The 72,089-nt window shown below is 34.1% G+C and overlaps 4 protein-coding genes, 1 long non-coding RNA gene and 4 pseudogenes across 6 annotated transcripts; 6 read left to right on the forward strand and 3 right to left on the reverse strand.

Annotated features, from left to right (window-relative positions):
* Positions 1-2,577: 2,577 nt before the first annotated feature.
* LOC116123029 lies at positions 2,578-4,432 on the forward strand (annotated as a pseudogene).
* A 4,221-nt stretch (positions 4,433-8,653) lies between these two features.
* Positions 8,654-9,934, reverse strand: LOC116123030. The gene has a single exon (XM_031408821.1). It carries the CDS (start codon positions 9,932-9,934, stop codon positions 8,654-8,656), a length of 1,281 nt encoding a protein of 426 aa, XP_031264681.1.
* A 2,726-nt stretch (positions 9,935-12,660) lies between these two features.
* Positions 12,661-15,784, forward strand: LOC116123031 (potassium transporter 5-like). Its single transcript, XM_031408822.1, is given in 8 exon segments — positions 12,661-12,792; positions 12,985-13,210; positions 13,292-13,546; positions 13,694-13,744; positions 13,848-14,108; positions 14,194-14,361; positions 14,469-14,723; positions 14,823-15,784. Coding segments are annotated over 8 exon segments (2,310 nt in total).
* A 2,155-nt stretch (positions 15,785-17,939) lies between these two features.
* Positions 17,940-22,298, forward strand: LOC116123045 (agamous-like MADS-box protein AGL15). The gene is made up of 9 exons (XM_031408836.1): positions 17,940-17,960; positions 18,160-18,349; positions 19,929-20,004; positions 20,327-20,391; positions 20,496-20,595; positions 20,698-20,739; positions 21,166-21,207; positions 21,296-21,474; positions 22,023-22,298. Exons 2-9 carry the CDS (start codon positions 18,168-18,170, stop codon positions 22,108-22,110), a joined length of 774 nt encoding a protein of 257 aa, XP_031264696.1. The 5' UTR covers positions 17,940-17,960; positions 18,160-18,167; the 3' UTR covers positions 22,111-22,298.
* Positions 22,299-22,560: 262 nt separating this feature from the next.
* Positions 22,561-23,451, reverse strand: LOC116123032 (protein BPS1, chloroplastic-like). The gene has a single exon (XM_031408823.1). The coding sequence runs from the start codon at positions 23,449-23,451 to the stop codon at positions 22,561-22,563; it is 891 nt and encodes a 296-aa protein (XP_031264683.1).
* A 5,295-nt stretch (positions 23,452-28,746) lies between these two features.
* Positions 28,747-32,614, forward strand: LOC116123034 (annotated as a pseudogene).
* A 2,518-nt stretch (positions 32,615-35,132) lies between these two features.
* Positions 35,133-35,950, forward strand: LOC116123017. Of its 2 annotated transcripts, none has more exons than XR_004126983.1 (2): positions 35,133-35,571; positions 35,670-35,950. It is a non-coding gene; the product is annotated as an uncharacterized LOC116123017 (long non-coding RNA). The 2 variants fall into 2 exon arrangements; XR_004126982.1 differs by having other exon boundaries at positions 35,141-35,571; positions 35,678-35,950.
* A 985-nt stretch (positions 35,951-36,935) lies between these two features.
* LOC116123035 lies at positions 36,936-43,187 on the forward strand (annotated as a pseudogene).
* Positions 43,188-57,316: 14,129 nt separating this feature from the next.
* On the reverse strand, positions 57,317-63,730 carry LOC116123036 (annotated as a pseudogene).
* Between the last annotated feature and the right edge of the window lie 8,359 nt (positions 63,731-72,089).

A 72,089-nucleotide genomic window follows, 5' to 3' on the forward strand; every position in this document is an offset into this window, starting at 1 on the left:
GCAGTAGAATAATTTGAAGATTTTGCCTGCAATGAAAGAAAAACAAAAAAAGAGGTGATGAAAGGGCAATGTTATAGTATACTAAAATAATTAATGCATTCATCAAATGACCAAAAGCACATGGACGAAATAAAGGCAATTTTATTAAATCAATTAAGATTACCATGGCCCATTATCGTGTATTAATCAAATAAATACATAGAAGAGATTTTACAATCACCTCAAACACATAACTACATTTTACAATCATTGCAATACATTCAGCCAAGTCAAGAAAAGAAAATCATGTTGCATATCTTTTCCCTTCCATTGACATTAACATACGATTATTTTTTATTGCAAATAACAGAAAGAGAAAAATTTCCTCTCAGCTGGCCTTTATGCATGCCATAAAAATGAATATCAAGAAAACAAATAACATTGCGAGAAGATTTAAACTCATTTGAGTATCTCCAAATATATCTCGGTATATATAATTCAGAATAAAATGCAACTATAAGAATCGTATGAAAAGAAAATAGTTACAAACATACAGCGTCCACAGAGATGTTCACACCCATGAAACATAAAACTTTGTGGAGGAAACAAAATGTATTTATTAAAAATAGGTTTTGTCGGTAAGTTCTTTCACAATACTAACCTAAAGGTAACATCAATCAGTGATGACTTACGCCTCTAATTCAAATCCCATTAGCAAAGTAAACCAAGAAACTCAAGAGTCAAAAAAGTGAATTTCAAAGATGAGAAACACATAATTTGCGGTACATCACTTGCACTTCTCTAAAGCATAAAACAAACAAACTTGGAAGTTTCAGAGTGTTGGACCTCCTTTTCCGGTTGCCGAGATCGGAGATAGCGACGGAGATTATCGATTTCAGAGTGTCTGGTTCGCGATTTGGGATTTGGGGGTCTTTGATTGCGATTTGGGATTTAGGGCAGGAACTGAAATTGACGCTCTGTTTTGCAATATCGTGTTATTTCAAATTTGCACTTTGGGGGGGAAACTGTCATTTTTTAAAACTTTTTTCACTATAAAATATCAGTTTAATACCTAATAGTTTAAAAAATCACCAAAACACCTTGTGAAGTGTACAGTGCTTAATCGAGCCGGACCAGGCTCGCAAGCCCACGAGCCGAGCCAAGCTCGCGAGCCCACGAGCTGAGCTTTACTGTGTTCGAACTCGACTCGGTTAACGAACCGAGTTCGAGTCGAGTCAAACCGAGCCTTATCGAGCCGAGCTCTAAACGAGCTTTTATTGAGGCTCGCGAGCCGGCTCGGCTCGTTTACAGTCCTAATGGCAAACTATGGGTGGGTGCATGTCGTTCGGCCTACATTTTAGTCCCTAACGTTTAGTCACCATAATTCAGTAGAATTTAGGAAAATTTCTGTAAGTTATAAGTAAATAAAAATTAAATATCAATAGGAGTATTTTAGACTTTTACTAAGAAAGTTAAACTTTGCTAACTAATTGGTCTGGCAAGAATATACTTTAGCTCATGTTCTTAATACTTCATCAGTTCCAATTTTTTGTCCCCCTTCCTACTTTTCAAATTTGGCAATGTACACCCTATCAATGTTTTCCACTCCCTCATAGTTTGAACTTCTTTTATTTTTACCCCTCCATATTCCATAATCCACCTCTTTTTATTTTATTAAATATGTTTTGTATTAAAACTAAACTTTAATGGAAATACTCTTTTGTTCCTCCAATTACTATTTACCTATTTCTTCCCATATCCTTATTATCTACATTATACCTAATTTCCATATATTCATACCCTTTCTCTTTCTCATCAACTTTTTTTCAAATACTTTTTATATTTAGAATAATAATATCATGATCTTTATGTTTAAATTCTCCAACTTTCTCCTTCGCAACACCTATATATAGTGATTAATGATGTACAGACTCTTCTTCCTTTCTGCTTTTCTTTCCCAAAAAATTATCTAGTCCACCAAACTGTAACATACATTGATATGCATGAATCCATCAATATACATACATTAAGTTTTCCATTTGAGTTTTGTCATGTTTGTTTTCTTGTGTATAATTTTACATATAGTAGGGATGCATGTATTAAAATTATGTTACACACCTCTAATAATAATTTTCAAGAGTAGTTTTGAATTGAAAATTTTCATACGTGTGTTATACTCTCTCATATGTCGACACGGGAACAAGATTTGATCCTGTTCTCGTGTCGACATATGAGAGAGTATTTCTCTTATATGTTTAAAAAAAATCCATGATGTACAATGGATTTACAATTTTAATTACTGCAACATCATATTTTATGATATTATAGATCCCGATAACACTTACAAATGTAAATCAAACACTTAGCAATGAAGGTATACTTGACTTAAGAGATCAAGGTCAGGGTATAGAAAATCAGAGAGAGCAACCCTAAAATGTCATCTACATGATTCATTGATTGATAGCATTAACATATTATGTATAATATATATATATTATACATAATATGTTAATGCTATGAAACAAAAGTTATACATTCGATGTTATATATTATGCATTATATATGATATACATTTGATATTATACATTATACATTATATATGGTCCTATACTCATTGTTTGGTTCGCATTCATTAGTGGCATTGGGGTTTATAATATCATAAAATTTGACCCAACAGTAATCAAAGCTATAAATTAGGTGTACATAATTGATTATTTTAGTAGAAACAACAAAGAAGCTTGGATTTCCTTTGGTGGCATTGTCCTCTGTACAACAGGTATTACTCTCTTCAGGTTTTCAACTAGTAAATACTAATTTGAGTAAGTCTTGCATTTTGCTAACAAAATATGATTTGTTAATAGGATCCGAAGCATTATTTGCCGATTTGGGTCACTTTATAGTTCGGTCTATACAACTAAGCATGTGCTCTGTGGTATACCCAACCATCGTCTTGGCATATACAGGACAAGCTTCCTACCATCGAAAGCACCCTGATCTTGTTGGAGATAGCTTTTTCAAGTCCTTACCAGTGAAGAATAAATATATAGCTCCAGTTCTTTTTCTTCAGAGCCTATTTTAAACCAAATTATCTAAATTTTGATCTATTAATTATTTGTTTGGTGGTTAAACAACTCAGATGCTGTTTACTGGCCAATATTTGTGGTGGCCGTATTGGCAGCAATAATAGCAAGTCAAGCCATGATTTCAGGAACTTTCTCCATCATTCAACAATCACTTTCATTAGGGTGTTTCCCTCTTGTGAAAATTGTACATACAGCGGCTAAGTATGAAGGGCAAGTTTACATTCCCGAAGTGAATTACCTACTCATGCTTGCTTGTGTAGGCATTATTCTAGTTTTCAGGGACACTACAAAAATTGGCAATGCATATGGTAATTCCACAACTTCGTTATAATGATGCAAAAATTTAATTGCACTTAGTCTACCAATTATATAACAAATGAAATTGATGAATTTGTTGCTGCATACAGGGATTGCGGTGGTATTTTTAATAACACTAACAAACATCCCTATTGGCACTCATCATGATAATGATATGGAGATCCAACATACTTTTAGTGGTCTCCTATGTTCCTATCATTGGCTCTGTGGAGTTTGTTTGTTTAAGTTTAGTTCTCTTCAAGTTTGATCAAGGAGGATACTTACCGCTTGCTTTTGCTGCGTTTCTAATGACAATTATGTATGTTTGGAACAATGCATATTGGAAGAAGTATTATTATGAACTTCAGCACAAGATTTCGCCCAATAAGCTATACGAGATAATTGTTGACAGAAATTGTTGTGGGATTCCTGGACTGGCTATGTTCTACTTAGAGCTTGTTCATGGCATCCCACCTATCTTCCAACATTATGCCATGAATGTACCTGCATTGCACTCAGTTCTTGTCTTCGTTTCTCTCAAATCGCTACCCATTAGCAAGGTCCCCATGGAGGAGCGATTCATTTTCCATAGGGTAACTCCGAATGAGCTTAATGTGTTTCATTGTGTTGCGAGATACGGATACACAGATGTATGCAATGAAGAAGAATCCTTTGAGAGAATGCTAATTGAAAAATTGAAGGACTTTATAAGAGACGATTATATGATTCTCTCACATGCAAAAATGAATACCGCGAAGATTACTGAAGTGGATGGTGAATTGCCTGGCCGATTAGACAATGAAGAGAATGTGAATGATGATGTAATTTGAGAAGAGAATCTACAAGTGGAAATGGAGAGAGATATAGAAACTGTAGAGAAGACATGGAATGCTGGGAATGTTCACTTGGTTGGTGAGAATGAGGTGGTAGCAGCAAAAAGGTCTAGCATTGGGAAGAGGATTATGATAGATTATGCATACAATTTGTTGAAGAATGTCTTGAGAAAAAGTGATAAAGGATTTGACGTTCCTCACAGGAAAATGCTCAAAGTGGGAATGACTTACGAACTTTAAATTACCCACAAGATGACTAAGCTGGTGGAATAGAGCCCTTGAATTGAACAGGTAGCTGAAAAATTATCCGTTAGAAGTTCAGTTTTCAGTTTTAGCATACTTCAATTAGTAGATGGTGGTCTCTTCGCATAGGCAATTACATTTGCTTACAAGTAAAATAGTTTTGTTAAGTAGATGGAACTTAATTTCCATACATTCAAACCCTTTCTTTTTCTCATTAAGATTTTTTATTTTTAAATACTTTTATATCTTAGATTAATTATATCATGATCTTTATGTTTAAATTCTCCAACTTTCTCCTTCATAGCACCTATATATATATATAGTGATTAATAATATGTACATACTCTTCTTCCTTTTTGCTTTCTTTCCCAAAAATTCTCTCATTCACCAAACTGTAACATAGATTGATATACATGAATCCATCAATATACATATATTAAGTTTTCTAGTTGGGATGCAAATCAAAATTATGTTACAGACTTCTAATAATAAATTACATATTTTTCATATATGCATTATACTCTCATATGTCAACACGAGAACAAGATTTGATCATGTTCTCGTGTTGACATATGAGAGAACAATTTTCTTCTCATATGTTATAAAAATTCAATGATGTACAATGAATTTACAGCTTTTATTACTACAGGGTCATATTTTATGGTATTATAGATTCTATAACACTTATGAATGCAAATCAAACACAAAGTAAGGGAACAAAGCTATATCATATTTGTCATTGGCTTGTAACACAATGAAGGTATACTTGAGGAAAGGGATCAAGGTCCAGGTATAAAAGATCAGGGAAAACACCCCTAAATTGTCATCTACACCTTTTAGAGCATTGGCGTAGTGTATGTAGATCTTGGTATTCATATTCCCAACCACATTCACCAATGGTGTGAATCATGTAGGTGACATTTTGGGTGTGCTTTCTCCGATCTTCTATACCCTAACCTTGATCCCTTTACTCAAGTATACATTCGTTTTGTTACGACCCAATGACAATGGTGATGGTAAGATTTTAAAATTCTTGCCATATATCCATCCTTTTGAGTTCCTCCATGTTTGACTTGTGACATAAAGTATATTTTTCTTCTAGTATGTTTCACCCGTTTCCCTTCCGAACTTAGGAATATCTTATAATTCTCTTTAATGGTGGGACATCCCTCCATGAATATTTTGAAGCCGCCCTTTCCACCACCGCAAAATCCAATGAGTGGATTGACAACTCTTAAAATTTTAAACTCCCACACAACAAATTTACTGTTCCTTCACGATCAAACACTACCCAGCCGATATACATTCCCCTGATTTCATTTACATCATTTGCCGTTCGTTGGAAAACAAGCGGAAAAGGAAAACTTGCATTTGGTTATTCGACACGGAACATCCTACAAGTCCAATGGACAAAGTAATTACACTAATATGTGGTAGGTAACTCTCTTAGACTCAAACACAAGATCCTTTGGATATAGTTAATCCCAATTGTTAAAGGGTTTGTCATCCAACCTTTGGGTATATGTTCTTTGTTTATTATCGATTAGGATAGTTTACTAAAATATTATCTAATACAATAATTTATTGCAAAATAATGAAAAAATCAGTATTTAATCGGTCTATTATATCGCATACAGTCAATCTTCTAGGATTATGATTTTTATGACCAAATTTAATATAGGGATTAAAATTTCAAAATCCATAACCATCAATGATATCTTTTAGGTGGGACACTTGCTCTATACTCTCTCCTTTGTCGTTATGCCAATGTGGGATTGATCCCTAATCAACAAGATGAGGACTCCAATGTGTCAAATTTCCATTTTAAGTTACCTAATGATAGCAAACGTATGAGATTGACTTCAGAAACTCAAGTCTGAGATAGAGAACAGTCACTTTGAGAAGATGTTCCTATTATTAATTACTTTGCTTGTTACTTCCATGGTGATCGGTGACGGTATCCTCGCCCCTTGTATCTCAGGTTTGCTCAACTTTTTATTTATTCATTTACTTTTAATTTGTTCTCATAGGTTAGGTATGTTTCCATGAATGCTAGAGTGTTGAATGATTTGATGTTTCATGTTAATTTTGTCGTATATCCATTGGCTTTATGATTTTGCAAATGTTCTTGTACCATCAACACAGTTTTATCAGTTGTTGGAGGCATCAAGGCAGCCACATCTACAACGACTGAAGGTACTTCCTCATACATATTATAGTTTTCTTCTTTGATTACAACCACAAGAAAATTGTTGATTCTTATGGCTTAAACTAACCGATTTTTTAAATGAATCGAGTATAGTACTACATGTTATTATTTGAAGCAATCATTTAATTTATAGTTAGGAGTGCAGACACTTCCAGGAGAACTTCAAAGAGAGTTCGACAACCTCCAGAATGGTACAAGGATTATGTGGCAATGGAAGCTGAGCTGGAGGATGATGTTATTTAGAAGTAGTATTTGTTTAGGATTTGTTTTAGTTGGTGGGAACTGGGAAGTTATTTAATCGGGATTTAATAAGTATTAAGAATAAAGGGTATTTCCTTGTTGTAGTATTATTTTAAGTCTTTAGAGTCTTTTGAATTAATTAGGAAGACAGTCTTTGAAGTCAATTAGGATTGTTGGCCTGTTAGTTTATTTAAGGATTAACGTTCTCTAAATCATGGAGAGGAGCTTTAATGAAAAAATTTCTCTTTCTTTATCTCTAATATTATTGAGAGATGTTGTTCCCTCATATAGAGCAATTATATCCTAACATTTATCTTCTTTTTATGCAGAGATGATTTTTTGGATATCAGTAGCCATTTTGGTATGCCTCTTTATGTTTGAAAGACTTGGAAGTGACAAAATGGGATATAGTTTTGCTCCCTTACTTTGTGTTTGGTTTGCATTCATAAGTGTTATTGGGATCTATATTATCATAAAGTATGATTCCTTAGTAATTAAAGCTGTAAATCCCTGCTACATCATTGATTATTTCAGAAGGAACAAAAAACAAGCTAGATTTCCCTCGGTAGCACTATCCTTTGCACAAGTATTCCTTTTCCCTTTTACATACAGTGGTACTATATTATTCGGTGCAAGTCTTAATGAAGTTTTATTTGCTTTTAAAAAACGATTTAGGATCCGAAGCACTATTTGTCGATGTTGGTTGCTTCACAGTTCAATCCATACAAATAAGGGGGTGTTTGTCTGAGCTTATGAAAATTAGCTTATAAGCAATAAATACTTATAAGCTAATTTTAGCTTATAAACATTTGAAATTTTAAGCAATTACGTGTTTGGTTAAAGTACTTATAAGTGATTGATAAGTAATTGACGTGTTTGGTAAAATGTGACTTATAAGTACATTTTATTATTAAATGACTAAAAAAAGTACTACATTAAATAAGGGTATATTATGGAATTTTAACATTAAACAAGGATAATGTAGTAATATACTTGGTCAAACTAACTTATAAGCAGAGTGCTTATAAGCAAAAAAAAAAAAAAAATACCTCCCCCCAACTTATTTTTTTTGGCTTATAAGCTCAAAAAAGCTATAAACAAACAGGTCAGCTTAATTTTAGAACTTATAAGTTAGTTTGACCAGCTTATAAGCTTAGACAAACACCCCCTAAGTATGTGCAGTATTGTCTATCCGCATATTGTTTTGGCATATACCGGGTAAGCTTCCTTCGCAAACACCCTGATCTTGTCATGGATTCCTTCTTCAAGTCCATTCCAGGTTTTTTTTTTTTTTTTTTTTGCAAACATATTATTTAAAAAGATTTAAAAAGAAAAAAAAGGAAAACCTTAACTTGAAAACCATTTGGAGTTGAGTTGTATAGATAAATTTTAGTCCAAGTAAATTTTGACTTGTTTCATTAAAGTTGTTCTTCGTTATATATAAAACCTGACATCTACTCCCTCTTTGTTTTACAGAGATTACGGGTTCCGAGGCAGTCAGTTGATGTAGTAGATCACACTGAGATAGATTCGGGAGAACTCAAAACGAATCAGGCACTGTTTCTGGCCATCAAGGCTGTGGCTCTAAGGTATGAGCATGTGCTCGAACAATTTAAAAGCTTAATGTTATGTCAAAACATTCATACTAGCGTAAAAGAAGTACAGACCCAACACTTGGTAAATCAAAAATAGCTTAAATTAGCGACTACCACCAAAAAAAAAAAAAAAAAAAAAAAAAAAAAAAAAAAAAACTTTATATTGAAAACAGTTCAAAGAGTTAAACCTGTTTCATTTACATGCCTCTGAAATCCAGGGGAGGCATCCGGAAGATTGATTTTGCCCTGATATACATCTAATAACTCAGGAACTTCTTCTTGAAATTTGGTTACATACTTCTTAATAAATTTGCTCTGTCCATGTAATAAGAAAGAGACTGGACATATATTTTCTTTGATCAATCCTTTGGAGAGCAGAACCTGAATAATAAAACACCTTGGCGCAATCCTCTTCTCCAAGCTGAAGAAGAGAACAGTTGGCCATTTGGAAATATTTTGTGACAAGTAACCCATTTTGTTAACAAGGAAGTCCATAGTTCTTGTAATCTTCTCCTCAGATAGTTGCATACAATATGGATGCCTTCTGAATGCAGCAAGAGTCTCATCCTCAGACCAACCCCACCTCTTATAAACCTCAAACTTAGATTCCCAAACCGATTCCTTCAATTGGGCAATTGTTCCAACTGCCAGAACAAACACAGTTCGTGTGGGATTAAATCCCATTTCCTCAACCTTATTGACAACCTTGCAGAATTTAGAATGTTTGGAACATGCTACGTTTGGTTTACTAGTTACAAAAAAAGAAATTCGAGATTGAGGCACACCAATAACTTTCAAAAGAGCTATATTTTGACCAAAATTTTTACTCCTTAAATCCTGTAAAAATCCTTGTCCCATGCGCTTCAAAACTCTGACAATTTTTTCGTCGTGAATGACAACACTCCTGAGGAAACTGTAATTGGGGATAAGACGATTCTTTAAACTCATAGATAAAAATGCTGGACTGTTTGCTATGATCTTTGCTAGTTCACTACTTGAAACCCCTATAGAACGGAAAAACTCAATCTTGGGCGAAAGTGTCATTTCGGGATCACTTGAAATGACTCGTGGGTGTGATCTCACAACTTTAGAGATCTGGGTTTCGGTGAAACCATGGTCGCTGAAAAACCTAAGAACTGAGTCCGCTCTTTCAGTGTTCTTCAATTGAATCAACTTAGAAGAGGAAAGAGCAGATTTTAAAGACAACCCACATGAGTTTACCAAGTATGAAACTGTCAAAGACTCTTCGTGTTCACTTTGTTTAGTTTTTAACGATCTCTTCTCTACATGCGAAGATGATGAAAGAAACCTAACAGTCTTTGAGTTTGACAGTTTCGTACTAGATAAACTCCTGGTCCTATTTTGAGAAAAACCCAGTTGAGTAGTAGTGAGATTCAGAGCTAAATCCCTATCAGCAATTAGTTTTCCTGTTGTTCTACAAAGAAAACGAAACATAATGAACTTACTCAACTTTAAACTGCACTCCGGAAACTTCTTCAATTCCAACTGCCAATGCCAAGACTACGAAGGCTGAAGCTGAATATAGAGAATAAGATGTCGTCTTATTTTAGTTGGTGGTTGGAATCCGACATTTTGGCAGTCGGAAAAGGTTAGTTGGGACAAGACGGGATGGTGTTGGTGTTTGGAGAGACGGTGGTGTGGTGGAAGGGTAGAGGATTGGAAGTGCGAAGGAGAGTTCAAAGTTGAGAAAGAGGCGGCTGTGCACCTGTGATTTTATATCAGTAATCCTCTGTGGGCATCTGCATATTAAAGTTATTAATGTGACCATATTTTTCCGGTCGGTTTCGGTCTTATCACTTGACCCGAAAAACCATGGTTCATGGTTTCTGGACCCGATCCATACATGGAACTAATTTTATCCCCATCTTTTGGATCTAAGAGTAAATTTAAGATAGCCACGCATCCAATGTGAGTCCTTGAGTTGCAACTTCTGTCCATCAAAGTTGTAAATAGGTTTAAACATTATTTGCAAAAACAATACATGTTTGGTCTCAAATTGGCATTAATACATTAACAACCCAATTTTACAAACATTCTCTCATAATCTGGACGTGACAGCTCATAATTGGTTTGCTCGCAAATAAGTCTTATTTGTCCCATTGCGAGTTGTTACGTTGAGATTATGAAAAAAAGTTTGTAGTATTAAATTGTAAGCCAATCTTTTTTTTATCCTAAATATTGGGAGACTGTGATAAATCGATCGAAATGATATTTGTTACACAATATGTTCCCCCTTTCTGGGAGCTCTTCTTCTTCCTCCTTCTTTAAGTCTCTACTAAACTAAAGCAAAAATCCTCAACCTAATTAAATTATTAATTCATATAGACAAAGGTTCTTGATAGTTAAGTGCATTTTAGTCCCTAAGGTTTAGTCAAGACAATTCAGTATAATTTAGGAAAATTCTATAAGTTATAAGAAAATAAAAATTAAATGAATAGGGTATTTTAGACTTTTATGAAAAAAAATTAAGCATTGCTAACTAACTGGCAAGGACCTGAGTTGTTACTTTGAGATTCGACTAGACCAAAATGTATTTAACTCAAGTTTCTAATTAGTTCTAACTTTATGTCCTCCTTCTACTTTTCAAATTTGGCCATGTACATCCTATTAATATTTTCCAGTCCCTCATAGTTTGAACTTCTTTCATTTTTACCCCTACGATAATCTACCTTTTTTTAATAATTAAATACGTTTTGTGTTAAAACTAACCAAGAACAAACTTTAATGGGAACACTCTTTTGTTCCTCCAATTACTATTTATCAATTTCTTCCCAAATCCTTATTATCTATATTATACCGGATTTCCATACATTCACACCCTTTCACTTTCTCATAAAGATTTTTATTTTTTTAATTTCGTATCTTAGATTAATGATATCATGATCTTTATGTTTAAATTCTCCAACTTTCTCCTTCATAAATAGCACCTATATATAGGGATAGATCTTGTGTTATAAGTCCACATTCTTCTTCTGCACATTGTTTGAAGCACATTAATTCTAATCCACCAGTATAAGTACTATTTTTCCATTTTTCTTTTCTTTCCAAAGAATTCTCTAGTGCACCAAACTACAACACATATTGATATGCCTAATGTACCTCTAATAATAATTTTCAAGAGTATTTTTTTCATCTGTGCATTATACTCTCCCATATGTCGACACGAGAATGAGATTTGTCTGACATATGAGAGAGTATTTTTCTTCTCATATGTTAATAAATTCAGCAGTGTTAGTCTTACAAAGAAGCCTATAAAGGAGGCATACAAAGTTAACCTCCACCTTTCATCTTCATCATTTCTCTCTCTCTCTCTTTCTTTTTTTCCGTTTTTCCTTTGTTTTTTTCTTCACTTTGTAAGTTTCTTTGTAGAGTTTTTTGTAAGGATAGACTTATTCTAATAAATTTACAACTTTAATTATTGCAGGATCATAGTTTATGATATTATAGATTTCGATAACACTTATGAATGTAAATCAAACACAAAGAAAAGGAGAAAAGCTATATCCTACTTGTCATTGGCTTGGAACACAATGAAAGGCGTATTTGACTAAAGAGATCAAGGTCAAGATATAGAAGATCAGAGAGGGGACCCCAAAAATGTCAGCTACATGATTCATTGATTGATACCATTTGTAAATATACTTAGGGTTCAGTGACGGATCCAGAAAATTTGTTTACGGTGGGATAAAATAAAAACTAATTACATATTAATATTTTTATTAAGGTGGACCAAAATCTAAAAATTATATATATTAATATTTAAAAAAAAAAATTTGAGGGTGGGCCATGGGCTGGATCCGCCCCTGCTTGGGAATACGTATAAAGAAAATCTAAACAAGGGAAGGAATCAGGTATAGCTGTTGCTCTCCCTGATTAGTGATTAGGAATCCTATATTCTCGCTTACCAGCATTAATCCCAACAGATCAAAACCGTCAATAGATTTAAATAAATAATAGTAATTATCGTTTGACAAATAGAGCATAAACCAAAGGTTATTTAGTTATTAAACAATTCTTTTTGAAAACCATTTGGAGTTGAGTTGTATAGATAAGTTTTAGTCTAAGTAAACTTTGACTTGTTTCATTGAAACTCTTCTTCGTTATATATAAAACCTGAGATCTACTTCCTCTTTGTTTTACTGTGATTACAGGTTGCGAGGATGTCGGTTGATGTAGTAGATCACGCTGAGATAGATTCGGGAGAACTCAAACGAACCAAACAGTTGTACAAGAAGGATTCGTTGGAGATTGAATCATGCACCGTTTCCGGCCATCAAGGCCGTGGCTCTAAGGTATGCGCATGTTCTCAAAATATATGCTTAAGACAGAATTTTAGTTAAAGTTTTAATGAATTTATCATTGAATCTCTCAGAATTTCTTCCCGTGATGGCTCTAAGGTAATGATTATGATTTCTTTTACGTACCAAATTAAATTTGAAAGAACTTGTTTTGTTTCTGTTCATTGTTGTTTGTTTGTATGTAAGGTTGTGAAATGGTCGATGATCCTGCAACTGGCGTTTCAGAGTATTGGGGTTGTGTATGGAGATATTGGCACATCACCCCTTTACGTTTACCCCAGTGTATTCAGTAGTGGCATCAATCATATTGATGATATTCTGGGTGTCCTCTCTTTGATCTTTTATACCCTCACTTTGATCCCTTTAATCAAGTATACTTTCATCGTTTTGCAAGCCAATGACAATGGCGATGGTAAGGTTATTTAACTAACTATATGATCTGCATCACACGTCTCCACAAGTGTATTTATTCATAGTTATTTGTATATATTAGGAGGGACATTTGCTCTATACTCTTTAATATGCCGATATGCCAACGTGGGCTTGCTCCCGAACCGATAACTCGAGGACTCTAATGTATCAAATTTCCAGCTTGAGTTGCCCAGTAAGAGTAAACGTATGAGACTGGCATCAACACTCAAGTCGAAGCTTGAGAACAGTCGCTTTGCCCAGTTTTTCCTCTTCTTTGTTACTTTACTTGGTACTTCCATGGTGATTGGAGATGGTATCCTCACCCCTTCTATCTCAGGTTTGCCACTTCTCCTAATTACTTGCTTTAGTATTAGTCTGTTGTGTCGCTGCTGCAGAAATGGATTAGAATGGTCTCATATTGTCTGTTCTCTCATATAAATTATAACTTGTGACAATGAAATATCTATTGTTCCATAATGGATAGTTTTATCTGCTGTGGGAGGTCTCAAGGAAGCTACATCTGCAATTACAGAAGGTACATCCTCATTTTATCTTAGCCGTTTTCGTATTATTTATGAACTGATTACACTACTATTATTGCGTGAGGCAATTATTTGTTTTCTCTTTTGTGTATACAGAGAAGATTGTTTGGATATCAGTGGCCATACTGGTCTTCCTCTTCATGATTCAAAGACTTGGAACTGACAAAGTAGGCTACTGTTTTGCTCCTATACTCATTGTTTGGTTCGCATTCATTAGTGGCATTGGGGTTTATAATATCATAAAATTTGACCCAACAGTAATCAAAGCTGTAAATCCGATGTACATAATTGATTATTTTAGTAGAAACAAAAAAGAAGCTTGGATTTCCCTTGGTGGCATTATCCTCTGTACAACAGGTATTACTCTCTTCAGGTTTTCAACTAGTAAATACTAATTTGAGTAAGTCTTGCATTTTGCTAACAAAATATGATTTGTTAATAGGATCCGAAGCATTATTTGCCGATTTGGGTCACTTCACAGTTCGGTCTATACAACTAAGCATGTGCTCTGTGGTTTACCCAGCCATCGTCTTGGCATATACCGGACAAGCTTCCTACCTTCGAAAGCACCCTGATCTTGTTGGAGACAGCTTTTTCACGTCCGTACCAGGTGAAGAATAAATATATAGCAAGTTCTTTTTCTTAAGAGTTCTATTTTAAACCAAATCATCTATATTTTGATCCATTAATTATTTCTTTGGTGCTTAAACAACTCAGATGCCGTATACTGGCCAATGTTTGTGGTGGCCGTATTGGCAGCAGTAATAGCAAGTCAAGCCATGATTTCTGGAACTTTCTCCATCATTCAACAATCACTTTCATTAGGGTGTTTCCCTCGTGTGAAAATTGTACATACATCGGCTAAGTATGAAGGGCAAGTTTACATTCCTGAAGTGAATTACCTACTCATGCTGGCTTGTGTAGGCATTATTCTGGTCTTCAGGGACACTACAAAGATTGGCAATGCATATGGTAATTCCACAACTCGGTTATAATGATGCAAAAATTTAATTGCACTCAGTCTACCAATCATATAACAAATCAAACTGATGAATTTTTTGCTGCTTACAGGGATTGCGGTGGTATTTGTAATGACACTAACAACATCCCTATTGGCAGTCATCATGATAATGATATGGAGATCCAACATACTTTTAGTAGTCTGCTATGTTCTAATCATTGGTTCTGTGGAGTTTTTTTATTTAAGTTCAGTTCTCTACAAGTTTGATCAAGGAGGATACTTACCGCTTGCTTTTGCTGCGTTTCTAATGACCATTATGTATGTTTGGAACAATGTGTATCGGAAGAAGTATTATTATGAACTTCAACACAAGATTTCGCCCTGTAAGCTATACGAGATAACTGTTGACATAAATTGTTGTCGGATTCCTGGATTGGCTATGTTCTACTCAGAGCTTGTTCATGGCATCCCACCTATCTTCCAACATTATGCCATGAATGTACCTGCATTGCACTCGGTTATTGTCTTCGTTTCTCTCAAATCGCTACCCATTAGCAAGGTCCCCATGGAGGAGCGATTCATTTTCCACAGGGTAGCTCCAAATGAGCTTAATGTGTTTCGTTGTTTTGTGAGATACGGATACACAGATGCACGTAATGAAGAAGAATCCTTTGAGAGAATGCTAGTTCAAAAATTGAAGGACTTTATAAGGGAAGATTATATGATTCTCTCACAAGCAAACATGAATATCGGGGATATTACTGAAGTGGATGCTGAATTGCCCAATCGATTAGACAGTGAAGAGAATGTAAATGATAATGTAATTCGAGAAGAGAATCTAAAAGAGGAAATGGAGAGAGATATAGAAATAGTGGAGAAAGCATGGAATGCTGGGGTTGTTCACTTGGTTGGTGAGAATGAGGTGGTAGCAGCAAAAGGGTCTGGCATTGGGAAGAGGATTATGATAGATTATGCATACAATTTCTTGAAGAATGTTTTGAGAAAAAGTGATAAAGTGTTTGATGTTCCTCACAGGCAAATGCTCAAAGTGGGAATGACTTATGAGCTTTAAATTACCCAGATGACTAAGCTGGGGGAATAGAGCCCTTGGAATTGAACAGGTAGCTGAAAGATTATCAGTTAGAAGTTCTAGTTTTCAGTTTTAGCATTCTTCAGTAAGTAGATGGTGGTCTCTTGGGATAGGCAATTACATTTTGTAAAATAGTTTTATCAAGTAGATGGTACCTAATTTCCGCATATTCACACCCTTTCTCTTTCTCATCAAGATTTTTTTTTTTTTTTTTTTTTTAAATACTGTCATATCTAAGATTAATAATACCATGATTTTTATGGTTAAATTCTACAGCTTTCTCCTTCATAGCACCTATATATATAGTGATAAGTCTTGTGTTATAAGTCCACATTCTTCTTTTACACATTGTTTGAAAGCACATTAATTCCAATCCATCAATATACATACTCATCTTCCTTTCTGCTTTTCTTTCCCAAAGATTCTCTCGTTCACCAAACTACAACGTATACTGATATACATGAATCCATCAATATACATATATTCAGTTCTCTAGTTGGGGATTCATATCAAAATTACATATATTTGATCATCTTCTCATGTCTGACATATGAGAGAGTATTTTTCTTCTCATATGCTATAAAAAAAAATCAATGATGTACAATGGATTTACAGCTTTAATTACTGCGGGATCATATTTAATGATATAGATTCTATAACACTTAAAAATGCAAATCAAATACGAAGGGAGGAAAGCTATATCCCACTTATCATTGGCTCGTAACACAATGAATTAGTGTATACTTGAGTAAAGGGATCAAGGTCATAGTATAGAAGATCAGGAAAACCACACCCAAAATATCATTCACATGATTGATACCATTGGTGAAAGTTGAATAATACATCTAAAAGTTTTATCAAACCATATAATATCGGTGTTGTTCCTTTGTTTGGTGAGACTAAGGTGATTGTAGAAAAAGAATCCGGAATCTAAAGAGAATAACGATAGATTATGCATATAGTTTCTTGAAAAATTGGTTAGAAATAATTTTTTCTTGGATAAATACGAACTTCTCTCGTATTATTACTACCCTTTTCTAAATTTGGCACTCTCTTTGCTTTAAGGGCAAAGGCCCCTAGGACATTACATTTCAAAAAATCTAGAATAAATGACTTACTAATTAAAGCTGCAATAAAAATTATTTACACCAAAACAATTTATATATGGTAATAAAGCTTTAAATTTTCCTCCAAATACAGTAAAAGTAAAAGTGAAAGTGCAGAAGTTACTCTCTCTCTTGCTCTAAAGTTGGTAATCTTATATAAATAAATTTGGTAATCCTTGACTATATCTGGTCAGAATCAGAACCACTAAATCTAGAAAAAGATTTGAAACTCAGGAGGGAACGGAAACGCCCATTTATAGCAGTCTATTAAAATATTCCTCTCTCTATTTGGCAATTCCCTATTATAGTTTTACCACAAGGAGAAAGACAATAATGCCTCTAAATTTCTCTAAAATTGTCAAATCCCATTTCCCAAATCTAGTAAAAACAAAAAAAAAAGCCATCCAAAACTGGGTCCTCAAAAGACCAAATAAGCCATTACTCTAAATTTGGGAATCCATTTACCAAATCCACCAATGGTTGTAAACTACTACTTACTAAGTCAGCAAATGATAATATAAAAAGAATCAGAAAAATAAGATATTAGACTAAAATTCTCACTCTAAATCTGGTAAAGGTAAAACCAACAGCAAAAATACCCCATCTCTCTAAAATTGACAGTTTGCCAGTTGCCTTTTACTATAACCAGCAAAAGAGGAAAAAAAAAAAAAAACTAAAAAAGAAATTGCAGCCAGCTGACGTAGCATGAATCTCATTACCTACAAAAGAAAAGATAATAAAATTCCACACCCACATTCTAATTATAGCAGACATGAACAGTCCAGTCTAAGAAAAGCAGTGTGGAGAAGATAAACTAAATTAAAAATTATTTAAAAAAAAAACCTGAACTTGAAACTGCCCTGATGGGAAACCTAGAAAAGTCAAAAAAATGGAGGTGTGGACCCAAAAAAGGAGACCTATGAGCACCTAGGACACTCCAAATGTGGGAAAAGGAATCATGCAAAGCACAACACACAAACACTCTAAATAGAATACAAAGACAGAGCCATGCAAACTTGCCGTTTCCAGCCTTAAACGCTCTCAAACAAAAGGTATCTCTTTATCTTCTCTAAATTTGGCAATCTGTCACATCTATTTTCAATACCCTTATTAAATGATTCTCTCTTCTCACAAAACCTGAAACACCATATTCCAAACCAAAACAAACCTCTGTGTTCAAAACTGAATTGTTGGGGACAAAAGAATTTTGATCCCTTTTTTTTTTTTTCGTTTGGTCTTTATCAACTGAAGAAATTGAAATGGGGAGAGGTAAGATAGAGATAAAGAGGATCGAGAATGCAAATAGTAGGCAAGTTACCTTCTCTAAAAGGCGAGCAGGATTGCTTAAGAAGGCTCAAGAATTGGCCATTCTTTGTGATGCTGAGGTGGCTGTTATTATCTTCTCTAATACTGGGAAGCTTTTTGAGTTTTCAAGTTCTGGGTAAGTTTTGGATTCCTTTTGGGGATATTTCTGATGGTTGCATGTGTTTGTTTGATTATATTTCTTGATGGGTTCTCTTTGGTTTTTTTGGAATTTTTCATCTACTTGCATGTTTGTTTATTACCCCTTCAATTATGATTCTATCGCTTTTCTATATCAGAATGTTGTTTTTATGTAAAAATTTTCCCCTTTTTTACTTTTTGTTTGGATGATTTTGAAGTTCACTAAATTTATTCGTTGCATGTGTTTTTTGATTATACATGTTGATTTGTACTCAGGTTTCTATTTGAAGCAATTGTATGACAAAATGATTTTTGGATAAATAATTTTTTGGCCTGTGCTAAAATTATGTAGGAATTCTGAAACTTTACTAACTTTCATATATGTTAATTTTTTATTCATGTTGCTTCCTTTTGTGTTGCAGGGGAAATATATTATATATGATTGTTGATGGTTACTCTTTGTTCTTTTCTTCTTTTTAAAAGGATTTTCGTTAATTCTTTTCAGTTAGAATTGTTGATGAACTCTTCTTGAACAATGGATAGATTGATTATTTCTCAATGTTTCCCATTATTTCTTAGAAAAATACTCTGTATTATACTCCCTCTCTGCCTCTCTAACTTTGGGTAGGGGCTGGTTTCGGGGTTTTATTATTTGAACTTTGAGAAATGGTGGCCTCAATTGATAGTGTTGAAATCCAGATCACTGAAATTGGTTTCAGGATCTTACTTCTGTTTGGGACAGTTATGGTCACATTGTTCCATTGTCCTTGCAGAAAGAGGCTTGCAATGAGCTCCACTCAGTAAATTCTCTACGTACTGTGTTTGCTATAGGCTATGGTCTAGTTTTTACAGTTGCAACTTATTTTCTACATGATCTGAATGCCTGTGTGTAGTTTCCTGGGTCGGTTATTCATAATGTGGAACAGATACAAAAACCTGAGATAGTAGCTCTGTTGATGGGAAGGTAGAAAAAGAGGTTTAACACCAAGTGGTTGTTTTTGAGTAGTTAACACCTTGTTGAACTACCCACAGATCAAGCTAACTAGTGATGAGACCATGGCTTGGATCATCTTGGTGCTCTTTGTTAGATGATGGATAACTAGTTTGCAAGATAGACAGCAGCAAAAATAAGTTTTAAGCTTAGTTTTAGAGAGATAGTTGGTGTCTAAAGGTAAAGGTATTTTATGGGGCTATAAAGTACAGATGGTCTTAGAAAGGGGATTTTAGTTTAGGATTAAAAAAAGAGTCCAAAACCAAGATTTTGGTGGTAGTTGTGGGGTTCTGAATGACTATATTAGATCCTTGTTTTTATAAGATCTTGGTGAATTATCTTTATTTTGAATTTTTAAAATGATGATAAAGACAGAAAGTTCTTCAGAGATTGAGGATTTAAGTACAGATGATATTCTTGGTGCTAAAATTTATGGTAAGATTGAGTGGTAATATTGTTATAAGGAAGACATGTTAACCATATTGTATCCTGGTATTGATTGCAAGTTTTCAAAATATTTGAAACTATGTGCTTCATTAATTTGTTTTCAAAAACATTGAACTGTTATTATCTCCTATTTTTGTAGCATGAAGAAAACACTTTCAAGATATAACAAGTGTCTGAATTTTCCAGAGATTGCTGTAGCAGAATACAAATCAGAGGTACTCACCGATGCATGATTTACTTGTTCTGGAGTTTCTTGTGGCAATTAAAACTGCAAAAGGGGCAATTCTATTTCTTTATTATCTTTCTTGTCCAAAAATCCCTGTTGTGACACATTGTTGCCATTCCAATCTTTAGTAAATCCTTTTAAAGCAGTAATGGTATTGCATCTTAGTAATCAGTGCACTAACTTGGTTAAATTTATAAGTCCTTGGAAATTTTCTTTTTTTGGTTCTTTCAATGTTGGTATTTTTCTATGATAATTATTCTGCAGATTCATGTGCTTGGTAATAATGTTTCTATCTTCTCTTTTCTCCTCAGAAGCAAGATACTAAGGAGGTTGATGTTCTAAAAGATGAAATTGCAAAGCTACAAGTAAAGCAGTTGTAAGTCTTCTTTATTCTATTTGAGTTAGTATAAAATCAGACTTTTGGGAAATTGATTTCTGATTCTCATTTATAAAAGTATACTGATAGCTTTGGTTGTACAGGCAACTTATGGGCAAGGACCTGAATGGCCTGAGCTTAAAGGACTTGCAGCTTCTTGAACAGGAATTACATGAGGGGCTGCTATTAGTGAAGGAGAAAAAGGTTTGGAAGATTTCTAATTTTATTTATTGATTTTTTTTTTTATTTGTACCAGTATTAATTTCAGTATGTTGAGAGGCCTTAACTGAAGTTGCACTATTCCAGGAGCAATTACTGGTGGAGCAACTGGAGCAATCAAGAGTACAGGTGAAGTTTGTTTTAGTTTGCATATCCTTCTTAGATTAGGAAGCTGTGCAGTGAAAGTCTGATATCATGGCTGAGAAAAGGAAGAATAGAAAAAGATAATCATAGTCGCATATGAATTTTTCTTATTTCAAGTAATTGTATAATCATCTTGAAAAGAAAAGAATAAATACTCACTGAGTTCATATGCAGGTGAACTGATTTTTAAGTAATTCTTCATGTCATAGCTAACTAAGGTTATCAAATACAATTTTCTAAAATATGTTGGATATATAGATGCATAAATGACAGCCACCCCATAGTTAAATTTAGTTTGCACTTGCGCTTGATGCTAAAAGTGGCAGCATACCTTGCATCTTTCATGGTATTGTGAAGCTGACTTCGTTTTACCAAAGAAAGGCTAAACTTTGTCTGATTTCTTGCTTACAGGAACAGCGGGCGATGCTGGAGAATGAAACTTTGCGCAGACAGGCAAGATATATCATTGTAGAAGCAAGTCTTTTTCATTTTTATTTTTCTTGTCTAGTGTTTAATCTGTTTTTCCATTCTTGAATTATAGGTTGAGGAGCTTCGAGGTTTCTTTTTATCTACTGATCACTGCTCATCAGTCCCACCGTATCTTGAGTACTATCCTTCAGGAGGAAAGAATTCTCTTATGAACCATAGTTCTGCAAGTCCTGAAGTGGCCTCTGATATCGTGATGGAAAAGGGAGATTCAGACACTACCCTGCATTTAGGGTACTATTCTGCTTTTCCTCTATTAAATGTCACCTTTAACTAAATTGCAAAAATCCTGCTGCTCTTATTCCCTAGTCCTTTCGGTGATTTTCTATATAGAAAACCATTCTCTCTAGACAGCACCCTTTTGGAGTTCACGGTAAATCTTTGATCTCTTGTTGGGAAATGTGACATGTTTAAGCAGAAGCGGTTCAAAGCTTCCATTATCTTTGTAAAATTGCCTCATACTTCTAAATTTAAATTTGACATTCGATAGACATGGAAATGTCTGCATACGGTTTTGGTCAGCATGAGCTGCCATAGTTTTCTTCCTACTATTATCTTAATTTCGCAAGGCCTGTTCTTATTAAGATGGAGCTAGATTTCTATTCAAGCATTGATCTCGAAATTGAAATAACTGAAATCAACTTGTTTATCTTTATCTCTTACTAGCTTAATTGTGAAATAAATACGAAGCATTTATTTATTTTTTTTTTTAATTTTATTGACATAACTGTCATTCATTCGCTTTCTTCATACTCGTGTATATATTCTTTGTGTTTGCTTAGGCTGCCAAGCAATAATTACCGCAAGAGGAAGACACCTCAAGGAGAAACCAATTCCAATGACTCAAGGAGCCAACTGGGCCAACTGTGACCCCTTGCCAATTGCCATTACTTTTGATAGAAACAACAGAAATGAAATGTTTTTGTTACAGTTGCTTATAGCTTAGCAGTTTTTCTGAATCATCAAAGCTGGGTTTATATGAGTTTATTGAATCTAATATTTCAGAGGATGTGATGAAAAATCTTGTAGTTACTCTTTACTTTTTTCCAAAGTAATGATCAGAGTACATTCCAAAGTTTAGATCTTGTATTTGTTGATTTACTTTTTTTTCTGGAATTACAAGGGCCTGATCTGGATTTTGCCTCTGTTCTAACCATAAACTTCTATTTCCAGAATTATCAAAACTAACAATCTACAATCTAAGTACATGGCAATATTTAAAAGCTGATCGCTTTGCGCGGTAGATGTGTAAAAGAAACTAAAAACATTTAATTTATGTACAAGTACAAATTAAGAATAAAAATACAATTGTTGCTATGCTTAATTCAGTGTTTTTCGAATGCCATTAAGCAATTCATTTCTCCCAGCTAAAAGTTTGGAGAAGAGATGATCAACCTCCTTTGTTAAGCCGTCCATCAGCTTCTCAAAAACCTCCAATCTTCTTCTCAATTCCTCTACTGCATCACTGCTATTTCCAGCTTCAACTGCAGCTGCAAGGCGAGCAGCTGAATCATTTAGCTCTTTCACCTCCTTCAACACAACCCCTTCGTTAATTGCTTCACATATACTTGAATCCAAATCGCTCAGAGCAGAACTTGATAACCCTCCAAGTCTTTTGATCATTTCCAAGTATGGTTTAGAATCTCCAGATAATCCAGCTAAAATAACGCCACATATCCAGAATCCAACGCTCTTTATATCCGTCAAAGCAAGATGAACAATCTTTTCTTTGTTGGAAAAATTAAAACTTTCTTCACCATCTTCCTTGTTTTGAGTCTCTTTGAAACTATCCTTGCTTGAACTTGAACCCTTCATCTGAATTGTCTTGAGACGCTCAATAGCCGAAGAAGGTGAATTCTCCACAAGGTCTAAAGCATGAGAAAGAGCAAGCCGAGCGTGTCCCAGATGAGAAATAGACGAGCTAATTGAATTGAGAAGCTCCATCAAACTCAAGCTGTAGTTGAGATACTCCTCCACAGAATTCTCCTCCCATTTACTCATGGGGTAGTCAATATCCACAACCAGCTTCGCAAAAGCCTTGTTGACGCTTGGAAGGATCTGAAAACATTTTTGAATCCATGACAGGGACAAGAACTCTGATCCGGGTTTCGACAATTGGGTTAAGCAAATGGAAACATGGGATTCAAAAGCCTGAAGAGAAGCTTGAAAAGCTTCAGGTTCATGGTGGTGGTGGTGCAAATGATTCTCCATCTTGAAGTAGAGTTTGCTAAGCCTTTGTACCAAGAGTACCATGACAAGAAAATTAGTACACTAAGTTCTGAACTTTTGGTTTTGGTTTTGGTTTTGGTTTTGATTCTAGTTCTGGTTCTGGTTCTGATGGTTTGAAAATGAACAAGTTTGGCTTTATATCAAAGTTCGTTCTAATGCTTTTATGAGTTGTAAATCGGTACACGCTTTTAAGATAACTGTGGGCAAAACAGGAGCTTGGAAGAGTCTGACAGCAAAAGGTAGCCTTTGAATAAAAGGTAGCCTTTGAATATTCAAAAGAAAGTAGCCAATTGGTTGGGCAGTCAATTAGTGTTTATCTTGTAGACTGATCGATACACGCTTCTGCACAATTGGGTCCACTTGGCGCTTCTTCCCTAAGCAAAGATTGGAAGGGGTGAAGAAGAAGAGTTTTACTTTTGTTGGTCTTATAATTAAATAACGTATTTGGACAGGATAGCTTCAAGTAGCCTGAGGAAGATACTTCTCAGCTTCTTATTACAGAAGAAACCCAAACACAAGTCAGATAATTGAGAAATCTCACCACCCATTCAACCGTGAGAGTAGTATTATATTTATATTAAGAATTGCATACAGAAATTGTATAGGCTAGTTAAACATGGTAATAAATAACTGTGGGAGTGGTATTATATTTATATTAAGAATTGTATACAGAAATTGTATAGGCTGGTTAAACATGGTAATAGACAACTGTGTATTCTATACAAGGTAAGACTTAGCAAATTATAAAGAGTAAAATCTGTACTAGAATAAGTCATATGGCTGTCAATGAGATGGAGATAAATCAACCTGCTACACTCTCGGCATCCATATCTGTCATGCTTATCTCCATATCAACTGTTTCCATATCAAGAATATTATTGATCGAATGGTGAATGTTATCAATTACTGCCCCATTTGATGCATGTTTTCGTATGGATGTTGTTGGAAACAGAACAACGGCGCTAGTAGTCTCATTAAGGACTGCCCATCGTTTAATCTGAGTGATATTTTTGTTGTAAATAGTATACAAAAATTATTAGTTTCTTGAAGCAAAAAAAAAAAATTCCCACAACCTCCAATGGTACTCTTTATTTTGAAGAGTATTTTTCATATAAATAAAGAGCATTTTCATTAATTTTTAAATATAAAGAATACAATTTTTATTCAAATCCAATGGATTATTTAAATTTAATGAAGATGCTCTTTATTTTTAAAAAAGAAACTTAATGAGAGAGAGAATTAATAAATAAAATGTATAAAAACATGTAGTTTATTAATTAAAATTAGGATAGAGAATGAAATTTGACTCTCTAAATGTGAAGAGTCAAACTCACTCTCTAATTTATATTTTAAAGATAAAAAGTATGTTGGACTTTTGTTTTTATGGATAGACTCTTTATAATAAAGAGTTTGTATCATATAAAGAGTCTTTTGGAGATACTCTAAGCAACCAATTATAACGAGTTACACTAATGACTTAGAGTGCCTAATAAAAACCAGTCTTAGGATTAGTTAGGTAAAGATTATAGTTATCCTAAGAAAAAAAACTTTCTATGGTATAATATACAATCAATCAATTTTGACGTGTTATATTTTTATTTGAGATTAGGGTATTTAAACTAGTTTGTGTATCTCAATTAATCTCGAGGCTTAAAGTTACCGATTGGATAAACCCTTTAGTAGTCATCCTTATGGTAATTGAGGGAAATCGAACTCAAGACCTCTTTAGTAATATACCCAGTAGTTTTCGATCGTCCCACTAAGCTATCTAGAGATAATTAGGGATCAAATAAGTCATATACGTGGTAAGTGACCATTTGGTGAGACTCGAACATAAATATCTGAGTAATCTAGATCTTGCCATTCCGATTCAACCGCGTTGATATGACACTATCTCATGATTGATAACAGCTATTCAAGCTATTAAAAATAAGCTTGTTAAGTAATGCTAAGCTTGAATGTTTAATTAGGATATGTCTTAAAGCATCTAAGAGAACACGATTCCACCCCTATTTAAATTTACGTGTTAGTTGAATTTGTGTCAATATATAATGAAGCAACAGCCATTTGGGACCATTTTTTTTCTTTTGTAATTGCTTCAAAGGCCTATAAATTAAATACTGGCGGCACTTTTATTATATATATGTTTTTTTGGCTGATGGGCCATCTGGTTTGACAAGATTTTATTTAATACTTAGAAAAAAAATATTAAAAAAAATTAAAACCTCATTTATATAGAAGTCAAGTCAATTGATCCCCAATCGCGCGTTGTGGAAGTGGATTGGATGAATTGTAGGAGAAAAAATGGAGCCATCATTGTAAATGAATTACCCTCTATGTTTTGAATTTTTAATAGGCTCATTTTTTTTGTTTTTATTTTTTTTTTTAAGTCAACATGAACCCCTCACATGGTGTTAAATAGAGAAACTTGTTCAACTCCTCATGAGCCTGGCTTTCTCTCTGGGTTCTGTTTTCTTGACATGGATAGAAAAAAGACGGTTACAACAACGTCTACTAATATATTGAAAAACATTGTTAAAATACTTTTAGACATAGAGTTTTCTCGAAAACGTAAGGAAATTTGTGGAAAACAAATCTTTTTTTTTAACCCGGCGACATAGAAGGAATAGGAAAGGCCATATAGAACTATTTAATTTAAAACGAATCAGTCGACGTACTCCAAATCATATCGAACTATCAAAATTCTAAGAATTTTACACGGGGGATGGTTTAGGGTTGTGTTGGATAGTAATGGCCCAATAAGCATGATGGGCTGATCTTCAGAGAAAGGCTGATAGTATCATAAAAGGGGCTAGGCCCAAATCATTTTTCAAATCCAACTTTAGAGAATAGAGATGGGTTTGGCTGTGCGCCAATTCGACCAAATGAGGGGAAGATTAGAAGCTATTGAAGCATGTCTTCTAATTTCATTTCATCTTCAAACTTCTTAAAATGACTATTGCCCCCATTGCTTTCACATTTATTACTACCTATACTACTAAGATGGACCTAATTTTGAAGAAACGGTTAACCAAAAACAAGACAAAAATTCCCTTTTTTACCCTTTTATCGAAAGACCTATACTTTTTGATCGACAAATTACTCATCATTGATAAAATGTTCCTCTTCTATGAATGTGAAAGCTAAATGATTAATAATTTCCACATCAAATGATATACAATTGCAAAATAATATTAACATCTAGTACTTAGTGATAGATACCTAATATTGAAGAAACATTAGACCAAAAGACGATCAATAATTCCTTTTTTTCTCTTCTTCTTTTAAGAATTTTACTTCTTTACTAACCGAAATATTGTTCGATATGTTGATGTAAACATAAGACTACATTAAATCTCATTTTCTGAAAATTTTACTATAATAATATTCACGACAAAAAAGCTAAATGATTCATAGAATCGTCACATCAAACAAACACAATCCCGCGATATAATAAACCGCTTTCTTTTTGGGTTTGTGTTTATCTTGTTGAACTATTTGGATTTAGTACTTAGACTACCAAATAATAGTTTGCTTGAAGGTATAGCATTCAACCACTGCCCACAATTTTGTTAATTTAATTTTTAATATATTATTGGTACCAAAAATAGACTGGACTAGACTAAACCCATAACACCGTTACAAAAAAAAAACCAGATAAAAAGCAAGGCTGCTTTTGTTTCTCCTCATTCATTCTGTTAAAACTTTGAAAGAACAGAAAAAACGGATCTTGAGAAGCTTCCAATTAATATATATTTCCAAATCAAAGAAACAAAAGGATCCTCCACCCACCACCTCTCCTTCAATTATTTTTAATCTAATCCTTTCGAATTTGGCCCACTTTCCTACTGTTTTTATTTATTTATTTTTATTTTTCACTTTCAAAATTGCCCCATTTCAATGATTGCATCACAAGAACAAGGAATTGCTGTGCCTTTTGTCATATTGAGTGTCCATATCATCATATATGATAAAAATAATAAATAAATAAAGATGTCAGAAATTATATTTGTTCACATCGCCAATTTGATAAGTTGTTATGTATAATGTGATTGGCTCTCTCTTCCCTCAATTTAGCTTTTAGGGGTGAGTTCTACCAGACTCTTATCATGGTGTCAGCCTTAGTTGTGCACAGACATCACCCTGTGTTGAAATTGTATTATCCATAACGCGTACATCGCCATTGGTAGGAGCACGAAGAGAGGTGTGTTAAGGTTGTATTTATCTCACATCCCACTCAGTCTATTATTAAGAGTTATATTTATCCCATATCGCACATCGTCAATTTGGTAGTTGTTATATATATATATGTGGTTGGACTTACTCCTCTCTATTTTGGATACCATTTATAAAAGAGATTAATAATTGCATTTTAAATAAAATGTTTGTTGAGATAAATCAAAACTAAAAATATTACGAAATCTTAGAGAATATAATTTAAACACTTTGTTTAGATTCTTAAGATAACACAAGAGTTTATTCAATGAAAATTTATTTTCAAAGATCTATTTATGCATTATCCTTCAAATCTTTTGTATAAATATACTTATTATGTTTTAATTTTTCATCCAATCTTATCATTTAAATACAACTCTCTTGGTTAATAATACTTAAAGATAAAAAATATGTTTTTTTTTTTTAATTTAAATCTAATTTCAGATACATACTGTTATCCAAATAATTAACTTTCAATTCAATTTATACATTTTCTCATCTTAATATTAAATTGCATGATGGATAATAAATTACAGAACTTGTCTAGAGATAATATTATAATTGTTGACTAAGAGCTCGAATAATTAACAATAACAGTATATAGATTAAAAAATCACCGAATTAGAAGAAGAATATGTAAATCACCTATTTTAGAAATATCTAGCTTAATTAGTATAGTTATTTATAATTAATCCATTAATAATCTTCCATAATTTGGGTATGTCTAATATGTCGAGCTCCCTATGTTAATAAAATTTATGAACACTGCTGTGTATAGTTGACCAAACCACTGTATCAAAATTCTTCTCACTGGATGAACATGATTGGGAATAAAAAAAAGTGTTGGATCAGATTATTATATATTTATTTATTTATTATTTATATATATTTTTCAAGTTTCCCTTCCTGGCTCCTTCTTGGTTGTTGAAACTTCTCCATTTAAAACAATCATTCGTTTACGATTCCTTTAAACAGCTAGTTTTTGGATCCAACTTCATATCTATTCTTTTTTTCTTCTATTTATACTGAAGATAAAGCAAGAGAAAGAATCAAATTAACACAATGGAGAGAGACTTTTCAGTAGTTTACTTCTCGTTGTTGTTTCTGGTAGGCGAGAGTCATTGCAAAAGGCAAGGAACTTGGCCTTTCTACAACGTTAAGTTGAAGGAGATTCTGGGATTTAGACGAGTCTCTTGGGGAATTCACCATGTGAAGAGAGCTTCCAAAGTTAATCCTCAGAGGGTCTTAAAGAGAAGATAGAATTGACAGATTGCCTGGACAACCTCAGTTAAGTTTTCTCAGTATGGTGGTTGTTACTGTTGATAAATCTGCTGGTCGTGCTCTTTATTATTACTTTCTGAAGCTCAGAAATCTAAGGAGTCATTTCCTCTCTTCTTTGGCTCAATGGAGGTAAAACAGACTGTCCATTTTTGTTTCTTTCTTATTTCTTGATTATTATTTGACATTACATCATCAATGTGAATGATAATATTATTTGCTAAAAGTTGTGAAAGTCAGTAGTCTTCTTCTCTCTCTTCTCAAATTCCCATCTAACCTGCAAACAAATTGCATGATTACTCCTTGTTCTATTAGGTAGGAAATATTAATCATTTTTTTAGATGATGTTGAATTAATATTCTAGCCTAGTTTAATTATTTTATTTTATTATGATTTGGCTGTCTTATCTTTTCTCTTTTGTATATAATTATATTAAATTCAAGCACGTTTCTGATTTCTTCTCCACAAGTGGTGCATATGTGCCTGAGTTTCAAATCCCTGGCTTCACTCCCATGGAATTTGCTGGAGTGCATGCAGTCACCACCGCTATTTAAAAACTATCGGACAGAGAAAGAATTACATTGAGGCACACAATAAATAAAAATTCAGATCAACTTACCCATATGTTTATTTAACTTTCATTGGGAAAGGGAACTCTTCATCGTCACACTAATATATAATATGGTTTTGTGAAACACATACATAAAATAAAATAGATTCTGGAACATGTTCTTCTGGTGACTACTCTTCTTTAATTATTTGACACTGATGTAGCTTAATTTTTATGTGTATTTTCAGGTCCTGGTTGCTCTTCTCTTGCTATGGAGCAATGCAAGAACTTGGACCATTTAGAGTCCACAGTGATGGACAAAACACTGTACAAAATTTCTCATGGAACAATGGATATATTCTTTTTTTTCTTTATATTCGTATATTTGTATATTCCAGTACATTTACTTTATTAACTTTTTATTTATTTATTTTTTGGGTGAAGCGGCAAGTTTTGTTTCTTGAGTCACCAGCTGGGTAGGGTTTTCGTACTCTATACAACTTCAGATTCCAATGAAGTGGAGATAGAACAGCTGAAGATAGTTATTTGTTCTTGGTGAATTGGCTGGAGAGATTTCCTGAATATAAGACAGAGATTTTTATATCTGGTGAGAGCTATGCCGGGCATTATGTACCTAAACTTGCACATACTATTCTCTCCCATAACAAGAAGGACAAACAGACCTCATCAACCTCAAGGAATTATGGTATCGACTTTCTTCTTCTTCTTCTTCTTCTTCCATTTCTCTCTCACACACATCACACCGACAGTCAATCAATTCAATAATTGGAAACTTGGAGTACTCTATGGCACATAAGGTTATGTTTGCTAGATACCTTTTCTTTTCTTTTGCTTCTTTTCAAAGAGTTGAATGTGATGCTTAGAATTGGATGATTGCCCCCCTGTGAGCTAGCTTTTATTTTCTTTCTGCATTTACTCTTTTTTCAATTCTCATTTATTTTCTATTTGTAAATAGTATTGATATAATGACGCTCATATTGCGTTAAACTTAAAACTAGCAATATTAACTATGTTTGCTTCATTATTAGCTTGGTGTGACTCTCTATGCTATAAAGCCATACATATTAAAGCCAAAGCCTGCTTACTAGATATGGTGTATCTTGAAGTGAAATACCATTAATTCGATTTAAACATTTTACACTTTTTTCTCATGATTAACATGTAGATGCAAAGCATAATCTATTTGATCTTTATACATCAAAGTTAATTGGGTTGTATAAAGTAAACCGGCTGCTATGGGGTCCTCTTTGGTCCAGCTAGCAAGTCCCCACATTCACACACTTAGTTCCCTGTTCGGGAAACAGTTTTGTTGAATCCATTTTGATTCCAATGACGGAAACTTAATTTTCTTTCTCAATAACAAATTAATCAATATATGCAGATTGGGAATGCTGTGATCAATGATGAAACGGATGTTAGAGGAATGTATGAGTACTTCAAAAATCATGCTCTAATTCGTATGAAGTTCAGACAAATCCAAAAATCCTGTGATTTTTCATCCAATGCCTCAAATCAATCCGATGACTGCGATGCAGCCACTCAAGTTGTTAACCAGAACATTACTATCTGGACATATACACATCTATGCCCCTTATGCGTTCATTCCAATCTCACTGCCCACCCCAAGAGGGCCTCAGTAAGTTAACTCACTAAAAGTTTCCAATCAAACAATTCTGAACTCAAGAAATTGATTGATTAATTGGGTTGTGTGCAGATCATGAATTTCGATCCTGCAGCGATTACTATGTGTATGCTTATCTAAATAGGCCCGATGTTCAAGAAGCTATGCATGCAAACGTCACAAAACTGGCCATGACTGGGAGCCATGCAGTGACATCCTTCAAAATTGGAATGATAGCCCTTCAACAGTTACTCCTCTTCTAAAAGAGTCATGTCAAACGGGCTTCGAGTCTGGATATTCAGGTAAATTAAAACCATTAATTTAGTTAAATTTCTCTATCGGATTCCAGAGGATATATCATTTGTTTGTCAGTATTGGGATAATGATAATAAAGGCAAAGGCTACTTGCTATGAAACACATTGGCCCCGAGCTTTTCATAGATTTCATCTCTCTGCACTCTCACTTTTGTGGAAACGTGCATGTATAGGTCCCTCATTTGCTGTTCATCATTAAAAGTGTAATGGATCAAAGTCAATTTCAGAACATAAATATTGATTATTGCCATTGGGTTGAGGACTTTACTGCAGCTACCATGATAGAAATAGAATATTCATTACTCACCCTCTTTTTATATGTACATTCATTCTATCTTATTTTTGACGAATCTTTCCTATGTCGAAATTTTGCAGTGGTGACACAGATGGAAGAGTGCCAGTTACTTCAACCCAGATGTCTTATAACACGATGACCTTCCTATCAAAACTCCATGGCATGCTTGGTTTCATGGTGGCGAGGTAAATTTTACCTCCATTTCCTTAATCCTTTCTAATTTCTGTGGCAACCCAACCCAAATGGACTGGGTTGGGTTGAGTTGGGCTTTATGGGTCCAATTGGGTTGAGTTTTGAAGGTTGATCGAGGGTTACCCAATATGTAACATTCACATCTAATGCGTAGACATTAAAACCTACTATAACATATGAGATATGACATTGAATATGGAGATGACAATAATCTAACTTTTGAGAGTTCATTCTAGTTTTTGGAAATGTATCTTATTTTAAAAAAGATAAAAGGTTGGGTTTTTATATCCACTACCGATCCAAAACTGTTTGGTAAACCCGCATCACGCAATTAGAGGGCGGATTGGGTTCAACTTGACTGTTCAGTTCAAACTGACGGATACCCAATCCGCGATTTGGCTTGACATTCTTATTAAGAATTTTTTTTTTTTTTGGTTAATAATTTATATCTCATTCATGTTGTTTTGTGTTGACAGGTTGGTGGATATACACAAGTGTACAAGGGATATTGATTTGCCACAGTGAGAGGAGCTGGGCATCAGGTGCCAACTTCCAGCCCAAGAGAGCACTTTCACTCGTCTCCCACTTCCTTAATGGCTCACCCCTTCCCAATACTTCAAGATACACATTAATTCAGCTTCATTATGAATATATATAGCTTCATATGTTTGAGCATTTCCATTTTTACAGGACAGGAAAAGAAGAAAGCCTATTTAAATAGGGGATTAGAGTAGCATAGTTGGTAAATCTCTTATTGATTGGTATTTTATTTATCTCTTAATTTGTTCTGTCAATAATTTCCAAGTAATAACATATATTAATGGCATATATATCTCTCACCTTATCATTAACACAGTGTCCCAAAAGATTCAGCCATCAACTTTCAGCAAATATAAACACTTGGAACTTGGAGATCACATTTCATCATCCACCAAACCCCTGAAGAATCATTCACGTGAAAGACTAGACAACCTGGGTTGGTCCAATTCCTGATTTCCAGGGACCTTAATGGGGGTTGTAAACTTGTAATGATAAAAAAGTCTATGGGGTTGGCTTGTGCGGGGGTTGAACTGGTTTAGTAATATAAGCTATTCAAGTAGAGCTAGGACAATTGTTGTTAAAACATCACCCACAATGTTGCCCAGGATCTTCTTTGTGTTCCGTTTTTAGCATCCTGGAGGGTTTTTACTACTTGATGATGATCATTCCCTTGTTCATCAATCAAGCCTTCCTTAAAAGCCTCATGAAACTGGCCCCTGCATCTCTCACAGCCGTCTTTGCAGTTTCTGGCAGGTGTTGAACTTTTTTTCTTCTGAGACTTAGAGATTTTTTTGGGTACAGAACCAACCTTTTTGTTCCATCCATCTGTGAGTATTAATTCTGATTTTGTGCAGTTAATGGTTTTCAATTTTTTAAGAGTATAGGAAAATAGTCTCGGATTGAGCAGACAAAGAAACAACCATTGAAGTCAAAGACTCAAAAAGAAGCCAGTCCTCAGTGCAGCTGGAGATCAAGGCCTGGACTTTACTGATCGTCAGTTGTTTAAGAGCATTGCCGAATGGCATGCAACTCAGCAGTATGCCAAAAAGAGTTGCCATCGATTTCCAAGCATTCAAGACTCTCACATGCTGGGACATGCAGATCAAGACATGTCAAATTATGTGGGCAATATCAACGTTCATATTCTCCTCTTCCATGATCGTAGGATATCAGAGTTTTTCGTCCTGCTGCATGAAAAAAAAAAAAATTCAGCGCTACAAATATACCTACTTGCGTATTAAAGAATGCGACACTGATTTTTCTTTCCCAATTTGCTGTTTTAGCATGTGCCACAGACCACAGTTAGGTGAGGTATGTTGTAGACTTGTCCACAGTATATTGAATAGATTCTATTCACACCTCAGTGACACAGGGAGTATGATTCGACAATAGGAATAGAATGAACACAAAAGTGGCATTACCAATATCCTTGTAAAAGTCTGCATTGAAATATGCTTTCCACACACCAAAGAATAATTGTTCAGATGGCTGTAGATAAGTTGATGACATAACCAATCTACCAAATTTCATATGAAGAAGATAACCAACCTTGGCAAACATGTATCATTCACCTCAGAAAACTACATCAATTTGGAATTTTTTTAAAATCCACCAAATATTTTGCGTGAAAGAAAAAAAACCTTGGCGTGTCCAATTTTGATTTCCAGATCTCATGAATGATTTTATCTCAATTAAAATATAATTATGGGGTCTGATCAGCTTGTGCTCTTATCTAAACATCACAATTAGGTAATATTACTGTGATATACCAACACTGAAATGTTGTCAAGATCATTTTGGTTCGATGGTAAGCATCCTGATGGCTTTACTACTTGATTGTGCTCATCCCTTGTTCATCATTGAAGCCTTTCATTAAAATTTAAAACCAGAAGTTTAGCTTCTCTCTTATCATTTATATCTCTTCCTCCTTCTCTCACAGTGTACATATCATGTCGTCTACGCAGTTTCTGGCAGAATATAACTTTTCTCAGACTTCAGAATTTTCTTGGAACAGAACAATCTGCATGTTGTTGAATACTGGTATAAATTTTGAGTGGTCGTTTATCATTCGTTTAGTGAACGTGAATCAGCGTGATATGGTTCCACAGGAATCAATTAACAATCAGATTCAGAAAACCATGAAGAAGACAGATGAAAAGTTTCGAGCACACAAGTCCTTATCAAGCTAGCAGCCGTGGAAGCAGCAGCTGGCCCAAGTCCCTATCAAGTTAGTAGCCATGGACCAGCGCTGGTCAACTTACCTAACATAAGTTGCCAAGCTACCACCCAAGAGAGCTCTTTCACTCGTCTCCCACTTCCTTAATGGCTCACCTCTTGCCAACACTTCAAGATACACTTAATAATTTACTTTCTTTATGACACATTATATATAGCTTCATATTCTTTCAGCATTTCCATTGTTTTACCAGGAAAGAAAAGAAAAGCCTGTTTAAAATAGAGATTAGGATTTAGCATAGTTGATAAATTACTTATTGGAATTGGTGATTTTATTCTTCTTTTTGATTAATGTCAATATTTCAACCTTATCATAATAACACAGGTGTCCCAAAACTTCAAGGCAGTCCAACTTGTTTAGTGCAACAGTAACATGACAAACCTTGTACTAATTTGGAGATTACCTTTGATTATTCAAACAAACGTGTAAAAATATTTTTCCAACACAAAGAAATACAATTTATAACGTGAAAGACTAGACAACCTAGGGGTGGTCCAGTTCTTGATTATTCAAACAAACGTGTAAAGATATATGGGGGGTTGTATGGTGTGCTGGATGTATTTATACAAAAATTTATATGGGGGTTGAATTGTGCTGAGATTGAGATTGATTTGTCATGGATATATATAAACATATCAAGCAGTGGCTAGGATTATTGTGTTAAACATCACCCACAATGTTGCCCAGGGTGTTTTTTGGTTCCATTTTTAGCATCCTTGAGGGCTTTTACTACTTGATTATGATCCTTCCCTTGTTCATTAATCAAGCCTTTCATTAAACCTCATCGTCAAACTGGCCTCCTGCATCTCTCACAAGCGGTCTTATGCAGTTTCTGGCAGGTATATGAAACTTCTTTTTTCTGAAACTTGAGAATTTTCATCAATACCGTGATCACTAATTCTGAATTTATACAATTAATGATCTTCAATTTTTTAAGTGTTATAGGAAGATAGTCTCGGATTGAGCAAGAGAGAAAGAAACAACCATTGAATTCTAAAGATTCAAGAGAAGTGAGTTTCATCAGGTTAAGCTGGAGATCAAAACCTGGACATTTACAGTGTTGAGTTGCCATCCCACCTAAAAGTTTAAACTTGTAGGTGAAAGCTTAATATATATTAGATCAATATACTGATCGTCAGTTGTTTAAGAGCAGTATCAAATGGTTTGTATTCCAATTTCCAGCAAGCATGCCAAAAACGAATTTCTATTGATTTCCAAGCATTCAAGCTCGCGTGCTGCAGATTCAACATACATATTCTTTTTTCCTAATGGTTATCTTCACCCAATGCATCTCTTTCAATTTACTCTAAACACATAGATATAATAATGAATATTAGAAAAATGTTAAGAATAAAAACATGTATAGAAATAGTACTTCAAAACATGTATAGAACATCTATTGCTGGATTATGTTGTGTTTGAGTTCAAAGTAATGTACAAAATTTTAAGCTTTAAAAAGAAATTAAACCTTAAAAATATACAGAATCAACCTTTGATAACAAAGTAAAAATTCAAGAAATAAACGTATATTATAACCATTGTTTTAAAAACCGGACCAGAGAGCAACCCGTTTTGATGGCCGGTTCACGGTTCAACCGATCCAACCGGTTGGACCGTCGGTTGGATCGATAACATCATCACACATCATGATGACATCAACACATTTTTAAAAATACTTTTTTTTTTTTTTTAGGTTTCTATTTTTTAATAAGACAATAACAATTTAATTATTGTCCAACATGATTAAAAGTTCAAATTAAAACGTTAGCTAAACTTTCAATATTAAATTTTGATCCTGTCGATTTCCAAGAAGAAACCGAGCTGTCGTCGTCGATTTTCGGCGAGGGAGGAAGACGTCGTCGATTTCTAGCAAGGGATGAAGACGTCGTCGTTGATTTCAGATAGTTCAGATGCGATTTGGGTGGGATTTCAGAGAGAACAGAAGACAGAGCTGAAACTGTGATAATTTTCGCAGAGAACAAACAACAGAGATGAAGTTGATAAATTTTCAGAGAGAACAGAGTGTTTGCTGAGAAATTTTCGTAAGAAAAACTGAGAAAGACTAAAAGAGAAGAAGATGAGAAGGGGCTGCGTCGCGTCGCATATTAGGGATTTTTAATATTTGGACCGGTTTATCCACCGGTCCGATTGGACTGGCGACTCACTGATATTATCCAATTTTGAAACGGTTTAAAGCGGCTCAATGTATAATAACGGTTTTGGGGTTGACTCGAATCGGACACATGACTGGTTCCTGGTCTAACTGGTTGGACCGGTCGGTCTGATCCGGTTTTTTAAAACAGATCATCCAGAAAGCTGAATAAAAACAAGAAGCAAACTAATTAATCTTAGTGTATGACTATATCAAAGTTGTCCTAATCTTCATACACAGTTTTTAGTCCGTGGGCATCCCCATATAATGATTTTTCTTTTAAGATGCTTGAGTCCATTCAGCCGCCACTTACAAACATGAATAAGTCTTTCACAATCAGCTACATATATCGTTTCCAAATTTGGGAGCAAACATCCTCCTGGAAAGGACACAAGACGAGGACAAACGAAAAGACTTAAAGTGTGAAGCGATCTGAACTCATCTAAATAATTGGGAAGAGACTTCAGACTGTAACATGAAAAAATTAAAAGCGATTTCAGGCTGGTACTGGGCAACCCTTCTTCTGGGAAACACACAAGACTAAAGCAATTACTCAATGACAGTAGCTCAAGATTCTTGAGGTTGAACAAGCCCTCAGGTAAGAGCTTAAGATTTGGACAATCCCAAATCTCTAACTCTCTAAGATTTAGGGTACTAAATAAGGCCAAATTCGGTAAATTTGAATCATCTTCAACACCAAAAATGACAGAATGATCTTTTTCTATCTTCAAAGATTCACTGAATGACGTTAAATTGACACAATAACCAGATAAAAAGACAAGGCTGCTTTTGTTTCTCTCATTCATTCTGTTAAAACTTTGAAAAGAACAGAAAAACGGATCTTGAGAAGTTCCAATTAATATATATTTCCAAATCAAAGAACAAAAGGATTCCTCACCCACCATCCTCTTCAATTATTTTTAATCTAATCCTTTCGAATTTTGCCCACTTTCCTACTAGTTTTTATTTATTTATTTTATTTTTCACTTTCAAAATTGCCCCATTTCAATGATTGCATCACAAGAACAAGGAATTGCTTGTGCTTTGTCATATTGAGGTCAAAATCATATAATATGATTAAAAATAATAAATAATAAAAAGTGTCAGAAATTATATTTGTTCACATCGCCATTTGATAAGTTGTTATGATATATTAGTGATTAGCTCTCCTTCCTCAATTTAGCTTTAGGGGTGAGTTCTACCAAGACTTGTTATCTGGTGTCAGCCTTAGTTGTGCACGACATCACCCATGTGTTAGAAATTGTATTTATGTCACATACATCGTACATCGCAATTTGGTAGGAGCACGAGAGAGGGTGTTAAAGGTTGTATTTATCTCACATCCCACATCGTTATGTATTAGAAGTTATATTTATCCCATATCGCACATCGTCAATTTGGTATTTTGTTATGATATAATTGTGGTTGGACTTACTCCTCTCTAGTTTTGGATACCGTTTATCAAAAGAGATTAAATAATTTCATTTTAAATAAAAATGTTTGTTGAGATAAATCAAAACTAAAAATATTACGAAATCTAAGAGATATATTTAAACACTTTGTTTAGATACTAAAGATAATCACAAGAGTTTAATTCAATGAAAATTTTATTTTCAAAGATCTATTTATGCATATCCTTCAAAATCTTTTGTATAAATCATACTACTATTATGTTGTAATTTTTTCATCCAAATCTTTACATTTAAATACAACTCTCTTGGTTAATTAAATACTATAAAACAGATAAAGAAATATGTTTTTTTTTTAATTTAAAATCTAATTTTCAGATACATACTGTTATCCAATAATAACTTTCAATTCAATTTATACATTTTCTCATCTTAATATTAAATTGCATGATGGATAATAAATTACAGAACTTGTCTAGATAATTAATTATAATTGTTGACTAGACTCTAAATTAAATACAGTATATAGATTAAAAAATCACCGAATTAGAAGAAGAATATGTAAATCACCTATTTTAGACAATATCTAAGTTAATAGTAATAGATTATTATAATTAATCCATTAATAATCTTCCATAATTGGGGATGTCTAATAGTGCGAGCTCCCTATGTTAATAAAAATTTATGAACACTGCATGTGTGATAGTTGACCAACCACTGTATCAAAATTCTTCTCACATGGATGAACATGATTGGTGAATAAAAGAAAAGTGTTTGGATCAGATTTATATTAATTTATTTATTTATTATTTATATTATATTTTTCAAGTTTCCCTTCCGGCTAGCCTTCTTGGTTGTTGAAACTTCTCCATTTAAAACAATCATTCGTTTACGATTCCTTATAAACAGTAGTTTTTGGATCCAACTTCAATTATTCTATTCTTTTTTTCTTCTATTTATACTGAAGATAAAGCAAGAGAAAGGATCAAATTAACACAATGGAGAAGAGACTTTTCAGTAGTTTACTTTCGTTGTGTTGTTTCTGGTAGGGAGAGTCATGCAAGAAACAGGCAGAGAAACTTGGCCATTTCTACAACGTTAAGTTGAGGAGAATTCGGGATTGATACGAGTCTCTTTGCGGGAATTCACCATGTGAAGAGAGCTTCCAAAGTTCATCCTCAAGAGGGTCTTAAAGAGAAAGATAGAATTGACAGATTGCCTGGACAAACTCAGGTTAAGTTTTCTCAGTATGGTGGTTAGTTACTGTGATAAATCTGCTGGTGTGCTCTTTATTATTACTTTGCTGAAGCTCAGAAATCAAGGAGTCCTTTCTCTTCTTCTTTGGCTCAATGGAGGTAAGAAACAGACTGTCCATTTTGTTCTTTCTTATTTCTTGAAGTATATTTGACATTATCATATCAATGTGAATGATATATTATTTGCTAAAAGTTGTGAAAGTCAGTAGTCTTTTCTCTCTCTTCTCAAATCCCATCTAACCTGCAACAAAATTGCATGATTACTCCTTGTTCTATTAGGTAGGAAATATTATCATTTTTTTAGATGATGTTGATATTAATATCTAGCCTAGTTTTAATTATTTTATTTTATTATGATGTTGGCTGTCTTACTTTTCTCTTTTTGTATATAATTATATATAATTCAAGCCCACGTTTCTGATTTCTTCCACAAGTGGTGCATATGTGCCTGAGTTCAAATCCTGGCTTCACTCCATGGAGGATTTGCTGGAGTGCATGCCGTCACCACCGCTATTTAAAAACTATCGGACAGAGAAAGAGATTACCTTGAAGGCAACACAATAAATAAGAATTCAGATCAACTTACCCATATGTTTATTTAACTTTCATTGGGAAAGGGAACTTTGCATGCTGTCACACTTAATATATAATATGGGTTTTGTGAAACACATAACATAAAATTAAATAGGAATCTGGAACATGTTACTCTGGTGACTAATCTTCTTTATTATTTGACACTGATGTAGCTTAATTTTTATGTGTATCAGGTCCTGGTTGCTCTTCTCTTGCCTATGGAGCAATGCAAGAACTTGGACCATTTAGAGTCCACAGTGATGGAAAAACACTGAAAAAATTTATACTCATGGAACAATGGTATATATTTTTTATCTTTTATACTGATAATAATGTATATTCCAAGTACATTTACTTATTAACTTTTTTAATTATTTTTTGGGTGAAGCTGCAAATGTTGTTTTCTTGGTCACCAGCTGGGGTAGGGTTTTCGTACTCTAATACAACTCAGATTACAATGAGAGTGGAGATAGGAAAACAGCTGAAGATAGTTATGTGTTCTTGGTGAATTGGCTGGAGAGATTTCCTGAATATAAAGACAGAGATTTTTATAAGCTGGTGAGAGCTATGCCGGGCATTATGTACTCAACTGCACATACTATTCTCTCCCATAACAAGAAACAAACAGACCATCATCAACCTAAAGGAATTATGGTATCGATCTTTCTCTTCTTTCTTCTTTCATTTCTCTCTCACACACATCACACCGACAGTCAATCAATTCAATAAAATTGGAAACTTGGAGTACTCTATGGCACATAAGGTTATGTTGTTAGATACCCTTTTCTTTTCTTTGTTTGCTTCTTTTCAAAGAGTTGAATGATTGATGCTTAGAATTTGGATGATGGCCCCCCATGTGAGCAGCTTTTAATTTTTCTTTTGGGCTGCATTTACTCTTTTATTCAAATCTTCTCTTATTTCTATTTGTAAATAGTAATTTGATATAATTGACGCTCATATTGCGTTAATACTTAAAAAAAATAGCAAATTAACTATGTTGCTTCATTATATCAGTTGGTGTGACTTCTCTATGCATATTAAAGCCATACATATTAAAGACAAAGCCTCTAATAGATAGGTGTACTTGAAGTGAAATAACATTAATTCGATTTAAACATTTACACTTTTTTCTCATGATTAACAGTATAGATGCAAAGCATAATTATTGATCTTTATACATCAAAGTTAATTTGGGTTGTATAAAGTAAACCAGGCTGCTATGGGGTCCTCTTGGTCCAGCTAGCAAGTCCCCACATTCACACCCTTAGTTCCTGTTCGGGAAACGTTTTGTTGAATCCATTTTGATTCCAAGATGACGGAAACTTAATTTTCTTTCTCAATAACAAATTAATCAAATATAGCAGATTGGGAATGCTGTGATCAATGATGAAAAGATGTTAGAGGAATGGATGAGTACTTCAAAAATCATGCTCTAATTTCGTGATGAAGTTGCAGATCAAATCCAAAAATCCTGTGATTTTTCATCAATGCTCAAATCAATCCGATGACTGCGATGCAGCCACTCAAGTTGTTAACCAGAACATTTACTATCTGGACATATACAACACTATGCACCTATGCGTTCATTCCAATCTCACTGCCCACCCAAGAGGGCCTCAGTAAGTTACATCCGCTAAAAGTTTCCAATCAAACAATTCTGAAACAAGAAATTGATTGATTAATTGGGTTGTGTGCAGATCATGAATTTCGATCCATGCAGCGATTACTATGTGTATGCTTATCTAAATAGGCCCGATGTTCAAGAAGCTATGCATGCAAACGTCACAAAACTTGGCCATGACGGGAGCCATGCAGTGACATCTCAAAATTGGAATGATAGCCTTCAAACGTTACTCCTCTTCTACAAGAGTTCATGTCAAACGGGCTTCGAGTCTGGATATTCAGGTAAATTAAAACCATTAATTTTAGTTAAATTTCTCTATCGGATTCCAGAGGATAATCATTTGTTGTTCAGTGGATGGGATAATGATAATAAAGGCTAAGGCTAGCTTTGCTATGAAAACAATTGGACCCGAGCTTTCATGATTTCATCTCTCGCACTTTACTTTTGTGGAAAACGTGCATGTATAGGTCCCTCATTTGTGTTCATCATTAAAAGGGTAATGGATCAAAGTCAATTTCAGAACATAAAATATGATTATTGCCATATGGGTTGAGGATTACTGCAGTACCATATGATAGAAAATAGAATTATTCATTACTCACCCTCTTTTTATATGTACATTCATTCTATCTTAATTTTGACGACTCTTCTATGATCGAAATTTTGCAGTGGTGACACAGATGGAAGAGTGCCAGTTACTTCAACCAGATGTCTATTAACACGATGAACCTTCCTATAAAACTCCATGGCATGCTTGGTTTCATGGTGGCGAGGTAATTTTACCTCCATTTCCTCCTTTCTAAATTTCTGTGGCAAAACCCAACCCAAAAGGACTGGGTTGGGTTGAGTTGGGCTTTATGGGTCGAATTGGGTTGAGTTTTGAAGGTTGATCGAGGGTTACCCAATATGTAACACATACACATCTAATGCGTAGACATTAAAAACCTACTATAAACATATGAGATATGACATTGATATGGAGATGACAATATCGAACTTTTGAGAGTCATTTCTGTTTTTGGAATGTATCTTATTTAAAAACAGATAAACAGGTTGGGTTTTATTATCACTACCGGATCCAACTGTTTGGTACAACCGCATTCACGCAATTAGAGGGGGATTGGGTTCAACTTGACTCGTTCAGTTAAACTGACGGATACCCAATCCGCGATTTGGCTGACATTCTTACTTAAGAATTTTTTTTTTTTTTTTTGTTAATAATTATGATTTAATTCAATGTTGTGTTTGTGTTGACCGGTTGGTGGATATACACAAGTGTACAAGGGAGATTTGACATTGCCACAGTGAGAGGAGCTGGGCATCAGGTGCCAAGTTCCAGCCCAAGAGAGCACTTTCACTCGTCTCCCACTTCCTTAATGGCTCACCCCTTCCCAATACTTCAAGATCACTAATTAATTCAGTTCATTATGATTATATATAGCTTCATAGTTTGAGCATTTCCATTGTTTTACCAGGAAAGGAAAAGAAGAAAAGCCTGATTTAAATAGGGGATTAGGATTTAGCATAGTTGGTAAATCTCTTATTGGAATTGGTAATTTTATCTTTAATTTGTTTCTGTCAATAATTTCCAAGTAATAACAATATATTAATGGCATATATATATCTCAACCTTATCATATACACAGTGTCCCAAAAGATTCAAGCCAGTCAAACTTTCAGCAAATATGACAAACACTTGGCAATGGAGATCACATTCATCATCACCAAACCCCTGAAGAAATCATTCACGTGAAAGACTAGACAAATGGGGTTGGTCCATCTTCCAGGGACCTAATGGGGGTTGTAAACTTGTAAGTATAAAAAGTCTATGGGGGTGGCTTGTGCGGGGTTGAGAATGGTTTAGTATATATAAGCATATCAAGTAGAGCTAGGACAATTGTGTTAAAACATCACCCACAAGTGCCCAGGATCTTCTTTGGTTCCGTTTTTAGCATCCTGGAGGGTTTTACTATTGATGATGATCATTCCCTTGTTCATCATCAAGCCTTCATTAAAAGCCATATGAAACTGGCCTCCTGCATCTCTCACAAGCCGTCTTATGCAGTTTCGGCAGGTGTTGAACTTTTTTTCTTCGAGACTTAGAGAATTTCTTGGGTACAGAACCAACCTTTTTGTTCCATCCATACTGTGAGTATTAATTCTGAATTTGTGCAGTTAATGGTTTTCAATTTTTTAAGAGTGATAGGAAAATAGTTCGGATTGAGCAGGACAGAAAGACAAACCATTGAAGTCCAAAGACTCAAAAGAAGCCAGTTCCATCCGGTGCAGCTGGAGATCAAGGCCTGGACATTTACTGATCGTCAGTTGTTTAAGAGACATGCCGAATGGCATGCATACCAGCAAGTATGCCAAAAAAGAGGTTGCCATCGATTTCCAAGCATCAAGACTCTCACATGCTGGGACATGCAGATCAAGATCCAGTGGACAAATTATGTGGGGCAATATGCAACGTTCATATTCTTCCTTTCCATGATCGTAAGGAATATCAGAGTTTTTCGTCTGCTGCATGAAAAAAGAAAAAAATCAGCGCTACAAATATACTACTTGCGTATTAAAGAATGCGACACTGATTTTCTTTCCCATTTGCTGATTTAGCATGTGCCAGACCACATTAGGTGAGGGATGTGTAGACTTGTCCACAGTATATTGAATAGATTTATTCAACCTCAGTGACACAGGGGAGGAATGAATTCGAACAATAGGATAAGATGAACACAAACAGTGGGCCTTACCAATATCCTTGTAAAAGTCTGCATTGAAATATGCTTTCCACCACACCAAAAGAATAATTGTTCAGAATGGCTGTAGATAAGTATGATGACATAACCAATCTACCAAAATTTCATAGAGAAGAATAAACAACCTTGGCAAACATGTATCATTCACCTCAGAAAACTACATCAATTTGGAAATAATTTTTTTAAAATCCAACAAATATTTTGCGTGAAAGAATAAAAACCTTGGCGTGTCCAATTTTGATTTCCAGACTCATGAAGATTTTATCTCAATTAAAAAATTAATTATGGGGTCTGATCAGCTTGTGCTCTTATACAACATCAACAATTAGGTAGAATTTACTGTGATACCACACGAAAATTGTGTCAAGAAACATTTTGGTCGATGGTAAGCATCCTGATGGGCTTTTACTACTTGATTGTGCTCATTCCCTTGTTCATCATTGAAGCCTTTCATTAAAAATTTAAAACCAGAAGTTTAGCTTCTCTCTTATCATTATATCTCTTCCTCCTTCTTCACAAGATGTACAATCATGTCGTCTTACGCAGTTTCTGGCAGGAATATAACTTTTCTCAGACTTCAGAATTTTTTGGGAACAGAACATCTGCATGTTGTTTGAATAACTGGTAAATATTTGAGTGGTCGTTTATCATTCGTTTAGTGAACGGTGATCAGCGTGATATGGTTCCACAGGAATCAATTAACAATCAGATTCGAAAAACATGAAGAAGACAGATGAAAAAGTTTCGAGCAGCACAAGTCCTATAAGCTAGCAGCCGTGGAAGCAGCAGCTGGCCCAAGTCCTATCAGTTAGTAGCCATGGACCAGCGCGTGGTCAACTTACCAACAATAAGTTGCCAAGCTACCAGCCCAAGAGAGCTCTTTCACTCGTCTCCCACTTCCTTAAGGCTCACCTCTTGCCAACACTTCAAGATACACTTAATTAATTTACTTTCTTTATGACACATTATTATAGCTTCATATTCTTTCAGCATTTCCATTGTTTACCAGGAAAGAAAAGAAAAGCCTGGTTAAAATAGAGATTAGGATTTAGCATAGTTGATAAATTACTTATTGGAATTGGTGATTTTATTCTTATTTTGATTATGTCATAATTTCAACCTTATCATAATAAACACAGGGTCCCAAAGCTCAAGGCAGTCCAACTTTTAGCATGACAAAAACTTGGACTAATTTGGAGATTACCTTGATTATTCTGTATAGGAACTTGTAGTTTATTAATTAAAATTAGGATAGAGAATGAAATTTGACTCTCTAAATGTGGAGAGTCAAACTCACTTTCTAATTTATATTTTAAAGATAAAGAGTATGTTGGACTCTTATTTTTATGGATAGACTCTTTATAATAAACAGTTTGTGTCATATAAAAAGTTTTTTTGGAGATGTTCTAAACAACCAATTATAACGAGTTACACTAATGACTTAGTGTGACTGATAAAAACTAGTCTTAGGATTAGTTAGGTAAAGATTATAAGTTATCCTAAGAAAAAAAACTTTCTTATGGTATTATTATATACAATCAATCAATTTTGACGTGTTATATTTTTTATTTTGAGATTAGGGTATTTAAACTAGTTTGTGTGTATCTCAATTAATCTATCGAGGTCTTAAAGTTAACGATTGGATAAACCCTTTAGTAGTCATCCTTATGGTAATTGAGGGGAATCGAACTCAAGACCTCTTTAGTAATATACCCAGTAGTTTCGATCGTCCCACTAAGCTATCTAGAGATAATTAATGGATCAAATAAGTCATATACGTGGTAAGTGACCATTTGGTGAGACTCGAACATAAAATATCTGAGTAATCTAAGATCTTGCCATTCCCGATTCAACCGCGTTGATATGACACTATCTCATGATTGATAACAGCTATTCAAGCTATTAAAAAATAAAGCTTGTTAAGTTAATGCTAAGCTTGAATGTTTAATTATGATTATGTCTTAAAGCATCTAAAGAGAACACGATTCCACCCCTATTTAAGTAATTACGTGTTTAGTTGAATTTTGTCAGTAATATAATGAAGCAACAACCATTTGGGACCAATTTTTTTCTTTTTTAATTGCTTCAAAGGCCTATAAATTAAATACTGGCGGCACTTTTTATTATTATAATTTGTTTTTGGCTGATGGGCCATCTGGTTTGACAAAGATTTTATTTAATAAAACTTAGAAAAAAAATATTAAAAAAAATTAAAACCTCATTTATATAATGAAGTCAAGTCAATTGATCCACCAATCGCGCGTTGTGGAAGTGGATTGGATGAATTGTAGGAGAAGAAAATGGAGCCTCATTTGTAAATGAATTACCCTCTATGTTTTGAATTTTTTATAGGCTCATTTTTTTTGTTTTATTTTTTTTAAGTCCAATGGAAACCCCATCACATGGTGTTAAATAGAGAAACATTGTTCAACTCCTCATGAGCCTGGCTTGATCTCTTCTGGGTTCTGTTTCTTGACATGGATAGAAAAAGAACGGTTCAAACAGCGTCTACTAATATTATTGAAAAACATTGTTAAAATACTTTTACAGTAGAGTTTTCTCGAAAACGTAAGGAAATTTGTGGAAAACAATCATTTTTTTTTTTAACCCTGCGACATAGAAGGAATAGGAAAAGGCCATATAGAACTAGTTTAAATTTAAAACGAATCAGTCGACTTAGTCTCCAAATCTATTCGAACTATCAACGAATTCTAAGAATTTTACACGGGGATGAGGTTTAGGGTTGTGTTGGATAGTAATGGCCCAATAAAGCATGATGGGCTGATCTTCAAGAGAAAGGCTGATAGTATCATAAAATGGGCTAGGCCCAAATCATTTTTCAAATCCAACTTTGAGAAATAGAGATGGGTTTGGGCTGTGCGCCAATTCGACCAAATGAGGGGGAAGATTAGAAGCTATTGAAGCATGTCATTCTAATTTCATTTCATCTTCAAACTTCTTAAAATGACTATTGCCTCCCATTGCTTTCACATTTATTACTACCTACTACTACTTAGTAATGGATGCCTAATTTTGAAGAAACGGTTAACCAAAAACAAGAACAATAATTCCCTTTTTTACCCTTTTATCGAAAGACCTATACTTTTTAGATCGACAATATTACTCATCATTGATAAAATGTTTCCTCTTCTATGAATGTAAAAGACTAAATGATTAATATAATTTCCACATCAAACGATATAACAATTGCAAAATAATATTAAAACATCTAGTACTTAGTGATAGGTACCTAATATTGAAGAAACATTAGACCAAAAAGACGATCAATAATTTCCTTTTTTTTCCTTCTTCTTTTAAGAATTTTACTTCTTTGCTAACCGAAAATATTGAGTCGATATGTTGATGTAAACAATTAAGACTATCATTAAATCTCATTTTCTGAAAAGTTTATACTATTAATAATATTAGCTCCGAATGCAAAAAACTAAATGATTCATAGAATCGTCACATCAAACAACACAATCACCGCGAATAATATTAAACCGCTTTCTTTTTTGGGTTTTGTTTTATCTTGTTGAACTATTTGGATTTAGTACATTAGACTACCAAAATAATAGTTTGCTTGAAGGTATAGCATTCAACCCATGCCACAATTTTGTTAATTTAATTTTTATTAATATTATTGGTACCATAAAATGGACTGGACTAGACTAAACCCATAACACCGTTACCAAAAAACAAGCAAATAAAAAGACAAGGCTGCTTTTGTTTCTCCTCATTCATTCTGTTAAAACTTTGAAAAGAACGGAAAAAAACGGATCTTGAGAAGCTTCCAAATTAATATATATTTCCAAATCAAAGAAACAAAAGGATTCCTCCACCCACCACTCCTTCTTCAATTATTTTTAATCTAATCCTTTCGAATTTTGGCCCACTTTCCTACTAGTTTTTATTTATTTATTTTTATTTTTCACTTTCAAAATTGCCCCATTTCAATGATTGCATCACAAGAACAAGGAATTGCTGTTGCCTTTTGTCATATTGAGTGTCCATAATCAATCATAATATGATTAAAAATAATAAATAAATAAAAGATGTCAGAAATTATATTTGTTCACATCGCCAATTTGATAAGTTGTTATGATATATATGTGATTGAACTCTCTTCTCCCTCAAGTTAGCTTTTAGGGGTGAGTTATACCTAGGCCAGCTTATCATGGTGTCAGCCTTAGTTGTGCACGACATCACCCATGTGTTAGAAATTGTATTTATNGCAATGTTGCATCAGACTATTTGTCTTCTTGTCGTTGGATCTCCAAGTTTTTGGAATGCTCCAAATTCCACTTGAGCATCCAAATATGGGTCAATACCAGCAAAAACATTTGTGAATAGGGTTCTAGCACCATGCCAAATGTGTCCGAAGAAGAAGTGTAGAGCAAACGAAGCATGTCCAAAAGTAAACCAACTGCTTAGACTTATACGAAAAACACCATCAGATTTCAAAGTAGCATGATCTAATTCAAAAATTTCACCCAATTGAACATGTCTACCATATTTGTTCATAGTAGCCAGATCACTATAACTCACTCCATTCAGTTCACCACTGATAATCCGAGGATTATACTGTTTGGTTGAGGCTTTTTGGCCGGATTTTGGATACTTCTTATGTTGTTTTGCCTGAATTGCAACTTAATTTCATATGTTTTATGTTTCAGGCCAAAACATGCACTTTAAGCAAATAAATAGCGGAATTGAGTTTCTGGACCCAGAAGCAATCGAATCTTTGAATTCGGGGAAATTCTGACGCGGATTTGAAGCACTATGAAGCTTGGTCTTATTGGAAAGCACCAAAGATTGAAGATTCATGCAAGGAAGCAAGCGAAAGGCAATTCCATAATTTCAAGAATGGTTCAAAACATTTCACCGCGGTGATAAGCTCTCGGGAATTCGTTGCAAGGATCTTCACCGCGGCGAAGTCTGCAAAGTCCAGTTTTTATTAAAACGCATAGTTTTGTTTTAGGCAAAAGTTTTTAGGTTTTTGGACCGACTATATAAAGAAAACTTAATCTTTTTATTAGGAGTTCGACATTTTGGGAGAAAAGAGAGAAGATTTGAGGTGGATTTGAGATTGAACTCTTTGGGATTCATCAAATAGGGAAGATTTTTGTTCTTTTTCTTTATTCCAACATGTTGAATGCTATGTTTACTATTTTTAATTTGATTTGTTTTAATTTCATTATGAACTAACTCACTTTGGGTTAGGGCTTTGATGTAATTAGGATTTCTATTGTTAATCACTAGATTATTGCTGCTTTTACATTCTATTGCATGGATTATGTGATTATTCTTGTTTTTATTGAATTTATTTGTTGAACATGAAGAGATTGAGAAATGAATCATGTATGAGCTTCTTAGGGTAATCACCATTGTTGTATCAAACGCTAGAGATAGGTTTGAGAATAAATGAAATCAATTGAGGATTCCATTAGCTTAACGAACTTGGATATGTTAATCTTCAAATTGTTGGGTGTGGAAGCTTAATAGGGAAAAGTAGGAAAACATAGCCTGAGAAGGTATGTTTTACACATTAGGGAGTTCGATTTATAATTCGTGCATGTGAGTGAAGAAGCAGCACAATTTGTAGATTAATTCACAGAATCCTAGTGAAGTCAAAACCCTAACCGTTTGCTTTAATTGATATTTTCTCTCAAATTAGTTTTGCTGTCATTAATTAGTCTTTTAAATACGCTATAAGTTTTGTCTTTTTCATTTTAGCTTTAATTCATCCTGCAAATCCAAACATTTTCGTTTTCTCCAACCTGATAAACAACTAGGAAAATCAGTGCTTAACAAACAATCCTCGTGGGAACGATACTTCCCTTATCACTTTATTACTTTGTGCGACTAGTGCACTTGCTATACATTGCATGTTGTAGTTACAACGCAACACCCCATAGAGCTCAATAGTTACACCTACTTGTTTAACACTATACTTCGATTTTGCTAATCTAAAAGGAGCATTGGATCTAATAGTTCCATCTCCGTCTACCAAAACAACTAGAATGTTTCAAAAAAAAGTAGGCATACAACATACAAAAAGTTCACGCCCTTCTTTATCTCTAAAGTTATGGTTTCCTAACCACTCGGCAGCTATTCCATCCCCGTTATCCATTGAACCTGCTCTAAATAATCCCCCTTTCACTGGATTATTTCCAATTAATCATAAAAAGCTAATTTTTCAAGAATTTTATACCAAGCTTCCGATAAACTTTGATTTTTGGCTAGTCCAGCACTAACTCTTCGATATATTTCTTGGTAAAAGTATCCCAAATTTGATTGATAATGGGTGGGACCAAATAATTCGATGGGGGTAGTTGCTGAACCATACCACATAGTTCCAGCAATAACAAAAGCTGCAAAAAAAGATAGCAGCAATGCTAATAGAAAGAAAATTTTCAATATTGCCATACATAATCCTTTGTATAGACGTTAAGGCAGACAAACACTAAGATGGAATAAGCCTGCTAAGATGCCCAATGTCCCTACTGCAATATGATGAGAGGCTATTCCTCCTGGAAGAAAAGGGGCAAAACCTTCCACACCCCACGCTGGATTTACAGCTTGTACCTTTCCAGTTAGTCCATAAGGGTAGGACACCCATATTCCAGGACCATACAATCTTTTTACATGAAATGTGCCAAACCCAAAACAAGCTACTCCGGAGAGAAATAAATGAATTCTAAAGATCTTAGGCAAATCCAAAGAAGGTTTTCTTGTACATTCATCACCAAATATTTCTAGATCCCAATACACCTAATGCCAAACAGTTGCCAAGAAGCACAATCCAAAAAGCACAATATGTGCCCTGAAACTCCATCCTATAATACTCCAACCGCCCCATGAATTGGTTATTCCTAAATGAGTCATGAAAGGTATAACGAACATACCTTGTCTCCACATTGGATCAAGAACGGGGTCGGAGGGATCAAAAACTGCTAATTCATATAGAGCCATTGAACCGGCCCAACCAGCAACCAGAGCTGTATGCATTATATGGACAGAAAGCAAACGATCGGGATCATTCAACATGACGGTATGAACATGATACCAAGGAAAACCCAATGGGAATACCCCTTTATCAACAAAAAATAGACACTATGTAACTTTATTGCATTATTGCATTGAAAAAAAAAAAACTATGCTATAGACAACCCTTTTTTTTCAGCCAATTCTCTCAGAAAAAGGATTAATATATGTTCTATTCTTTTAGGATTTAGTAATAATGGAATAGTTTAGTTCATAGGAAAAAAGAGAAGCAGATATATTCTATACTCGATAAGTACCAATATGCAGTGGGGGTTGATTTCCTTTTCTATAAGCGAATGCATCTATATTTGGTCATCATTCAAAAGGCCTATTCGTAAGAATTTTCCTTTCTTCATTTTGTCTTCCTTTACTTTATTTTCTAAACTTATTCAATCTATATATAAAATATGATAAAGGTTGATATTATTAAGATAATAAGCACATTATTACGCTTCCACATCAAAGTGAAATAGAGTACTTAATTCTTTTTTCTTTCAGTTTATGCCTATTGGTGTTCCAAAAGTACCTTTTCGAAGTCCCGGAGATGAAGATGCATCTTGGGTTGACATATAGTGCGACTTGTCAAATATATTGGGTCATATGGGATTTCCCCATTCTCTCCCTCGATGGGGATATCCTCTGATTCGCCCCCCAAAAAAATTGAATTATCAAAAATTTTGTAGCATGAAGTGCAAATAGATCCGTTTTGTGAGGAGGTATCTAGATTAAATAATATTAGCAATTAAAATAATTTATGGTTGGCTTGGCTAGATCAATAAAATGAAGTATCCAGGCTCCGTTTAAAAAACCCAATTGGTAATTTATTTATGATTATTACTTATATCACAAACGATTTGATTTCGTTAAATAGGAATGATCTTAAACTGTTAATCAATCGAATCCAAAAGGGAATGAATATGAATACGTCGAATATTTAGTAGAAGGCATGAAAGAAATGAATTGAAAAAAGGGGGGTAATAGCAAAAAAAAGACGTGGTATTGGGGTCATTTGTCCTATATGTACTATTGGAAAAAACTCAGAATAACAAATATTCTAATTAACCCCAAGATCATATTAATAGTCACCCATTGCAATCACATTTTACTTAAACGAATTGCAATGAAGTTCATAGCATAAATACCTCCTCTCCTTAACTTTGAAGCAAAAATTGTATCTTGAGAAAAAACCATCGTATGTGTGTTTTTCCTTTAATAAATTTTAGAGAGATTTTAAGAACCGTTATAAAAGGAATTTCTTCTCTTATATATGGGCGCCAGTTGCCTTCGCAACTGCTGTAGTTTCCACTTGCAACATACTTTGGGTGGGTCCCATCATGGGTGTCCCACCCATATCCAATATGTAGAAATCAAAATCGAGCAGATACTTACTTGGAGTAGATCATAAACCTAAAAAAATTGAAGAAGCCCATTCAAGAACAAGAAAATGACATCGTAATTTTTTAATCGGATCTCGATGAAAAAAAGCATCAATGAAAAGTTAGTTTGAAAGGTTTAGTAAAAAAAAAAAAATCTATTATAGTAAAACCTGCCAAAGTCATATTTCTTGAAAAATGGAAGAAAAGCCCCTTCTCTAGAAGTTAGAAAGAACCCGCTATGAAAAAAGAAAGAGGGCTGGAGTTTACACATTGATTTTTTTCGCATGTTGAACCGTATGCATCAAAAGGTGCCTGTACGGCTCTTAAAGGATACAATTTTATCCTAATCAACTGACTTTATCAAGAAATATTACTTTTTTTAGGCCAAGAAGTTGATAGCGAGATCTCGAATCAACTTATTGGTCTTATGGTATATCTCAATATAGAGAATTATACCGAGGATCTTTATTTGTTTATAAAGTCTCCTGGCAGTTGGGTAATGCCTGGAATAGCCATTTATGATACTATGCAATTTGTGCAATCTGATGTACACTTAATATGCATGGGATTGGTCATCTCAATGGGGTCTTTTATCTTGGTTTGAGGAGAAATTACCAAACGTCTAGCATTCCCTCAAGCTTAGTGCCAATGAATTTTTTATTTGAGAGAAAAAAGAAGACTATTCCTTCACCATATGAATTATTAATATTCAGTAATAATAGCATGGCACTTCGAATTCAATATCCAAATTCTTTATTTATTTTTTTCAAAAGATTCTCAATTATGTATCGAAAGAGTAGTATGAGACAAACAAAGGGTATTTCCGACTTTATCTTACCTATCGTAGGCCTATTTTAGCATCACAAACTTTTTTCACACCAAAGGATTATTAACAGGATTTAGGTTATCAAAGAGTACCAAAATAAAAAAAAAGAAAGAAACTTTGGGATTGCTAAATAACAGTCGAAATAAATACAGAAAGCAACGGGGCCATCATAGTATTTTTTAACTCCTCCAAAAAACCATACATATAGATTTTAGAAAATCTATATTTAGCCATATCCACACATATATGAATGATTCTAGATGTAAGATTACTGGCTTCCATTTTACGAAGTTGCAACGATCCATTGCAAGGAATTCCGTTCTTACAGGAAAATGCTCAATACCCAAGTAGGCTTACAAAATTGATCATGATCAAGAGCTTTCTGGGTCGTTTCAACCCTTTGGGTTCGCCCTTATTACCAAAATAGATCAAGATGGGATTTTTTTTTCACGTACAAAGGATTTACTTGTTACTAATACAGTCTAGCCACTGACCTTCTTTAGATCCCTTGTTTCACTTTGATTGTATCATAAATCGGACCGATGCAGAAGAAATGAATGAATTTCCATACTATTACATAAGTAAAATAGTTAAAATATAATTTGGATTATGACACATCACTTATTATACTGGATCTTACAAAGCCTGTTCATGCACATCATGCTTGGGTCTGATCATAGAAAAGATTCTCTTCAAGACCAGCCTAGCCCTATCCTCTTCATGGGGAGGCGATTGGAACAAAGACACATTTGGTTGTGAATTCCAATGTAGCAGATAAAAGCATATTTCTGCACGGCTCAATCAATAGTTCAAGTCACACACTCCCATAATCCATTTTCTCTTTGAAGAATTCCCTTTAACTATTTGTCCATGTCAAATAAATAATACAATAATATGGAGTTGAGGGAAAATTTCCAAATACATGTCTTACTCTTTGTCAATATCCATATTTGTAGCAATGAAATATTATTGTTCCTCCCTCAAGTAAAGTAATAAGATAAATTATTGATTACAAATCTCTATGATCTATATTCTTTATAAAGGACCAGAAATACCTTGCTTACGTATCATTAGAAAATGCATTAACATAAATATTGCAGTAAGAAGAGGTAATACAAAAGTGTGCAAACTATAAAAACGAGTCAAGGTGGACTGTCCCACACTAGCACTTCCGCGCAATAACTCTACTAAAGGCGATCACCAGAATCGTTGTTCAGTACGCCCATTATAATTTTGACTACCCGATACCCAATTTGGTCCCAAGGTAAAGAATAACCTGTTACACCAAAAGATGCCATCATTACAGCCAGAACCACGCCGTAACCCAAGTCAATTCGCAAGGTTTTTTAAAACCACCTATGAGATACACACGAAATACGTGCAGGATTATCATTAGGACCATCATACTTGCCGACCATCGATGAACCGATCGGATTAACCAACCAAAGTTAGCTTCTGTCATTATGTATTGAACAGAAGCAAAAGCCATAGTAACAGTCGGACAGTAGTAAAAAGTCGTAGCAAAGCCTATAGCTACTTGTACTAGAAAATGAGGAAGCATAATTCCTCCTAGACAATAAAATATGTTGACATGAGGAGGAACGTATTTACTAGTTATGTCATCTGCAATCGCCTAAATCTCAAGACATTCTTCGAAGCAATCGTAAACTTTATTGAGATAGGTAACCTGAGGAGACTCCCCCTCCGAGAACCGTATATGAGAATTTCATCTCGTACAGCTCAAACAAAAACACCCAAATACCAGATGAAAAGGGTATGGAATAGAAAATTGGAAACTTCTTAATCCTCTTATTCAGTCTTATCTAAAGATACGAAAGAGTCAAAATCAAAAAGCTCTTCTTTTTGGTTATAACTAGAATGCCAAAAAATAAAGTCGGCTCTCTTGTCTTTATGTTGATCATTACAAGCCTCTTGAATCTTCTATTTACCTATTTCTTTTTCTTTGATTTGTTATTTTTATTTGTATGGAATGCGGTTTTACTTTTGTTTTCTTTATTATTGATAGTAATTTTCTTGTTAAGACCCTATGAATCAGTTGAAACCTCATATTTATACTAGAACCATGATGATTCAATAAAACCTTCAAACTAAGTACAAAGATTCCTTGAGTATGAACCATTTGATCACCATTTATTCAACGAGGAAAATAGATAAACTTACTAAAAATACAAAGAAACATTTGTCCTTTGAGCAAAATCAAAGCAGAAATGGGAATTTGAAAGATTTTTCTTCTTTCAATTCTAACTTTGTATAATTTTGGAATCTGGCCACGAGGTCTGAATATTAAGTTTGAATCATAGTTCGAATACTTCGTGATCTATTTCATGTATTCCATGTTCCAGATGCTAGAATAAATATTCAACGGGGTAAAACCATCTCTATCAAGATGACAAACTCATTTTCTATACTATCAATAGGATCAATTATAACAAGTCACACACTCATATTTCGGAAATACATAAACAAAAAAATTGCGCAGTTGAACTATCAAAAAAAAAAAAAAAAAGCTAAAATCAAAATCTGGGACCTAAAAGCTTCCCTTTTTGTATTTAAAAGCTAGGATTTTGTGGTTCTTCTAACTCTAATTGAGTGAAATTCCATCTAGTAAAACAGAATAATTAAAAATCTCCAAAATAATAGATAGGAATATCGCAAATAGGGCCATTGCGACACCCATCAAAGGAGTAGTTCCCCATCCAGGAGCTACTTTACCATATTATGAATTCAACGGTTTCAATAAATCTCCTACAACAGTTTGTCTTGGACCAGATCTAGAACTACCCTCAATAGTTTATGTAGCCATAAATCCTACTTTGTATTCATTGAGATCTGTTGACTTTGTATACCATTCCGTTATACATAAACGATCTTATCATAGATCCATTGTGGTCTTGAAATTATACAAGAATGGAAACAGCAACCTTAGTCACCATCTCTATATCTAGTTTACTTGTAAGTTCTACTGGATACGCCTTATATACTGCTTTTGGGCAACCCACACAACAACTAAGGGATCCATTAGAAGAACACGGGGACTAGTTGACGTAATGTGCCTCCCAATATTGCAATATTGGGAGGCTCATTACGTCAATTGAGATAATGAAAAATCATTTCATTTTTTTAATTGGAACTCTAGGTGGTTTTCAGCCATTAATTCCAATTAAAGCTATTTATAATGTTTGCTCTAAGGACAACAAATGATAACTACTTACAAAAGTTGGCATAAAAATAAGAGTTATTTGAATCGCCTCAACCTACTAGAGTTAACTTAAAGAGGGAATGGAGAGTTGATTTTACTGAAAGAATTTTGTCTAGGGTTGAAGTAAATTGAGAGAAGCTGAAGACAGAGAGAATACTAGACAGATTTCTCTTGTTTTACCACGCACAAAATTCACTAGCTAATTAAAGAGAGTGAAAGTGTTGCTCTAAAACTGAAATTTTTATGGGCACATTACCGTATAAACAGAGTAGAAAAACATAAAGCTCACTTTGGCAAGCTAAATGGATAGCATGATAAATCATAAGAGGATTCTATTATTTTTCAAATGCAAGCTAAATAAAATGTCCAAGCAGATTTCTCCAAAAATGGGTAGTTTGTATAACCAATAACAGGATTAGTAAGATACATTTGTTGAATGGTGATACCATGCTGGAAATGATAAAGTTGACAGAAAATTTGAACTACATGTTTTGCCGCCGGTTGGACTCCCACTGTTCATGCAGAAGCAGTTTTTAGTCACTGTTTTAGGAATGATTTAGTGATGTGTTTAGGTGTATTAGGTTTGATTAAATGTAATATTTTCTCTTGCCTATACGTGTATTAGTTGAAGTATTGTGTTTAAATTTCAAATTTTTAAACCATTAGGTGAAACAGTGGCGGGTGCTTGTATAAATTTATCCCTATTTTTTGAATAAAAAACAGAGCATATTTTCCAGGTCTCGGTTCTCTTTCTTTCATCTATTTCTCTTCTTTGTTTTCATGCAAAACCAACAATTGGTATCAGAGCATATATTGACCTTAGAGGGCCTGATACACTCATCTTCTTAATCAAATCTTTCAACCCCTGTTATGATATCCTTATTGTCAAAACTCCAAATAATCAGTTCCAATGGCACAACCTTCAACTTCTCTTACTTCTCCGGTCTTTAATGGTGAGCAATATCATATGTGGGCATTCAAGATGAAGGCATTCCTTCATGGACAGGGTCTGTGGCAGTATGTGGAGGAGAACTATCAACTGCCTCAGTTGGGACCAAATCCCACCCTGAATCAAATCAGGATGCATGAAGAAGAAGCTGCCAAGGCACCAAGAGCCCTCTCTCACATCCATGCAGTAGTAACTGACCTTGTATTCACAAGGATTATGGCATATGAAACACCAAAGGAAGCATGGGATAAGTTGAGAGAAGAGTATACGAGAAGTGACACAACAAGAGGCATGCAAGTGTTGAACTTGAGAAGGGAATTTGAGTTGCTAAGAATGCAAGAAACTGAGAAGGGAAGGGAGTATGTTGGCAGATTGATGGGTGTGGTTAATAAAATTAGATTGCTTGGGGTGGAGTTGATGAATAGAAGAATAGTAGAGAAAGTGTTGGTGAGCCTACTTGAAAGATTTGAGGCTAAAATCTCCTCCTTTGAGATTCTAAAGACCTGACTCAAATAAAACTCACTGAGCTAGTCCATTCCTTACAAACTTAAGAGCAAATGAGGCTTTTAAGGCAAGAAGATGCGGGTGAAGGTGCTATTATTGCAACACATAAAGGGAAGTTTGTACAGGGAGGAAATAAAAGAAACGCAGGAGACAAGAAAGGGAAAGAAAGGGCTAACATTCAGTGGAACAAATCTGGTGGGATAAAGGAGTATCCACCGTGTTCCTACTGCAAGAAGAAGGTGTAGGTTTAGGCCAGGAATTCAGTGTAGAGCTTGCAAGCAATTCGGTCATATAGAGAGAGTTTGTAAAAACAAAGGGGAACCCTCTCAGTAGCAAGCTAAGATGGTTGAAGACTTCCAGCAAGGGTAAGAAGCTAAGCAATTATTTATGGCATCTTGTGGCAGAGCCTCACTTTGCAATGAAACCTGGTTGATTGATAGCGGGTGCACCAATCATGTGACTTCGAATTTGCAAAGCTTCATTAGCTTGGACAAGGCATATCAATCCAAGGTCAAGATAGGGAATGGAGAATTTGTGGATGTCAAAGGGAGAGGTGATGTGGCTGTGCAAACTTAATCAGGTATCAAGTTGATTTATAATGTTCTTTATGTTCCTGAAATAAATCAAAGTTTACTCAGTGTAGGACAAATGTTAGAGAGAAAATATGTCCTACATTTTCAGGATCAATCTTGTAAAATACTAGATAGTGAAGGCTATGAACTTATGAGAGTTAGAATGATGGGAAAAAGCTTTCCCATTGACTGGTAAAAATCAGAATTTAAAGCTCATAGTGCTAAGGTAGATGAATCAGAAATTTGGCATAAACGATTTGGCCATTATCACTACCACAACCTCAAAGAAATTCAGACCAAATAGCTAGTCCAGAACATGCCTGAAATTGATGAAGTTAAATCCATATGCCATGCATGTCAACTTGGCAAGCTGAGCAGACCACCCTTTCCCGTAAACCAAGCTTGGAGAGCTATAGAAAAACTCCAACTCATCCACACAGATGTATGTGAACCTATGCAAATATCTTCATTGAATGGGAGTAAGTATTTTGTCTTGTTCATTGATGATAAGTCTAGAATGTGTTGGGTGTATTTCTTGAAGCAAAAGAATGAAGTAGCTGGAGTTTTTGGGAGCTTTAAGCTACAAGTTGAAAACCAAACTGGTTTGAGTATTGAAATGGTAAGGAGTGACAATGGGAGTGAGTACACTTCAAAGGAGTTTGAAACAATCTGTATAGAGGCAGGGATTAAGCACCAATACAGCAGTCCCTATACTCCATAACATAATGGAGTAAGTGAGGGGAGGAATAGGACTGTTATAGAGATGGCGAGGTACATGTTGGCTAAAAAGAAATTGCCGAAATGTTTTTGGGTAGAGGCTGTAAATACTTCAATCTATTTACTTAATAGACTTCCCACAAAAGCCTTGATCAACCAAACCCCTTATGAAGCTTGGTAGGGAATCAAACCAACCATGGACCATTTAAGGGTCTATGGCAGCATTTGTTATGTCCTTGTTCTAGCAGTCAAGAGGCGGAAGCTGGATGACAAAGCAACTATAGGAATACTTATTGGATATAGCAATCAATCTAAGGCATATAGAGTGTATAGTCTAGAAACCAAGAAGATCCATGTCACTAGAGATGTTAAGGTTGATGAGAAAGGTGTTTGGAATTGGAAAGAGAACACAGTTGATGAAGGAGAAAGACCACGGCTGACTGAAGCTACTGGTGGTCAAGTTCTTGAAGAAGATGAAAGTGAAGCTGAAGAGGAGTTCCCAGTTAGAGGTACCCGATCTTTGGCTGAGGTATATGAGAGGTGTAATATGGCTACACTTGAACCAACAAGCTTCACTGAAGCAGCAAAATCTGAAGCTTGGAGAGATGCTATGCAGGAGGAGTTAGCAATGATAGAGAAAAATCAGACCTAGAAACTTGTGGACAGACCAGAAGATAGAAAAGTGATTCAAGTCAAGTGGATTTTCAAGAAGAAACTTAATCCTGATGGTTCAGTTCATAAGCATAAGGCTAGGTTGGTTATCAAGGGATTTGCTCAACAATATGGAATTGATTTTCAAGATGCATTTGCACCTTGCACCCATGGCTAGGCATGATACAATTAGGTTGTTACTTGCTTTGGCTGCACAATTCGGGTGGAAAATCTTCCAACTGGATGTCAAGTATGCGTTCTTGAATGGTTGGCTCAATGAATAGATTTATATTGAGCAACCGAAAGGGTACCAGGTTAAAGGCTGGGAGAATAAAGTGTACCTTTTGAGGAAGGCTTTGTATGGCCTAAAAGCAGGATCAATGATTATTTGAGAAGTCCCAATGAGCACACATTATATGTGAGAGAGGTGGAAGGTGAATTGATTATTGTTTCACTCTATGTAGATGACCTTCTCATTACTGGAAGCAATCTAAGTCAGTTGAATGAGTTTAAAGAAGCCATGCATTGTGAATTTGAAATGACAGATCTTGGGAAAATGTCCTACTTCCTCGGTATGGAAATAAATCAAGCTTCATATGGGATTTTTGTTCATCAAAGGAAGTATGCTAATGAGGTTCTTAAACGGTTTGGCATGGATAAGTGCAAGTCAGTCAATGCACAGTTGGTTGCAACTCAGAAACTAAACAAAAAAGCTGAGGCTGTAAAGGTAGATGAGGGTATGCACAGAAGCTTAATAGGTTGTTTGTTGTACTTAACAGCAACCAGTCCTGATTTAATGTTTGCAACGAGTCTTCTCTCCAAGTTTATGAGTAACCCGAGTGAAATTCATCTCAGGGCAGCCAAGAGGGTGCTCAGATATATTAAAGGTAATCCTGGATTTGGTGTGTGGTTCAAGAAGTCTTAAAATTTCCACCTTGTTGGATATTCAGACAATGACTGGGCTGGATCCATTGATGATATGAGGAGTACTTCCGGCTATGTGTTTTCTTGAATTCAGGAGCTGTGTGTTGGCTATCGAAAAAGTAGGAAACTATAGCTCAGTCTATAGTAGAAGCAGAATACATTTTTGCTGCTGCTACCGTGAACCAAGCCATTTGGCTTAGGAAAATTCTGAATGATCTAAAGCAAACTCAGAGGAAGCCTATTGTGATTTTTTGTGACAATCTGTCTACAGTTGCTATGGCCAAGAACCCAGTTCATCATGGCCGTACCAAGCATATAAAGATAAAATTCCATGCTGTAAGGGAAGCTGAACAAGATGGTGAAGTTGAGTTGATACTTGCCGAGGAGAAGGACAGGTCGCAAACATCATGACTAAGCCATTATCCAAAGCCAAGTTTGAATATCTTCAATTCAGACTTGGTGTTTCTAGCAATGATATCAAGGAGGAGTGTTGAATGGTGATGCCATGCTGGAAATGATAAAGTCGACAGAAAATTTGAACTGCATGTTTTGTCGCCGATTGAACTCCCACTGTTCATGCAAAAGCAGTTTTTGGTCACTGTTTTAGGAATAATTCAGTGATGTGTTTAGGTGTATTTGGTTTGATTAAATGTAATATTTTCTCTTGTCTGTACGTGTATTAGTTGAAGTATTGTGTTTAAATTTCAAATTTTTAAACCATTAGGTGAATGCGGGTGCTTGTATAAATTTATCCCTGCTTTTTGAATAAAAAACAGAGCATTTTTTCCAGGTCTCGGTTCTCTTTCTTTCATCTGTTTTTCTTCTTTGTTTTCATGCAAAACTAACAACATTGTGCTTCTGTCATACTTATTCAACTCTGCGTTTAGCTCAAATCGCTTCGGTAAATCTGGATTACCCAAGAACAAGCGACCAAATGCAACTAAATCTGTATAACTTTCTGCAACAGCCGTGTTACCACTCTCTGTTATAGCCTCCAGCAACAGCGAAAGTACTCTTAAAAGCCTTCCTGATAGGAAGTAAACTCTGCAGAATTTCATACTCATCTTCAGTTTTAATCCTCCGCGGCTCAATTATGTGCAGATAAGCAATCCCAAATTAGTTAAGTGCATTGGCCATGTACAAGCCTAATGCTTCAGGATATGAGTCAACAGCCTCCATGCATTGTTCATAAGGTGATAATCTTATGCCAACTTTATCAGCTCCAACTTCATTAACCACAGCTTCAACTATTTATAGAGCAAAGCAACACCGATTCTCCAAGCTCCCACCATACTCATCAGTTCTGTCATTCACTTCGATCTTTCATGAACTGATCGATCAAGTACCCGTTTGCTCCTTGGATTTCAACCCCATCAAAACCTGTAAAGTCCAAATGTTTGGTTAAAAAAAATAAGCCAAAAGGAGTGGTTTGAGTTAGCGAAGATGTATAATGGAGTCACCAGCTTCAATGGCATTACGTGCAGCAAGCCTGAAATCTTTCACAATTTGGAGGATTTCATCGGTTCTCAATGAATGAGGAGGTGACCAATCTCCTCCTTCCAGGCCAGGCGTCACTCCCTTACTGGTACATGAGATTGGAGCTTCACCATTTGGCTGATATGCTATCATGAATTTGATGTAAATATCAAACAAGGAAAGTAGAATCAAGTAAAATAAATTGTTTGTAATGATTGTTTCCGCTCCTTTAGATGCTGGGTTTATAGTATGTACTCTTGCATATCCAGATTAATGATACTATAGTGGATTTTCTCTTTCATCTGTGGATGCAAACAGTTTATGCTGAATCATGTTAAATATTATATATCTTTGTGATGTGATTTTACATCCATGTTATTAATCTTGATACTTCACTACAAGATCTCCTAACAAAAGTTTGACCATACCACAATTTGAGACTCGGTCGACATGCCAAATTTGGCAAAACAATATGCCTCCCTTCTCATGTACAACTTTCACAATGGGTTTCCAAGTTTCAACTTGCTCTTTTGTCCAAATTCTAGGAGTGTTTGGGTACCTTCAAATAAATTTCTCGACTAAATTAACATCATTTTTTGTTGAATTAATAAGATTTTAAGGGAAAAATAAAAATACCCTTGTGCAGTAACAGAGACTCCGGTTGCTTCAGCAATGAGAAACCCACCATTAATTGTGCGTTGAGAGTAATATAAAATGGCATGAGGTTGAGGGATATTGTTGTATGATCTAATTCTCGTCAAGCGAGCCAAAACCATTCTGAAATTTTAACCAAAATAAATGAATCTGTAATTAACTCACAAGGGTTTTAAAGATTTTCTATTAGCTTCACCATATTAATGGAACAATTCTTTTTGCAGAATCACAAACCTGTGAGAAAGATTGAAGTTTCCCATTTTGTGGAGAGTAATAAGAGGAATGGTGGTGGTGTTTCTGGCTTCCATTTTTATCAGTCTTTGCCTTCTTGTTTTCGTTATTGCTTCTTCCTTTCAGTATACTATAAATTTTTCAAATGGTTTATTGAAGTATGAAAAATTAAACTAGATTTTTTTTAATTAATTTTTTTTATGAACATGACAGCCTGCCAATAATTTATAATTAAGATGATGACAACATAGAGCATGAGCGGGATTAGTTTTTTTTCCTTTGAGATGGTCTTCTTCCTGTGGTTTATTCCAATGAGATTTGTCTTGTATGGGAGCTATTTACATTGTCATCTAATTGCTCTCTTTAGTCCAATAATTTTAAAAGTTAATTAATTAACACATACGAGGTTTTGTGTAAAAACTTTTTCTCTTCCGATTGTGGGAAATCAACACTGACACTCTCAAATAGAAGTCATGTGAGTTAAATGTAGTGGTACAAAGGGAAAGATGTATATCTTATAACCATCCTTTGAGGTTGGGTGGTCGAACAAGGACTCTTGGGTGTATTACTTAAGAAGTCCTGAGTTCGATTAATCTTAGTTGCTAATAGGGATGAGATGGTTTATACACCTCCGGTTAACAAAAAAAAAATATATATATATATATTATATACATAAATCATTTCTATAAAAGATTTATGGGCAAAGCTAGCATACATGGTATCTATTCATCTCTAGAGTTAATAAGGATGACCATTTGAGTTTTTACCTAGTCGATAACTTCAGGGTCTCGAAGGATTAGTTGAGATGCGTGTAAACTGGCTTAGACACTCCCAGTTTTATTTTCTTGTAACTGATGGAATTGTTCTAAATTTTTACCATAATTCTCTCTCTCTCTCTCTCTCTCTCTCTCTCTTTTATATAATATAATATTATATTAATTTTTATGTTCATTTACATGGGAAAATATTGCGGGTATTTCAGACTTTTACAAAAAAAAAAAAAAAAAAATTAAAAAGTTGATACCTTACATTTTACAAGGACCTAAGCGTTATTATCAAATTCTACTGGACCTTCTAAGTTAGGCCAAACCTATAACCAAAATGTATTTAACTCTTTTTACAATATGGATGTTTATTTAAAAAAAGAAAAAACAAAACAATAAAAATATTGGGTTTAAATAGATGGGAAAACATGATATAACTAAAAATTGGAGAATTTAATAGATGGATATAATTTGACTATAATTCTTTTTTTCCTCCATTACCAACACTAATTTGACTTTTGCAAGATTCAATTGTTTTGTCCAAAGTCATATATTCAATTTAAACGGCTTAATCTATATATCTATATAATCCTGAAGTACTTGCTATTTGAATACCACATAGGACTCTATAATTGCTGCAAGTGTCAGCATGTTATTGGTTTAGGTTATAATTGTAGCACATGTCAACATGTTATTGGTGTAAGTTATTTGGTATACCTACATCCATTCAATGTTTTGTGAAAACACTTCACATTCACATTAAATGTTTTGATAGTTATACTTTGTTTAATGTTTAATTAGATAAATATAAATACTTCACATTCATATTAATTGTTTATGTTTATTTGGTATAACTACATGTTTTCAATGTTTTGTAGAAACACTTCACATACTTATTAAATGTTTTGATGGTTATAGGTTTTTTAACATTTAATTGGATAAATATAAACACTTCACATTCATATTTATTGTTTTGCGTTTAATTGTTTTTGATGAATTTAGTTTGATTCGTTGATTTTGTCTAATTGAATGCGAAGGGGCACATTTATATTATTTATAAAAGGGTATAGATGCATGAATAGATGTGAATATTAATGGATTAATAAGGTGTATTATTTATTTTTGTGAATGTGAAAAGATACATTGTATTAGTTACAATATTCATTACTTTGAATCCTATATATATGTGTCGATATATTAATAGTTTGTTACATGATTTATCTGAAGAAAGAGAGGTAGTCAATTTTTAATTCTTATTTGTGATTGTTTTCTTTTGGTTTTTCTAGTTTATTGTTAAACTTTTTATTTTGACTTCATGTAGTTATATACTTTTGGTTGAAACATAATATTTGTTGTCATAGTTAGAAATTATGTGTTGTTGAAGGTAATATATTCATTTGACTATGCTTCATTAATTGCTTGGAATTTATTCGCTATTGTATTGTTATATTCCTGTTCAATTACTTATGGGTCTACAGTTATCCAAATTCAGCATATAATATATTAAATTAATGCTCTGTCTGTCTAGTTTCCAAATATTCAAACCGTTCGTTAATTTGATTTTTATTGAGCAAGTTATGACCAATTTATTACCGACTATTTAGTGGAAACCGAGAAACTTGGGAAAACCGAAATGTATATGATGATAAAATGAATAGTTTGGTAGTGGGCCTATAGTTATCCAAATTCAATGTATAATATATCAAATCAAAGTCTTGTCTGTCTAGTTTTCAAAGATTAAAACCGTTTGTCAATTATAATTTTATTGAGTAAGTTATGACCAATTTACTATTGAATGTTCAGTGGAAACCGAATTGTGTATGATGATAAAATGAATGGTTCGATAGTGGGTCTACAATTATGAAAATTCAACGTATAATATATCAAATTAAAGCCCTTTTTGTCTAGTTTCCAAAGATTCAAACTGCTTGTCAATTGAATTTTTATTAGGCAAGTTATAGCTAATTTACTACTAGATATTCAATGGAAACAGAGAAACAAGGAAAATCGAAATGTGTGATGATAAAATGAATGGTTTGGTAGTGGATCTATAGTTATCCGAATTCAGCATATATATATGTATATCAAATTAAAGTCTTGACTGTATAGTTTCCAAAGATTCAAACCGCTCGTCAATTGAATTTTTATTGAGCAAGTTATGACCAATTTACTACTAATTGTTACAATTCTATAGTACAATGAATAATTGTTCGACATCTGGTCTCTTGTAATTCTATTGTACAATCTTCCTTTGATATGTTTATTGATCGTATTTTGTTCAGCAACGTGCTTGCAGCAATTATAGTGAACAGCATGAAATAAACTTTTCATACAGTATTAACTAAAAAGGACATTACAATATTACAATTGTTAATGGATAATGTTTGGCAAATGGTCTATTGTAATTGTACTATACAATCTAAATAGCTTTGCATCTCAACTCTTGAAATTAAACAGAATGGTTCGGCAAGTGACTACAATTATAGAGTACAATCATCAACAACATTATGATAAAAACGGTTCGGTATAGGCATCAATAAATAGCAACAAAACTATTGATCATAACTGTTTGCCACATAGATTTTTTTCAGTACAGTATTTGACAAATAAATTGTTCGGAATGGTTCGCCTATGTCTTCTTATAACTTGTTATAACCGAATAACAAAATTACTGGTTCGGCAAATTGAGTTGACAATTCTGCAGGAGGATGTACAATTCACCATCTAGACTAAAACAATGAAATAGTCAAAACCATACAATAACTTACATACCCTTTTAAAAAAAACTATATAGCAAATATTGTCGAACCATTTTATCATCACACATATTTCAGTTTCTCCCATTTTGCGGTTTCTATTAAATAATCAATAGTAAATTGGTCATAACTTACTCAATAAAAATCCAATTAACGAACGGTTTGAATATTTTGAAACTAAACAAATAAGGCTTTAATTTGATATATTATTTGCTAAATTTGGATAACTGTAGACCCATTGCCCAACCATTCATTTTATCATTCCACACAATTCGGTTTCCCTTGTTTCTCGATTTCCACTGAATAGTCTGCAATAAATCTGTTATAACTTGTTCAACAAAAATTCAATTGAGGAGCGGTTTAAATATTTGGAAACTAGATAGGCAAGACTTTAATTTGATATATTATACAATGAATTTGAATAATTGTAGACCCCCTGCCGAACCATTCATTTTATCATCACACACATTTTGGTTTCCCCCGTTTCTTGGTTCCCGCTGAGTAGTCATTAGTAAATATATCATAACTTGCTCAATAAAAATTCAATTGAGAAAAGATTTGAATATTTGAAAACTAAACAGATAGAACTTTAATTTCATATATTATACGCTGAATTTGGATAATTGTAAACCGCTGTCAAACCATTCATTTTATATCATCCGACATTTGTTTCCCCTGTTTCTCCGTTTTTACTGAACAGTTAGATTAATGGTCAACTTGTTCAATAAATTCAATTGATGAGTGATTTGAATCTTTAGAAACTAGACAGACGAGACTTTAATTTGATATTTTGTACGATTATTTGGATAACTATAAACCTTTCCAATTGTAGTCGAATCACACTTAAAAAAAAATGATAAATTATTTAAAACAATGTATGAAATGACATCATTTTAAAATGTTACAACATTTTGACGCTAAAAAATGACCCCTCACAATAAATTATAATGTAAAACTATTATAATTAAAATATTTAATTTGATACCTATACAAGTATGTACTTATAGTAGATATCAAACATCCAATTATTCAAACAAACGTTGTGTCAAAACCAATATCATAAGCACCCGTACAACGGGCGAACTTTCAACTAGTTTAATTATAAGGTTCAAACCATTAATAAAAAAAAAAAAAAAAAAAAAAAAAAAAAAAATAAAAAATCTCATCACCTTGTTTTGACAACATAGTTAGATCGACAAATCAAATAATACATGTGTTGTCCCATATATATTAAATATTCTCTTTCATTAAACCGTCACCATGATTCACCAGTTCCTCTACAACACCATCACGATGGTTTTTTGGAAAAGAATAATGCATGTCATTGTTTTAATGGACTGTCTCACCAAATCAGCAAAATGGGATTGTAAGACTATCCTATGTCTTAAACCACTCTTTTACTTTATGTACAAAAAAAACCCTAAATAAATAATTCCCCAACAATATTCCTCCACAACAAAATTCAACAACAAAATGAATTTGACACCGGTGTTTTGGTGAAGCAAGCTGCCAACCAAATTGATTGTCTAAACAAGTTTGGTCTACCAACCACCAAAAGTCTTTTACACTACACTTTTAAATTCTCTTTTTCAAGCAAACAAATAATGGGTATATGCCTTTAAGCAGCTTCAAGGCACACCAAGATAACCCTTCAGTTTTACACTTCTTCTGCATCAAAATCTTAAATACTTTTACACATGTAAATGAATATTGAGTGTATTTTTACAAAATGTATAACCCAACCCCCACCCCCCACCGCCCCCTCCCAAAAAAAAAAAAAAAATCTCATACAAAGTGGTGTTCTTCCCTTTCCTAATGACAGATATTAATTCATAAAAGTTTTAATTTGAATATAATCATAGCTACTACAATTTATAATCGCACAATACCTAATCTCGCCACAAGATATCTCCATATCCCAATCAGGGCCACCAAGAAATAGTTCCGAATACTGCATGGCACTTAAGCCTGCAAGAATTCCACCATTAAAGAAATAATGTCAAAGTATGCACAGTGAATATTAAACCACATACTACACTTGTGAAAGAGAAGGAACAAAATCATAGCAAATGAGAACCAGGAAAACAGAGTAAATTGTCATAACCTGATATAGAGAAATTGGTTTCTACAGGTGAAATATCAGTCCGGAGGCCAAGTTCAACCTCAAGCTCATCATCCTCTCAAACAACTTCAAAAGACGAGCATACTGCTCTTCTCTTTTCTTCCTTGCCATAGCTTGAAAAGGAAAAAAGAAAACAAACCCACTCCCACAACTGCAAGTAAAACAATAGTACCTTGGCCCCGTTTTGCTACGGAATTACCATGAGTTTTAGCTTGGTTCCCCTGTTCTGAATTCAAAGAGCCATCGGACAAGGCTGAAAAAATAACATAAAAAGAATATAAGTGAAAACTCTTATCATTGTAAATCTGATGCCAATTCAACTTAATATACTCAATGCTTATGATGGGCTTAAGATTGCGAAACTGGGGATCATGCTTGACATGAACTTAGTAACAGAAAATAAAGCACTGCCAATTCACTTCAGCCAGAAACTGTTAATAAAATGAAATGTAGTCAATACAAATAAAAGCCAACCCCAGAGGAAAGAATAGGTGGAGTTGTGTCAGTTCTTATGTTTGGATGTTGCCTAAACATCATCCAATCATGGTACCTAAAATAAATCTAACCGCTATGCAGCAGATAGTGCATTTATCAAAAGGTTTATTCTCAAGATTCTGACTTCGGAAGACTGTAGAAGTACCTGAAAGCAACCAGAAATATAATATGCATATACCAAAGTATAAGGGCATCATACTCTGGTGGTTTATCACGGCAATTGCTTAAAATAGGAATTTATTTAAAGCAGTATATAAGCTTTGTTATAGCCTTCTAAATAAAGTTGTTTGAGAACGTTCCACTAATTCCTTTAGGTGCATCTAATAACACTTTCCTCCACCACATTATTCATGCACTTCCGCACGTTATGCAGCACTTAACAAAATAAAACTTGAAGCTAAATGTAAAGCAGTTCAATTCGTAATTTCAGAAACTTCAATGAAAGTACCCCAATGGGCCCAATCCCCATGAATACCTCCAGTGAAACCACAATTCCCCATAGCCATACCCCACAACCATCAATATTACATCACCACACTACAGCCATAAATAATATTATCACGATTACCCCTAGCACCACCATCATAATTATAGCAATTACCCACATCACTACCATCAGCTATACACCAGCCATTACCACCTTTATTTTCATTTAACGTCATAAAATGTAACTATGATACCATAAACAAGATCATATTATTTTACATCAAAAACTCAATACGGCACAAGTCATTACAATTTTTATCAAACCCGATTCAAACTCAAAACAAATAAACAAGATCCCACTTCCACCTTCACCATCACCGCCCTCAACCCTATCTCAACGCTGACACCTGTCACTTCCCTACCTCCACCAATACTAGCACCTTCATCAAAGCCACAGACAATTCATGATATTCACTGCACCTTAAATGCATAAAACGATTCAATTCATTCTGATCCCTTCCAATTCCAAATTCTTAGCCAAATCTTACACCCAATGACAAAAGTGTAAATTGCACCCATCAAACTGTTCAATTCATACCTATACCTTACACAAATTCAGATTAATTCAAATTTCCCATATTTTCCAACAACACAGATTACAAATAAACAAACGAACAAAACCACACCAGATTTGAATAATTTCAACGAGTTAATGCAAGCAAACAAAGATATAATAAAGTACGTACGAATTAATGAAAAAAAAAACTGATTTTTTTGAAATAATGGAAATCGGACGAACCGGAGAGGAATTGTAGAGAAAAGAAGAAGAATAATAGTAGAGGACGCAACGATCTTCGTCTCCAGATTTCACTCATGCTCGCTCTGTGTGAGATCGCTTGAAGCTGTCGTTTTTGAAAAATAAAATTTGAAACGCAAGAATATTGTCAATGTTCTGAACGCATTTTTATGTCTTTAATACGACGTAGTTCGCCAGTGTGCACTTTATTCTTGTTATATATTGTCAAATAAAGCAGGCGTGTTGTTTGGATTTTGAAATATAAAAATCCGAAATAATTTTTAAAAATTAAAATATATTTATAATTTTAAAATGAGAATATAACCCTAGATTGAATACGTTTGATATATTTGAACCACCCTAAATATAAAATATATATTATATTCTTTTGAAATATTTCAACCATTGAATTTTCTTTAAGTATAATATCTCAATCAACCACCCGCGAGTGTCGGATAGTTGAATAGAAATTCTTATATATTCTTAAGGATTTAATTTAATTTTCTTCTATTGCTAATGGAGATGACTATTGAAGATATATTTGTCCTTTAACTTATGGACACCCTGATCACCAAAAAAAAAAAAAAAAACAATTAACAATTATTACAAAATTGATTAACTAAATACACTACTTACTTCTAATAAGGGAATGAGTGTTATAACAGGTTTAACAAATACACCCTGAAACATCAAAAACACTTGCCGTCACTTTTTTCCGACACAACAATACACCCACCCCTGCCACTAGTTTTCGCTGTTAAATTAGATAGCAAATCTAACCCTGTTTTTTTTTTTTTTCAAAGATAAATATTGTTTGTGAAATAAAATAATTTCTTAAAAATGTCTAAAGAATAAAATAAAATACAGAAAATATTTTTCATTTGATGTCAGTTCAATTTTTTTTTTATATAATATAAGTTATATATAAATTATAAGAATAAAAAAAATTAGATTACACTAAAAAAATGTTAATCTAGATGTCAATTCTAATAATTTTATATACTAATATTGGTAATATATAACAGTAAAACCTCTCTAATTTATAATGGTAGAATCAAATTAATTTATTACTATAAAA

Source organism: Pistacia vera, unplaced genomic scaffold, assembly GCF_008641045.1.
Source record: "Pistacia vera cultivar Batoury unplaced genomic scaffold, PisVer_v2 Contig14, whole genome shotgun sequence".
NCBI lineage: Eukaryota > Viridiplantae > Streptophyta > Magnoliopsida > Sapindales > Anacardiaceae > Pistacia > Pistacia vera.

What these genes read in the sequence shown, in the direction of transcription:
- LOC116123030 (XM_031408821.1), bottom strand. Translation starts at nt 9,934, where the DNA reads ATGTTTCGTTTTCTTTGTAGAACAACAGGAAAACTAATTGCTGATAGG.
- LOC116123045 (XM_031408836.1), top strand. Translation starts at nt 18,168, where the DNA reads ATGGGGAGAGGTAAGATAGAGATAAAGAGGATCGAGAATGCAAATAGT. An exon ending in TAGCAGAATACAAATCAGAG is followed by an intron (nt 20,005 to 20,326) that starts GTACTCACCGAT and finishes TTTTCTCCTCAG; the next exon opens with AAGCAAGATACTAAGGAGGT. An exon ending in AAGCTACAAGTAAAGCAGTT is followed by an intron (nt 20,392 to 20,495) that starts GTAAGTCTTCTT and finishes TTGGTTGTACAG; the next exon opens with GCAACTTATGGGCAAGGACC.
- LOC116123032 (XM_031408823.1), bottom strand. Translation starts at nt 23,451, where the DNA reads ATGGAGAATCATTTGCACCACCACCACCATGAACCTGAAGCTTTTCAA.